At 48.2% G+C, this 61,229-nt stretch overlaps 4 protein-coding genes across 9 annotated transcripts in view; 3 read left to right on the forward strand and 1 right to left on the reverse strand.

Moving 5' to 3' along the window:
- Positions 1-501: 501 nt before the first annotated feature.
- LOC142900148 (major histocompatibility complex class I-related protein 1-like) lies at positions 502-5,674 on the forward strand. Its single transcript, XM_076044265.1, has 9 exons — positions 502-873; positions 1,484-1,756; positions 1,880-2,170; positions 2,248-2,532; positions 2,853-2,969; positions 3,189-3,206; positions 3,308-3,337; positions 4,055-4,114; positions 5,264-5,674. Coding segments are annotated over exons 1-9 (1,131 nt in total). The 5' UTR covers positions 502-818; the 3' UTR covers positions 5,266-5,674.
- A 3,217-nt stretch (positions 5,675-8,891) lies between these two features.
- LOC142900125 (ATPase family AAA domain-containing protein 2-like) lies at positions 8,892-21,112 on the forward strand. Of its 3 annotated transcripts, XM_076044217.1 has the most exons (25): positions 8,893-9,181; positions 9,499-9,578; positions 9,761-9,792; positions 9,898-9,982; positions 10,338-10,410; positions 12,439-12,493; positions 12,578-12,694; positions 12,798-12,864; positions 12,968-13,096; positions 13,164-13,244; positions 13,796-13,856; positions 13,958-14,073; positions 16,750-16,924; positions 17,005-17,093; positions 17,196-17,355; positions 17,452-17,542; positions 17,635-17,946; positions 18,018-18,096; positions 18,372-18,558; positions 18,701-18,886; positions 18,967-19,195; positions 19,397-19,771; positions 20,044-20,132; positions 20,748-20,876; positions 20,975-21,112. In XM_076044217.1, exons 1-25 carry the CDS (start codon positions 8,996-8,998, stop codon positions 21,005-21,007), a joined length of 3,216 nt encoding a protein of 1,071 aa, XP_075900332.1. In that variant the 5' UTR covers positions 8,893-8,995; the 3' UTR covers positions 21,008-21,112. The 3 variants fall into 3 exon arrangements, with proteins under 3 accessions (XP_075900335.1, XP_075900332.1, XP_075900333.1); XM_076044220.1 differs by lacking the exon at positions 20,975-21,112 and having other exon boundaries at positions 8,892-9,181; positions 19,397-19,785; XM_076044218.1 differs by lacking the exon at positions 12,968-13,096 and having other exon boundaries at positions 8,894-9,181.
- A 2,968-nt stretch (positions 21,113-24,080) lies between these two features.
- LOC142900127 (zinc fingers and homeoboxes protein 1-like) lies at positions 24,081-30,621 on the forward strand. The gene is made up of 7 exons (XM_076044225.1): positions 24,081-24,584; positions 24,755-25,450; positions 25,878-26,004; positions 26,455-27,726; positions 27,805-27,936; positions 28,163-28,556; positions 28,713-30,621. The coding sequence occupies exons 1-6, from the start codon at positions 24,259-24,261 to the stop codon at positions 28,553-28,555; spliced, it is 2,946 nt and encodes a 981-aa protein (XP_075900340.1). The 5' UTR covers positions 24,081-24,258; the 3' UTR covers position 28,556; positions 28,713-30,621.
- A 17,944-nt stretch (positions 30,622-48,565) lies between these two features.
- The window catches only part of LOC142900126 (zinc fingers and homeoboxes protein 2-like), a 46,242-nt gene continuing 33,578 nt past the window's right edge, over positions 48,566-61,229 (reverse strand). For 2 of the 4 annotated variants that reach the window (XM_076044222.1, XM_076044221.1), the window contains exons 3-5: positions 56,637-59,794; positions 54,328-54,481; positions 48,566-52,135 (exon numbers count right to left, since the gene is read on the reverse strand). In XM_076044222.1, the coding sequence (XP_075900337.1) occupies positions 54,331-54,481; positions 56,637-59,464 (2,979 nt within the window). In that variant the 5' untranslated portion in view covers positions 59,465-59,794 and the 3' untranslated portion in view covers positions 48,566-52,135; positions 54,328-54,330. Of the gene's footprint in view, positions 52,136-52,793; positions 52,923-54,327; positions 54,482-56,636; positions 59,795-61,229 lie in introns of those variants that run through there. The other 2 variants (XM_076044224.1, XM_076044223.1) reach the window with 2 other exon arrangements.

A 61,229-nucleotide genomic window follows, 5' to 3' on the forward strand; every position in this document is an offset into this window, starting at 1 on the left:
AAACGTTTAGTTGTTTTTTTTTACTACTAAACAAATGTAAAGTCAAACAACATACGCTTACAGAAACTCACACAACAAAATATAAATTAAAATGTGTAAAACAAAAAGAAGAAAAAAATCAGCATTCAGATAACAGTTTTGTCCTTTAGTGAAGATTGACATTGAGAAAAACCAAGAGCCTCATCTTTGTGCGGCTGATCCTGTTTCTTCTCTCTGTAAATATCTGCCCTGTTTTGGAGAAGATTCTCTCTGAGGGGACTGATGTTGCTACAATGCACAGTCTCCATGCCATCACATGTGTAAGGCGTCGGTAAATTGAAGCCTGCAGTTTCGTGGCAGTGGAATCTGCTCACCGAGCCGCGCTGTTGCGCGACAAAACGGGTCAACCAACCCGGCAAGCGACCCGGGTGATAATCGGCTCTGATCGGCTTGCGATGGACTTGGAGAGAGAGAGAGAGAGAGAGAGAGAGGACACTCCAGTCTCCAGTCTTGAAAAGTTGGTTTTAGTCAAGACTCAGACAACACAGCAAACGTCATGTGTTCAGGTTTTCTGTTACTCGTCGTCACTTTTGACCGTCGGCTGGTGTCGAGAACGACCATAGACCATAGAACGACCATAGTTCGCGCGACTTTTAATTTTGGAACGTTCGAGAGCGGCCGCGGCGCGCGCACGCGGAGGGCGCCCAGTTCCAGAAGAGGGAGCGCAAATCAACAGCAGCATCGGCGGCGGCGGCGGCGGCGTAGAGAAGCAGACGGACCCAGCGGGTGAAAAACAAGTGACTTTACAGCCGACGTGAAAGGAGCGAGGCGGCGGAGAAATGACACCGCTGCTTGCCATAGTCCTTCTGGGGACTTTGCTGGCGGTGAACAGTGGTGAGTGAACGCTTCTGGACTTTCATTTTGATGTTAAACAGCGCCACGTTTAAAAACGAAAGTGAAACTTATCGAGACTGTGACGTCGTTAGAATTATTCTAGTTTTTCTTCCAACGTTCATAAATATATTGTTGCCAGATCGCTAATTGGTAATAAAGCTGACATTTCGATTTAATTCTTAACTTAAAAAAAAAACAAAAACAAAACACATTTCTGTCTTCCTCCTTGTTCATTTCCCTATTCACCGTCAACGGTGACAGATTAACAGGTCTTCATTTGTTAATACTGTCGTCAGTAATAACATTTGTTGTGACGGAGTTGCTTAGAGTAGCTAGAGTATCTTTACTGTATGTGTTTGAGATTGTGTGAAATCTAAACGGTTTGAAACACCACTACTTGGTTTATTTTCTTACCATGCAGGTTACTGCATGCATCGGGGTCAATGATTGCAATAATTATTTCTGTGGAAGGTGGATGACATGTTTATATTTTTGTTGAGGCTCATGTTTGTTCAGGTTACATAATGAGAAGCTATTGAGAACCTTTGTTTTGCAAATTAAATGTGACACTTGTCTGCGTGGTGTGACTGTTTACCTTTGTGATCCTCAGAGAAACACTCCCTCTCCTACATCTACACGGCCGTCTCCAAACCCAGTGGAATCCAGGGCATCCATGAGTTCACAGCCATGGGTCTGCTGGACGGCAGGATGATCGACTACTACGACAGTACGACTCAGACGAAGGTCCCCCGGCAACCCTGGATTAAAAGACTGAAACCTGAAAACTACTGGTCCAAAGGCTCCGAGTCCCGGAAGAGCAAACACGAGTGGTTCAAAATCAACATCGACATTCTGCTGAAACGGACGCGAGAAAACGACACGGGTAAGATCTGCCAGTTGTAGATGTTGGGACAGCTGATCATTGCAGTTGGTCTGAGATGAACTGGGACCCGTATGATGGAGCAACCTGAGTGTTGCACCTCATCTGTTTTCACTGTGATTCCAGATTCCCACATTCTGCAGTGGCTGCACGGCTGTGAGGGCGAAATGCATCCAGGTAGCGAGATGACGCTGGCACAGGTGATGGACAGGTACAGCTGGGATGGACAGGACTTCCTGTCTTTCGATGACGCCAGCAATGTGTGGGTGGCTTCTTCAAACGTTGCGCAGCCAACGAAGGCAAAGTGGGATGGAGTCAGGGTGCTGAAGGAGTACACCAAAGGCTACCTGGAGAAAGAGTGCCTGGGCTTCCTGGAGGAGTTTGTGAATTGTGAACAGGACAACCGCGTATCAGCCTGTATGCTAACACAAGATGTTCACAGTCCACCACTCGGATGTGTGACGCTGATGGGCTAATGAGTCTTGTCTTTGCAGCTCCCCCTGAAGTGTACACCTACAAGAGGAACGCCAAACTGGAGGCCAACACCATCCTGGTGTGTATGGCCACTAGTTTCATCTCAGAAGACACCGTGGTGCAAATCAAACAAGACGGCCGCATTCTGACCAGGCAGGACGGGTTAACCACCGGGGAAGTCCTTCCGAATGAAGATGAGACCTTCCAGAGGACGGTGCACGTGGAGATTCTCAAGAGTGACAAATCCATCTACACCTGCGAAGTGTTTGATGTTGCAACCAAACACTCCCTCAAGAAGGTTTGGGGTAAGAGACACAGTGAGGAGGAACATCTGCCTTCATCTTCTGCAGCTCTGCAGCACTGAGGGACCTTCTGAGTGGTGACACTGGCTCCATCTAGCAACCCAGCAAACACCACAGTAGTGCACCTGCACACATTTACTGAGTCTATCTAGCTATCTAGCTATATATATTATTTGTTATTATGTATTTATGGTTGGAGGTGAGTGTGAGGATGGGAACAAATCCCTCACCAGGCCTGAAGTCAGGAGCCAATAGGAAGTCTGTGTGGATAAAAAGTAAGCCAATGAAGATGTGAGTTGACCTGCTGCAACTGTGTGTTTCAGAGGACGAACCTACTGGGACTTCAATGGGCTTGATTGGCGGTGGCGTGGGTGTCGTGGTCGTCCTGATCCTGGCGGTGGTTGTTGGTGTATTCCTGGTCAAAAGAATGAAGAAGTCTGGTGAGCACCACCTGTTGCCACTCATCAAAACATGAAATAGTTGTTTGACACTAAGCCCCAAAGACAGAGTGCTGAAGTTAGTGTTCAAAAGTGTGTTATTGTTTTATGTTAGTGTCACAGTGTTGATAATGTGTCCTGTCAATCATCATGTGGATAAATTATTCCTGAGCCCTCAGCTGACACTCTGTCTTCTTGTCCTTCATTGTCACTGTCCTGCAGGAGATAAGAGCTCAATGGGTGAGTCTGTTAAATTGGCCTGAATGTCTTCTATCGTTGTCTAATAATGAATGCTCATGCTCTCAGCTGACACTCTGTCTTCTTGTCCTTTACTGTTACAGTCCCGCTTAATGATCCGCAGTCCTCTCAGGGTAAGTTAGCTGCAGGTAGCAGTTAACATGTCTTCACTTGATGTGAACAGGCTTCCAGTTTTGACGTCGCTGGCTTTGGCTTTCTTGAACATTTTATGAAAAAAATCTGTTCACCCACTTTCTCTCACCATGTCACCTGACCCTGGGCTGGCACATGGCCACACAGAGACCCTCAACCATCTACACTCACGCCTACAGACAATTTAGTGTTGCCAGTCAGCCTCATGTGCATGTCTGTAGACTGTGGGTGCAGTTAGAGTACCTGGTGATTAGCCACGTCCCTCTGGGCCTTGGTGTGTTGCACACTTCCCTGTGTCACAGTTCTAAAGTTATTACTGAAACCTTTCAGTTGATTCTTGCTGAGAGGCAACAGCACTACTGGCTGCACTGCTGATTGCACTGCCTTGCCGGCCTTAGAAAACAAGGCTGCCGCTAGCCTGCGAGCCCGGGAGTCTCGGTCCTTTCTGTCTGGTTCTCTCTGACATTTCCAGACTATCACTCCAGAAAGTGGATATGATTTCCTTTGGAATGTCTTTGACCAAAGTAATGAGTCCAGGTGGATATTACACAAGTCAAGTTTTAATAATAACTAACTGAGAGCTCTGACACAAGTTTGACGTAGTAAATGTTTATTCTGGCCTAAAAATGGTAATCACATTTTATGACACTGTCTTACACACTAATGTTAACGAAACATTCATTTTATGTCTCCTCCAGGGTCAAATGGGTCAAGCAACAGCTCCAGCAGCAGCAGCAGCAAAGAAAATGTTGACATCTGTAAGTTTCCTGCAGCTTTGACTTCGGATTTAGCGGGTTGCAACACGTGTTCATGTCGACTGGTGGTTATTCCTTCAAGACAAAACTAACGGTCATCAGTTTGAATAAAGAAAAGTAGGAGTAATAGTCACGAGTAGTAGTAGTAGTAGTAGTAGTAGTAGTAGTAGTGATAGTAGTAGGGCTGGGCAATTTTGGACAAAGATAAAATCCCGATTATTTTTCTCTGAAAACTCAATTTTCGATTTTGTTTATTTATTTATTTATTTATTTGGTAACAGAAGAAGTCTCTTGCAGGTTTTAAGAAGTTTTTAAAACCTGGGGTTCATTTAGCAATCGACTTGCCAATAAGTGGAAGACTCATACCTATTTTTTTATATATGTTTTTAATTATTACTTTAATTATCATTGAGGACAAACGTGAAAAGGGGGCGTGATATTTTTATCTCCGATACCCAGTGGGCACTTGCGACATTACACTACAACACATTGTTCAAAGCACGGCCCAGTTAAGTGACATTTCTCGTTAAATATGCCACAAAAACTGAACAAGTGCATGTCGTACACGATTTCGGAAAAACAGTTTACTAAGAGGTAGTGGCGAGAGCAGCATACGGAATCACTTCCTGGTTTTAACATGTGCTGTACCTGGGACAACTACACATACGAGTAAACAAGGGTAGCCAGTTAGCATAGTCGCAAGTTGATCCGAAACACCGGTCTTTCGTCCTCCTGTACAACCTGCAAACTAACACGCTGGTCCCACTGTGGCTTGTGGTGTTTGTGAGGTGTTGAAATAAGTTTGTTGTGCTGCAGTCTTTAGCAGACACCGCCTCTAGTCATACTTTGCTGCAGGGAGTGCTGGTGCACAGCCCAGTAGCATGCAAGAGGAAAAGCGATTTCACGATTTTCCTTTTTTTAACATTGCCTTGACTGAAATGTCTGATTTCAATTAAAATCAATTAATCGTCCAGCCCTAGATGGTAGCAGTCGTCAAGACGGGACGTTTAAGAAGAACCCGTCGGTCAATTAGAAGGTTTTCTTGCTGAACAGCAGTCATGTTGTTTTCTCCCCCTGCCTCACTGGCCTTTGATGCATCCAGCAACGTGTTTGTGTGTAAATGGGAAATATTTTTTTCTATGCACTTAACAGGAACGGCGCCCCGACAGGAGAGCAAGTTGTGCATAGCTGGAACAGCCCCTGCATACTTAAAAACAAACCAGATGCAGCTGCCTGACACTGAGTAGAAGTGAAGTCTGAATTTCTATTTTTCCTGAGCATCATAACATCTTTGTGTGTGTGCCATGCGTTGCGTTGATTACTTACTTTGCTTACTTATTCGAAGCTGATTACATTACGTGAAATTGCAGGGGAAAAAATCCTGATATGTATACATTTTATGTGACTATTTTAATGAAAACAATTTCTTATCCAAGTTTGTTTTGTATAAGCCTGCTGTTACCACAAAAATATGCCCGAGCTTTTATTAGCATTTTGTCCTTTGTCTTTGAGGAGTGGATTTCATGTTTTTTTGATTTGTTTTTTAAATAAAACACAATATGACTTGTGTGTGCAATTATTATCATCATCATCATCATCATCGTCGTCGTCATCATCATTACCATTATTATACACACTGATGTTCCACATTATTCCTGGAGATGATGTTGGAGGTTGTGGCCTCCTCCAGCAGCTGTGAACAAAGACTGTCACTGCACAGCTTGATGCAAGTGATCACCAGGGGCCATCCAGAGGTTCCAGTCAGCAAGCAGGAAGGAGGCGTGAGCCTTTTTAGGAACCCTGGTCGACATACCTGTGAGTTTATGGTTTATCATAAATATGTTCTTTAGCATAAGATGTTAAAACTTGAGGCCAAAATGAATTTTAAATACTTAATCAGTGACTATTTTTGTGTCAACACTACTGTCTGTCTTAATATGTCTACCGAATAGAGAGCTTGCTATATAATGGTGGTGTCAGTACTGATGGTGTGAATGTGGCAGCAGGGTATCTTCAGTAGATTTGGTGTCATTCTTCACCTCCTTTCTTCCTGATTGGACCAGAACTTTATCACCGCAGAACCCTGTTGCCGGGCAAAAGTACTGCTAACATTAAACATCTGAAGCCATCAGTCGCGGCAGGGCTGAAACCTGTTCGACTCTGATCTGCCCAGCAACCCGATCTGAATTAACTGATAGGGCTGTCACGTTTGTACGCAGAGGAAGAAACATTGCGCATGCTCCAGTCGTGAGACGTTAGTTTTGCGTTTTGTTTTTTACTATTATTATTTTTGAAATTACAACACTGGCAAACTTCGTGTGTTCAGGTTTTCTTTTATCGATCATCAGTTTTGACCGTTGGCTGGTTTCGTCAACGACCGTTGACGCTTCCGCGAGTTTCGACTTTGGGACGTTCGAGTGGCCATGGCGCGTGCACGCGGATGGCGCCCTTTGCTCCGGGTGCGGAAGCGGATATTAACAACAGCAACGGCGGCGACGGGAGAAGAAATTAATTTAAAGCTGTAGAAAAAGGAGCGAGGCGTCGGGGAAATGTGTCTTTTTTTCTGAACTGAAAAAGAACCCTCTCCCCCCTCTATATTCATCTCTTCGTTTTTGTTCACACGACGCTGAAGTTGGCACCACATTCGCCGCGGTGCTTCTTAGGTTTCGATTCCACCTTAAAAAACAAAAAACAAAACCGCAATTTGACCGCTAGATGGCTGTGCTTATCCCAACACTTTTCAACATATAAAATTCAGCAAATCATTATGTTTATGTTGAGGTGGATTTCCCCCTCCCCCCAAACAAAAAATATATATACAGTGGAAATGGACGTGTGAGGAATCATTGTAAAGCCTAGGAACTCTACTATCACAATCAGTTGACATATTTCACGGGAAATCATTTTTGGCCTTTTGGGGCGACTCGAAAGTTGACAACTTTGCCATTGACGTCACTGTATTTGTCATTCTAATGTATCCTTTCTATTCTTCTCAGACAGGTGATGCTCATCCAGTGATTAAGTCTGCCAGATCCATGATTGGTCATCCTGCACACCGATCGCATTATATATTGCCAAAGCACGGTTACTTTTTTTCATGCTTGATAAAGGTCCCATGGACCAAAACGTTTGCACATTAAATTGGCGAAGTGCAACACGGTGTGCGGGAGTTTCTCTTATTATTTGGAGATCCAAGGTCGGCAACTGTGCTGAGCTTTTCTCCGACCACATTCCACAGTAGAAATGGACATGTGAGGTATCATTGTAAATTTCATTGGAAAACATATGAATGTCCCCTTTCTGAAGTGAATACGTTAATTATACATATCATTGTCTTATTTTAATCCTAAAATCACAAAAAAGATTTGGATGATGCAGTTTTTTTTTTATGATAAAGAGATTTTGCACATGCAGTTCAGGCAATATTTCTACGAGCATCCTCAAAACAAGTCCAAAATACTCAAAGGCTGAAATTGCTGCATTACGTCTTAGCCCACACTTGTCTTGGCCAAGGCAAAGTCAATAAAGTCAAGTAAATGCGTTAATTTGATTGAAAGCTTATTGTGTTAACATGTTCTGAACAAATCACTCACTTTATCAATTAATTACACTATCTGGTTGGCCTTGCAGTTGGAGGAGATGGAGGAGGAGGAGGACTAGGAAGAGAAAGATGAGGAGCAAGGGGATGGTGGTGCTGGTGAAAGTAGCAGAGGAACGGTCATTGGTGTTTCCCTGACACCCAGTAGGGGTGGGGTTCCAAACTTTTGAGATGGAGCTGGGGGCAACCAATGTCCGGCAGCGGGCAGGTAGTGGAAGCTGGTTCCCAGTCCCTGCAGCTGCTGAGAGTGATATGCATGACTCTCATGCATATCATGTGGTGCCAAGTGGCATGTCAGTAGCACGGTACATAGACAAGAATTTGTTATAAATAGGTAGGAGCTGCTTGCGGATTTGACCGCAATTTGACTGATTTGCGGAGTTCTCATGGAGTTGGAGTGAACACCGGAGCACTGACACAACTCTTGCCTAAAACATTGGGGACCTCAGAGTAACAGCACAATACATGTTTTCATAGAGACATGTTGATGATACACAACTGTACATTGCCACCAAACAAATAATGCTGTAGCAATAAACAGCTTCACTGCCTGTCTCATGGCAGTAAATGAACAGATCAGCAAGAACAACTTAAAGTTTACTGAAGATAAAACAGAAATACTGTTGTCCCCAAAACATAAAGATAAAAGTTGTCCAGAAACCTGAACTCCATGGATTCAGTCTGAGATTCCATATCTGGCCATTGTTTTAGATGAAGAGCTTAGTTTCACATCTCACATTTAAAAAGTGATCAAAACATCATTCTTCCACCTCAGACACATCAAATGCAAACACATGGCCACCTCTTCCTGGTGGCCATGTACCTCCAAGAACACTGTGTAAACTCCACTTTATTACTGAAGGTTCTTGACAACAGTCAACTGAAAATTGGACATGCTGCTTTTGTCTCTTACCTTACTAAACACACCGCCTTTAAAGAAGTCATACCGCTTTATAGTAGAAGCCTGCACGTTCGCTTTAGCTTTAAACAAATATTTTTTTTGTCTCTGAGAAAACGGTAAATTTCATATTTTTGTGAATAAAACGTTAATGCAATAGAAGTTGCGCTTGTTATTGTTATTACTGTTTTTCTGTTATTGTGCACATAACGCTGTGACACCACAAGGTGGCGGTAAGGCTTTGGAGGTCCCTGTGGCTCCAGTGACTAGAGGCGGCTGTTGGTAGCCACTCTGCCCTGATACCGCGGCCTCATCCAGCACGGAGCCGATGGGGCAGCCAGTCCAACACTGCTCACACTTCCGGTGAGAGTTCTGCTGTGGCGTCGACATGGTGTCGTTGGGCGCGAGAGGCGGCCAGAACGGCGGGCTGCGATTCCGGAAGACCGTCCGGACCTCCGGTTCCGCGACGCCGAGGGCTCCACGGGAGGCCCGGAGGAGGAGCAACGTCACCCGGAGGAGCAAGGGCAACGTCACTCGGCGTAGCAGGAACACCGTCACCCGGCGTAGGAGCAGGGTGAGTCCGTCCGTCACCCCGGTCCAGTTTTCTGGGTCTTCAGCCAGATGTTTTCATTTTTATTTTTGACGAAATATTTAGAGCAATTTACTACACCGGACTAAAAAGTAAAAGCTCTGAAACAACAACAACAACAACAACAACAACAACAACAACAAGAAGATATTTAGCAGACTAAAAAATGTATAAAACACAACAAGATACAAGCAGGTGTTACCTGTATTTTGAAATTTGATGCACATAAACAGTACATTGTACTTTGTGTGTGTGTGTGTGTGTGTGTGTGTGTGTGTGTGTGTGTGTGTGATGACGTCCAGGGATTAAATTCCAGAAAGGTTTTGCAGAAACGTCTGAAGACTCGCAAGAAGGACGTTGATGGGAAACCAGCGAGATTCAGGTTGTTTGTGAACCACCTGCTGCTGTTTGGAGACGCATTAAAGCGGCTCTTCCGCAATACGATATGTGACCACTACTTGTCCCCATACTTGGATCCTACTTGGATCCTTGTCTTTGTTTTGATGTGTTGACGGGTTCTTTGACATTAAGAATCTAAACCTGAACCACTTCCTGTGTTTAAAGGAAGTATTCTCGTCGGCGTCAGGCCCCTACAGGTGAGAGTGTTGCAGTGTGTGTGTGCGTGTGTGTGTGTGTGTGCGTGCGTGTGTGTGCATGTTTTTGTGGCGTGACTTTGTGTACATGATGAGCTTGTGTGTCAGTCCGCAGGAGAACAGCACCGAGGAGAAGCACCAGGACCAGCAAACCCACTAGCAGATACCAGATTCCCACTTGCACCTGCACCAGGTGAGCCTCATTTCGCCCCACCCATTTTCAATTCTTTTGTTTTTTTTAGGCACTCATCTGTTGGGAAGAACAATGATAAAACCAGTGGTTCTCAACCGGTGGAGTCTCAGGACTTATTCCACAGCACCCAAATGTATTTAATGAAAATCAAAATGCTTGCCCACTTGTTATGTCTAGAATATAAATTACTGAAATTCACAAATTGAATTGAATTGAATTGTGTGTCCTGCAAAACGAATGCGCAACATTTCATTTTCTCTATGAATATATATGTGTGTGTGTGTGTGTGTGTGTGTGTGTGTGTGTGTGTGTGTGTGTGTGCGTGCGGGGGGGGGGGGGGGGGGGGGGGGTCAAGGTCGACCCTGAAGAAGATAGAGAACCTGAAGAAGAAAAAGAAGGGGAAGAGCCTCAGTTCCAGCAAAGAAAAGGTATGTCATGACTGTCAGCTTGGACGCCCTCGTCCCCCAAACCCCACAATGGTCAGCTGTGGTATAACTTCCTTCTGAGGTGGGAAAGGCCAAATAACAGAGATGAACTCAACCAATCAGGGTGCTTCTCCTTAACATTATTTTTTTTCCTTAAATGACTTCTATTCAATGATACTTTAAGTTACGGAGGCGGAGCTGGTGGCCTCTGACTTTCTTTCATTCTCTCACTCTGCTACTCACTCTCACTCACTCACTCTCTCTCACTCTCACTCTCTCACTTTCACTCACTCACTCTCACCACCACCAGAGTCTATTGCTGTGTCTCAATTCAGGGTCTGCACCCTTCAGACCGAGTGTCCTCCGTCTGAAGGAAGCGTTCTTTGAGTACCCAGTCTAGAAGGACGGACCAAACCCCGCCTCCCCGGTAACCACTGGGGACGGTCTAGCCTTCGGCGTATTTCCTTGTTTCGTCACCGCCATTCCCTCCTGCTGGCCAATCCCGGAAGTGACGTTTTTATAGTATCAAGCTAACCATTGGTTCGCCATCTAACAATGCCGTTGGATGATCAAATAAGTAAAACCCTATGTTAAAAACTGGATACTTTATGTGAAACTTCAATACTTAAATTTATATGTTGTGTCTTTACCATGCCGCTAATTTCAGCTGACTTCCCAGGATCCTAGGATGCTTTGCAGCAGCACGCAAAGCATCATGGGATACACAAGTACGCGAAGGATAGTAGCGGTGCATCCTTGGAATCGGCTAAAACGAGTGCGTATTTCCGAGGTACGCATTTTGAGCGTCCTAAGCACCCTCGGGAATTGGGACAAGCCTTCGCGCAGTGCTATGACGCAACTTCCTTTCAAAATGCGCACTTCAAGGACGCAGAACCTGAATTGAGACACAGCAGGTGTGTGGTGTGCAGTAGACCCTTGGTGGGCTTGTTTTCAGACGTCTCTGTTATCAGGCCCCTCCGAGGTGGGTGGAGCAGCCAGCTGCACCCTTCCCCCTTCCCCCCCCGACGGCTCTATCAGCTGCCGCCACACTCCGGGGTGTGTGTGTGTGTGTGTGTGTGTGTGGGGGGGGGGGGGGTAATAGGGATGTGGGGGGGGGGGGGGGGGGGGGGCACACTGCTGGGGGTTGGACTCAGCGGCGCCCACTACCCAACATGTTCACACATCAAACCACGAGCAGACTTCTGATTCAACAGTATGACGAAGCACTTGATTGGTGCAGAGGAGAAGTCACTCCCACCTCAAGATTTTTTCCACATCATCATTCCACAACACAGCTTTACAGAGGTCACAAGGTCACATTTAAAGCAGTCGTGTCATATCATGCAGGCTCCCAGATATTCTGTAACTGTGACATCCAATCAGAGCGCAGTGAACACAGAGGCCGCTGCCAATCAAGAGCCTTCAATCCCCTTTTTACTGTATCATAACTGAAAAGATGGGAAGTAACGAAGTATAAATACTTTGTGAATGTACTTAAGTTGATTTTTCAGGTAACTGTACTTCACTTCACACGTTTTACATTATTTTAATATTTGTATATTATGGTGCTTTTTCATTTTCACTAAATTATGAACGAATGTGTTGTTTCATGACAAATATTTTTTTCTTTTTTCTTCAGTACATTCCAGAACCCAAACTTTCTTACTTTTGTGTTTGTGTTTGTGTTTGGGAATTTGCATCGTTTCCATACCTGCAGCTGTTTTCACCAACTAAGGCGCATTAGGCAGTTGTATTGTGTTTGGCCCTTGTCCGCCACCGTAAGTAAAGGACCTGAATCAGTATTTTTACTTTTGCCAGAGTATTTTTTTTCACACAAGTATCCATACTCTTACTTAATAGTAGTAGAATACTGGGAATATTTTTTTTACCACCTCTGCATAACTGGTTCAATCCAAAGCAGCCAGCCAGACCCGAGGGCGCGCTCACAGATGCTGTTCTGTTTTTCTTCTTCTCTTTCTTCTTTTTCTTCTTCTTCTTCTGACTGGAACTGATATGTCACGTGACTTGCAGGTCCGCCCCAGCCGAGGCCGCAGGAGAGCAGCGGAGCTGAGCACCAGTGACAGCGGTTTGTTGCGTCGCAGCTGCACCAGCAATCGATGCCACTGCGCGACGCGTCTCACCGCAACGCACTCCCCGTGTCGTCCTGCAGGTGGCGCTGACGAGGATGACCTCACCACAACGGAGGCGCTGGAAGACGACAGCAGCTCTGGAGCTGAGCAGAACCCTGAGGCGCCACCGCTGCTGCTGCACCAGAGGACCAGCAGGGGTCAGCACTTAGTCCCCCCTCCCCACCCAGTCCGGCTCCACCGCTGCGCTGTGATTGGATACTGCCGCTCACGCTTTCATTTCTGTTGTTTTTTTGTGCATAGAGTTTCTGAAAGGAACCTTGGGGAGAAAAGGCCCAGCGGCCCAGCGGTCCTTCACAGGAGCCTCTAGGTTCATCAACACACACACACACACACACACACACACACACACACACACACACACACACACACACACAAAATCATCCATACAGCAGCTCTGTGTTTTTTCACAGCACCCTCTGGTGGTCACCGAAGCTTCTGTTGCTCTCTGTTGACCTCGCGGAGCAACAGCAACATTTTTCCACGGTTGATGCACACTCAGTAACCTGGATCCTCAAAGAAGATCCAGGTTTTCAGCAGCTGTGAGGGTTTTGGTTGGTTGAGGAGGAAGTGGAAGGCTTTGACTTCCTGTCTTGTCGCCCCCCGCAGAGCCGCCAAGGAGGCTGCGTGGTCACATTTGTCAGACGACGACGACGACTCCGAGGACAGCGTTGTGAAGTTCTCTGAGAGGTCAGCAGCTCAACGAAGACCCTTAAGTAGATTTGTCATTCAAATTACTACCTAAAAAATCTGGTACCGGTAGCTGCTATCACCTTCTTCTTCTTCTTCGAGGGGGAACTATTTTTTAGCGACGTGCTTGCGTAAGAAAACAACAAGAAAATTATTTATTTATTTATTTATTTATTTATTTATGTAGTTTGATTGATTGAATGGAAATGAGAACGGCAAATAAATGTTATTTTTCAAAAATCAAAAATCAAAAATCTTCTTCTTCTTCTTCTTCTTCTTCTTCTTCTTCTTCTTCTTCTTCTTCTTCTTCCTCTTCTTCTTCTTCTTCTTCTTCTTCTTCTTCTTCTTCTTCTTGTTTATTGTCGGTTGGCAAACAACTGTTAGAATAGAATAGAATAGATGTACTTTATTGATCCTAAATTAGGAAACTACACCGTTGCAGCACTAAAAATACAAAAAAAAACCCAAACTGTATTTACAGTAATTACAAGAATGTTTCCTGTGCATCAGGTCAGGTGATGTCCTCTAAAGATGTCTTTGTCTCTCTTTAGGGATGTTTTCAGGACTCGCTCCAGGCTGGCCGATATCAACCCTGTGGCCATCGACCCATCAGTCAGTCCAGTCGCACACACCAACCATCCACACCTCTGACCTCCTGACCTCCTGACCCCCCTCCCAGTCCTCTCATCCACCTCCACCTCCATCTTCCTCAGGTGAGCTTCGGCAGCGTGGGCGGCCTCTCGGCTCACATCGCAGCCATGAAGGAGATGGTGGTTTTCCCGCTGCTATATCCGGAGGTGTTTGAGGCCCTCAGGATCCAGCCCCCAAGGTTGTCCCCGACCTGCTGCCGCACTACACCCACCTTTCTTCTCACACTCTTTGGTTAGACAAGTTTCCTTTGGACAGGTAGGAAATACAATGGCCAACATCTTCTGGAGGTCTCTGACAAACGTCACTGAACGGATGTGGGAGTCGTCCCGCTAGGACTTGACCAAACTGCCGTCAACAAATCGATTGATTTTGTTCGACTTTGTCGACACACCAGCACAGAGTTCCCTGTTAATGATGCTTTGCTTCTTTGGTTAAATGACTCCAAAAAAAACAAAAAAGATGAGAATAAAGGTAAGGTCTGCCTTACCCTAACAGACCTTACCCTAATTCTGCTGCTTGGACTCATCTAGAGGGGGTGGGGCTTTGCGACCACGGCTTTGATCCTCATTCCGATGCTTTGATCACGGCTCAGGACTTGGCACTACGCCGAAGCAGGAGACCACAGCTAGCATTCTACAGGGAAAAGTGACCACTGTGGAACATGTATTTTTGCATTGTGCAAAGTACAGACAGATACATCAAACAGCACTCTTAGGACCAAGTTCAGGAGATGTCGGAGACACGCCCATGTTTAGGGCTTTGCAAAACACAGGGATGATCAATAGAATTTTACATTGATGGGTAAGCTGTCCTGTTCCACCCTCCAGTCCAGAAGGTGGTGGTGATGCACCCCAACAATAGTTTGTCAAAAAGCAGCCATAGAAAAAGAAGGGGACAACAGCCATGACTGACGTCCACTGTGCGTCCTCACCGCGGCCGCTGGTGGCGTTCGGAAGTGTCGGGGCGCTGATCCAGTCGTTCTGTGGAGGGATTTTGCGAAAGCAGTGGAGGCTGCTGACCTTGGGCTTCCCTGACGGTGCTACCAAAGTCCAGCTGGCGGAGCTCATTCTTCAGATCATCTCTTCAGTCACCAAGACCTCCTGGGTGGTTGTTGGGAAAACAGAAAGGTCAAAGAAAGACCTTCAGTCCAGACTGGAGGAACAACTCCTTCACAGTCTGTCTGAAGCTCTGGGCGCCATCAATGCGGCCGACAGCTTCAGCCTGAAGCGATTGGCCCACTTGATCCAGAAGGAGGTGACGGTGAACTTGGCCTTCTCCACCTTGTCTACCACCTCCACCTGCCTCGCTTTAGTGCCCCCTGCTGCTCTGAACACCATGGTGAGTCACACCTCAGAGCTCCTCCGTAGATTTGCAGCTACGGTAAGACCCGACTTTCCGCATGGACAGCCTGAGATCGCAGAAGACCTAGAAGAAGACCAGGAAGAACCTCGGATGGACGACTGCAGTCAGACGTCTCAGAGATCAGGGGGAAGAGATGACCTCCTCTCTGAGGACACCATTCTGAGCAAAACTTCAGAGGCTCTGCAGGAGCAGATGAGCAGAGAGTTCCAAGAACTTGTCCTCCCGCTGCTTGAATTGGACTCTGACTATGAGAAGCTTCGGTCTAAAGCCTCCGAGGAGGTCCAGAGTCTCTGTGAGGCTCTTGCTGTTCTGATTTGTGTACAGAGCGAGAAGAAATCTCACCTGAATGATGTGAGGAGGCAAATCAATCAGTTCTTTACCAAGTTCTTCTCCAGGGCGTGGATGTGCCGTCTTTTGGAAAAGATCAAGAGGAAACATCTCCAGCAGAGCGAGGCTGCAAGCACTGAATCCGTCAGATTTGTCTGTGATATTGTGAACTGGACTCCTGAGAACATGGGTAGAAAAGAAGCTTTGAAAGCCACTAAGGAGCTCAGCAGCTCCATTTACAGACACCTCCTACCAGACTTCATCCATGAAGACACCAGTAGGAGTCCGTCGGTTCCTGAGTCACACACTGAAATGTTTGAAGACATTCAAAGCAAGGCCTGGATCTTCATGGTCATGAGGACCTGGTGGACCAGGTTTCAACTTCAGCTGGTCAGTCAGAAGGTGAAAGTCCCGGTGATGGGGATCGTTCCTCAGCCAAGTGCTCTGGAGGACCCACAGTTGCAGTTGGAAATGACCAGGTTCAGCGTGGAGTTCTTAGTGCAGAAGATTGTTTTCCACGTTTACCTCGATCTCATGGACTTGCCGAACAACAAACATGACATCACTGATCGGCTCCTGGAGAATGTGTGGGCAGAGGTCAAGGGCGAACACCTGCATCATCACAAGAACACCTTCAAGAAATTAAACAAGAACATCCACAAGGTTCTGTGCAAGAAGCTGGGTAGCCCTGCCAAGGTCCTCCGGTCAATGCAGTCCAGAGATCCGCTGGTGGAGGAGTGCATCATCCTCATCGTCAAGGAACGGCTGATGGCACCGACAGTCCAGCCTGCTACCACCTGCAGCTCCTGCTCCTGCTTCTCTAGGTTGTGCTCAACCTTGTGCAGGTGTGAAGACAGATCAGTATGAGGCACCTGCAGTCAAAAGGGTCAGAAGCAGGAAGCCATGAGGAACCTTGAGAAAGACAGGTGACCTCACCCTTTTTCTGGACGTCTCCTCAGACCTCCAGAGTCTGAAGGTGAGTCCTGAAGAGGGTCTAGGAGGTTCTGTTCCATGGTGGATCATTCCTCCAGCTCCTTCACTTCCTTCCCCCCAGCTGAGATGCCTCATCAAAATTAGCACATTAGCAGTACTCACGATGTGACAAGCAGGTTGATGAGAAAGGTTCCCAGGAATGAGACGGGTTGCCATGTCTGTCTGTGTCCAGAGGTTGCCTGTTCTACGGCCCCCCGGGGACGGGGAAGACGCTGGTGGCCCGGGCGCTGGCCAGCGAGTGCAGCCAAGGCGACAGAAAGGTCTCCTTCTTCATGAGGAAGGGCGCCGACTGCCTCAGCAAGTGGGTGGGCGAGTCAGAGCGGCAGCTCCGCCTGCTGTTTGAACAGGTAACTGGGCCTGCAAAGAAAAGGTTAGGAAGGTGGTCAGCTGGCTGCTCATCAGTTGACCTGGGCCTCCTTCTCCTCAGGCGTACCTCATGAGACCCTCCATCATCTTCTTCGATGAGATTGACGGCCTGGCTCCAGTTCGCTCCAGCAGGCAGGACCACGTCCACAGGTCAGGTCAGGTCTAAGCCACACCCCTTAGGTCTTCCCATCAGCTCAAATCACGTTCTCAATGCCCTTGTCTTGTTTTTTGTCTGGTGTGGGCCTGGAGCAGCTCCATCGTGTCCACGCTGCTGGTTCTGATGGACGGCCTGGATACCCGCGGTGAAGTTGTGGTGATCGGTGCCACTAACCGGCTGGACGCCATTGACCCAGCACTGCGGCGGCCCGGCCGCTTCGACCGGGAGTTCCTGTTTGGACTCCCTGACAGAGAGGTGAGGGAGCTTCTCTCTCCGGGTGACTTCCTGTCTATGGAACTGTCAGCTGACTCCTGTAACCCCCCCCCCACCTTTCCCCTCCGGTTCCTCAAGTCTCGCCAGGAGATCTTGAAGATTCACACAGCCCAGTGGAGGCCTCAGCCATCCCAGGACCTCCTGGAGGAGCTGGCCGACAGATGCGTGGGTAAGACCATTGGTCACGTGACCATCGGCCATTGTGACATCTCCCCAGCCACACGGCCCTTAACAGGGTGATGTCATGTCATCCTACTTCAGGCTACTGCGGCGCAGACCTCAGGGCCGTCTGCACGGAGGCGGGGCTGTGTGCGCTGCGCCGCCGCTACCCTCAGATCTACTCCACCTCCCAGAAGCTGCTGCTGGACGCCGCCTCCATAGCTGTCGATGGCCGTGACTTTGAGACGGCCTTGAGTAAGATGTCACCGGCCTCCTGCCGCCTTGGAGCACCGCCCTCCAAGCCGCTGTCGGCCGTGGTCCGCCCCCTGCTGGGCGGCGTCCTGCAGGACACCCTCCAGGCTCTGCGCAGGCTGTTTCCTCACGCAGAGCAAGGGGCGGGGACGAGGGAGCCAGGTGAGTCCGAGCCACGCCCCCGTCCCTTCGCTATACTGATGACTTGATGTTGAACTTTCTTCTCTTGTCAGCTCTGACTGCAGGTGTCCTGGACGACGGCCAGCAGGTGTCCCTCTCGCCCAAGACCACAGGCCTCTCCACCTCCACCACGTGAGTCCAGTATCATCGAGATATGACCCAGCAGGTAGAAAACGTGTCTCATAGCCACCACCAGGGGCAACCTCGTCCTCTGAGCACCTAAAGGTTGGCCTACTGGGTGATTGATGGCTTACCCCTGTGCCCCGCCCCTTTTTAATCTCTACCACTGTCAACAGTGCCCAGCCAGATGGTATTTGGTTCTGAGCTGGTTCTTTTACCTGCCTACATAAAGGTTCAACACACAAAGTTACTTGTAAGTTACGTTTAACGTGTGTGTCACCCTACAGGTCTGCTGTCCAACACCCGACGTCCTACCGTCCTCGCCTGCTCCTAGTGGGTCGGCCAAGGGCCGCCCAGACCTCCCACCTGGGCCCCGCCCTCCTGCATGCCCTGGAGGGCCCGGCGGTATACCGCCTGGACTCGGCCGCCCTGTTCGGTACCAGCAGCGTTTCCCCTGAGGAGGCTTGCGCCCAGGTAAGTCTGGCCCATGTTCTGGCTCTCATTCCTCCTCAAAAAGCCGCCGCGACATCTGCTTGTGATGCCGTGCACATGTCGTCAAATATGCTTCTTGCGAATCAGAGGTCACAAACTTGTAAGGGCATTCTCCCACCACCAGGTGTTCTGTGAGGCCCAACGGACGTCTCCTAGCGTCCTCTACCTCCCGGATGTCCAGCGGTGGTGGGAGATGGCGGGACCTTCCCTCAGACTCTGCTTCTCCAGCCTGCTCCTCACCATCCCCTCCTTCTGCCCCGTCCTCCTGCTGGCCACCTGCAGCGCCCCCTACCGGAAGCTGGACCCACAGGTCTGGTCTAGGATGCTGCTCTCTGTCTCTCTCGATTTCTCTTTCTCGCTCACCTGACGTGGCCTCTCGCTCGCCCTCAGGTCCAGGCTCTCTTCCGGAGGGAGTACGGTGAGGTCGTCTCAGTTGGCGCTCCCACCTGCCAGGAGAGGAGCCTCTTTTTCCGGGATCTCGTCCTGTGCCAGGCGGCCGAGGCTCCACCCGCCGATTGGCAAACACGTGAGCGCGCGCCAGTACCCTTCGGTGGAGATGGTCGATCGGAACCTTGTGTCAGCTACGACTTTGACGGAGGGAACAACCCTCTGCCACCAGGTAGGTGTCGGTGGGGTCTCATCCATCACCGCTGAAGGTCGTGAGGAGGTCGAGGTCAACCTGTGAGGAACCTCCCCTCACCTCTTTGCTGCTTCTTATTCTTCATGTTCTTGTTCTTTTTCTTCTTCTTGTTTTTGTTCTTTTTCGTCTTCTTCTTCTTCCTCCTCCTCCTCCTCTTCTTCTTCTGTTGTTCCTCTGCAGCTTGTAAAAAGAAGAGTTACAGGCGACCCAGAAAGTCCAAGTGGAGCAACGGTATCATCAAGAAGGTCAAGAGAAGGAGGCCAGTGGAATCTTCCTCCTCTTCCTCCTCTTCCTCCTCTTCCTCTTCCTCCTCCTCCTTGTCGTCCAGCTCCTCCTCCTCCATGTCGGTTTGGAGCCAGGAGGAAGCAGCGAGTGGCTCCCCCTCCTCCTCCTCCTCGTCCTCCCTGTTGGAGAGCAGCGACCACCACCTCCCTTCCACCGCTACTTCCCGGGTGCCTGGACGTCCTGGACGTCCAGTGAAGAGGCTCCTCAGGTCCTCCAGGACCGTCTTAACGCGCAGGATGTTGGTGGGTGGGCCCACTTGGAACACCAAAGGTGTGTTTGAGAAGGTGTGATGCTCTGCTGGACTGGACCTGCTGCTGCTGCGGTTGTTGCTGCTGCTGTTTCTGCTGCTGAGCCTCGCTGATAATTTTTGCATAGTTCCACATGAGGTTTTGAGGTTTGTTCGCAGAGTGTCGCCTCAAAACCGAAAAAAGCTATTGCATCACATGACCTTAGCTTGATTCACAAACCAGCTGCTTTAATAAGCAGGAGTAACACTGTGCAACACCACCACCAACAAAATATCTTCCCCTCTGCCTAATCAGAGAGAAGAACCAACAGGAGAAGCAACATGGGAACTGAGGAGCTGAAGGACAGGAGACCCAAGCTGCTGGTGGATCACCGCACTTTGAGGGTGAGACCACCAGGGGGAGTGTCCCTACTGTTTTTCTTCGTACCAGCAACATTTTTTTTCTTTTCTTTATTCTTTGGTCTTTCATCTGCTTCTTGGGACTGGAACACACCTGAACTTACAAAATGTAAACTTTTTCGAATGGCCCAGAACATTACACTGGATATGACACTGGCAAAGCCTCTTCTCCCGGCAATGAAAAAGAGCGCTGTGAACATGATCTTTGCAAATAATGCATGGCTTGTCAGTGAAACCATCAATGCAGTCAGCAGGTCGCCTGAGTGGAGCTCAGTTACTTATGTCTGTGACTTGGACGGAACCTGCATTGTTCCTCCTGAATCCGAGGTTCGACTATCGTCCGTATCCTCTTCTCCAGCGCCCCCTGGTGTAGACTTTACCGGGGAGGCTGAGGAGTGTGATCCCCCTATAATTAGAGCACACCCTCCGGTCCCCCGTCTAGAAAAGAGGAAGCACCACCCCCATAGTCTGCCAGCCAGAGGTATTGTCCCTGCGTGTGTTTGATTCCACACGGTGTGGAATCAAACACACACCATGCTGGTGGATGCGGTGGAGATGTCAATCAGTCAGTCAGTGTTGTGCTGGGTTCTGTTGCCCCAGGAGCTGCTGGGCCAGGCCGTGGACCAGACGGATGGTGCTGAGGTTGAGTCCCTGGAGAAACTCTACGCTCTGCTGGCTCAGTGCATCTATCGACACAGGAAGAGCTACGACAAGACCCACCTCCTCCAGGTGGCACTGCATGTTCACACCGCTGGTGTTTTGTTTCTTCTTCTACTTCTGCCTCTTTTCACCTCACCTCTCTGTTTTTTTGTTTGTTTTTTTGACAGGAAATGCGAGCAGAGATCGACGGCTTCTCCTGAACATCAACACTTGAATAATACACAATGTGTTTGTTGTTGTTTACATCCCTCAATATCTAAATACCTCATTATTAGTATTTATTCATAGTGCGTGTTGCTCTATGTAACTATGCAGTACTTGTTGTGACGTTAAAGTAAATATGTGTTTTGATTGGCTATCCAGGTTGCCCTGTTTTGTTTTATTTTTTGTTCAACAGATGGCTGAAGTTAATGCAACACTATTGTGGTACAAATGCTGCAATGCATGCTGGAAGTGTGAGCCCTCACGCCTCCTCCAGCTGTTACCAACTGGAATGCAGGAATCTGATTGGCCTGAAGTTGTTTCTTTTTTCTTTCTTTTTTTTTACGTAAGCCCCTCCCCTTCCTTCATGCGTTTCCTGTTGGGTTTTCTAGGCCGACTGTGTTAAACGTTTGCAACAGATGACGCGAAGTTGAAATTCTCCACCGGTGTGCGACGAGCTGTGTGCGCGCATTCACTTCCTGTCCAGCCGAGTTCATTTGCTTCCACGTCACATGTAATAATAAACCACAGACGGAACACACAGTACCGAGTCGAGTCGAATCGGTGGGGGACTCGGGATCGGCACAGGCGTGTGACGCAAAGACGCACGCTTTTCATAAAGCGGACGTGATGACCTCATTGAGACGGCGGCCACTTCCACCTGGTCCTAAAACCTTCGAAATAAGAAACAGCAACTTAAAGCGTGTTAAATTAAGACGGACCCAAACATTTCAGAATTGTTTAGGGTAAAACTCAAAAAACACATTAGTGTACAACCATCTGCCGGTGATAGTGAAAAATATCTCACATTGATATTCACAATGATAAAATCTGATGGCAGTTGCTCCTCCGACTAAATCGTGCTGGATACGTCACGTCAAGCTTTTATTTTGAAGTGTTTCATCCAGAAGTGCTCCCGCTCGACGTTAGCTTAAAGCGGCACAGGGGGGGAAATGGCCATCATTAGATTCGGTCAACTATCGGCGCCTTCTTAATTAAAACGGCTCCTATTAAAACACAGCTCCAGGTCGAGCGATGCTAGCGGCTAGCAGCGGAGCTAGCGCCCTGTAAGTCGGCCGGTTCCCGGGCCTTTGGCCCACTTGCTCCGCGTCGTCGCCGGTGCCCGAAGCTTGATGGGAGCCTCCGTGAATCTGGGCGAAAAGGCGGAAGACTGCGTATCAACACACAGCGACGGTGCGATGCTACACAGCAGCAGCAGCGGCTAGCCAGGAGCCAGCGCACGGTCGGCAGCGGCAGGATGCAGCCGCACGCAGGCAAATGACCCGGTGAGTTTTACGGCCACCGAGCAGTGGGCGGCCAGCCAGAGGTGTCATGGGCTCGGCGACACTCGGCCCGCTACTACCGCTCGTGGAGAGACACGGCCCCCCGGACTCAGGACGCTGCGGAAACTAAGCGGAAGCTAACTAGGCTAGCCGAGGCTAACGGGACGGTACCGCTCCTCCTCCCCGTGTTCACTTCTGACAGCTAGCTTGAACCGGCGCTTAAGTGTGTGTCTCTGTGTGTGACAACACTTTAAAAGTAAAAACCTGCTTTCCATTTAAAGGGATAGACCCCCGTTTTGCCCATTTACCACAAAGTTGTGCAGCAGTACCTCCAACAAATGCGCTTCCCCCCCCTGAATAACAATTATTTATTTCCAGTAATGCAAGATTTATAATGGGGAAATATGGACATTCCATGAGTCTGGAAATTTATTCAGGTAGAAAGTTCTTCTAAAAATGATTTTAGCTCTGGCAGTTATAGACCCATAAGGGGCACATGACACATCTCCCTCCGTGCAGGGAGATGAAACCATTGTGTCGTACGATGTGACATCCCTGTTTGCATGCGTGTCAACAGCACTGCCAGTTGAGACAGTACGGGAGCAACTGAGCCATGACTACATGCTAAGGGGCAGAACTCAACCCAGACCAGGGTAGCACCCTGTTGGAGCTATGTTTGAATACCACCTATTACAAATATAAAGATGTCTGCTATAAACGGAAGCATGGCTGTGATATGGGCTCCCCTGTGTATCCCATTGTGGCCAACCTATATATGGAGGAAGTGGAGAGGAAGGGACTGGAGACTTACAGTGGAGCTCCTCCCACTCACTGGTTCAGGTACGTGGACGAGACATGGGTGAAGATCAAGACTAATGAAATCGGCCACTGACCACATCAACTTGGTGGATAGTTACATCGAATTCACAGAAGAGGAGATGAGGAAAAATCAACTCCCCTTCTTAGACTGTGGTATAAGTCTTGGAAGAGAAGGAGAGTTTCAAGTGGAGGTTTATCGAAAACCCACGCACACCAACCAGGACCTGATGTTTGACTCTCACCATCCTCTGGAGCACAAACTGGGAGTAATCCCAATACTACAACACCGGGAGGAGACTGTTCCCACCAACACGGAGGCGATAGACAAAGAACAGAAACGTATAAAGCAAGTGCTAAAACAGTGCCACCATCCTGAGTGGGCTTTCATCGGAACACACAAGAACCAGCAGAAAGATCCCCAACCAGGAAACACCAAAACCACAAAGCCCAGAAGAAGTCATGTTGTTGTTCCATATGTGGCGGGACTGTGAGAAGATCCGAAGGGTTTTTTCCAAACACAACATCCCTGTGTACCTCAAACCAAAGAACACCTTGAGACAGCATTTGGTTCATCCTAAGGATCACATTCCCAAACATCAAAAGAGTAACCTGGTGTATGCAGCACATTAGGGAGATGAAACAGCTGCTCATCAAACCCATGTAGCAACACAGGAGGGAGAATTCATCAGGACAAGACTGCAGTCTACACCCACCCTCAAAGAGAAAAACACAGTTTTAATCTTCTCTGGCTCACACATTGCGCTGTCATGTGACCAATATGGGTCTATAACTGCTAGAGCTACTTCCTGTGGACCAAACAACTGATGAAGGTGTTTACGTCCAGTGTTTTAAAATAAAATCCTTTTTGAAGATGTTTACTCCATCTGAATTGAAGTGACGTTGTGAGTTGTTGTTGTGTGTGTCAGCTGGTTGGCAGTCTTGTACCTGAACCGATGTTTTTTTTTTTCTTTCTATTTTTCCATTTTTTTTTTTATTCAGCGTTTAGAGCTCACAGGTGAATAATTTTGACCGATGACATCACTCTTTGTGGATCCACGTCGGGACGACAGGAAGTAAGACAGCAGAAGCACACTCGGCCAGAAGCAGGGCCCCCCCTCCCCCCGCCAGTCCCCCACACGGACGCCAGGATGTCCAGCAGGAGGAAGTCTACCAACCCCTGCATGGTCCCCCCTCAGCAGGTTCGGGTCCACTCGGACCAGGAGATGATGATGGAGGAGGACGACGACGATGTCTCGGACCTGCAGTGCGGTAACGGGGTCTCCTGCGAGGAGGAGCTGGTGGCCCGACACCAACGGGCCTCGCTGCTTGCCGAGTCAGCGGGCTACGTGTGCAAGTACTGCAGCTACCAGACCTCCGAGCTGCAAAAGTTCACCCTCCACCTGGACACTGAGCACCAGGACCTGGTGGCCAACACCTCCTACATCTGCATGGACTGTGACTACCACACCAAGAGGTGTGTGTGTGTGTGTGTGTGTGTGTGTGTGTGTGTGTGTGTGTGTGTGTGTGTGTGTGTGTGTGTGTGTGTGTGTGTGTGTGTGTGTGTGTGTGTGTGTGTGTGTGTGTGTGTGTGTGTGTGTTGTGTGTGTGTGCAGTGTTCTCACTCTGGTGTCTGTCTCCTCTTAGCCTGGACTCACTGCTCGCCCACAACGCTCGCCTCCACCCGGGTGAGGACAACTTCACCCGCACGACAGTGAAAAAGAGCCTCAGCGAGACGCTCGTCCAGCAGTCGCTCAACGTCCCGACCTTTGACAACAGTTCTGTCAAGAAGGAGGGGGCAGAGCCTGGAGAGGGGGAGGCACAGGGGGAGGGGCCTGAGTCTCGCCACGGCATCGCCCTCAGCAAGACGCCCATCATGAGGACCAGGAGCCGAGCCGAGCCCAAGAAGTTCTCGGCCCTGCACAAGATGGCCGTGGAGGACGTCATCAAAGTGGAGAGTGATGATGAGGAGGAGGAGCTGGAAGGAGAGGAGCTGGAGGAGGAGGAGGAGGAGGAGGGTCCTCCGACACTGTCCCCGGCCCCACCCACCACCACCCTCCCGAGACTCATCCCCATCTCATCGCCGCTGCAGGTCCAGGCCGTCCCCCAGGGCTTGGTGGTCAACAGCCCCAACCTGCTGCACATCAAGGGCAGTGGCTCCTCCTCCACAGGCGGCGGCGGCGTGCTGCCCCCGGCGACGCTGGCACAGGTTCTGTCAGCGCTGCAGAACCAGCAGAACCAGCAAGGCGGCGCTCAGACGCAGCTCCTCATCCCCATCAGCAGCATCCCCACCTACAACACCGCCATGGACAGCAACGTCCTGCTGGCCAGCGCCTACAACAGGTAGCCGCCTTACCTGGTGGGCGGAGCTTCACTCCGACCACCTGCACAAACATCTTTAGATAAAAGATGGTCGTCGTCGTTTTTCACCCGCTTACAGATGATAAAATGAACCAGTTTGGTACAAAATGTTTGTCTTTATCCTCTGCGGTTCTCTCTTCGCCCCCTAGTGTTTGGTATTTATTGCATCAGGTTGGTTCTGTGATCCGCGCTTCAAACCTGCATCTTCAGGTGCTGTAGTTCAACTCTTGGAGATACCAAACATAGCAAAATCTGGATGGAAATTTAGTTGGACTTCTGTGCTAGTCACAGTTTGTCCATAACGATGTTCGAGCACAAGGGTGACCACTGGCGCATGTGGCGGCAGGCTGACCTCGGCCGGAGGTCGATGCTAGCTCATGGCTAACAGCGTCGTGTGCCCCTCCCGCAGGTTCCCGTACCCGTCGCTGTCGGAGATCATGGGCCTGTCATCGCAGACCAAGTTCAGCGAGGAGCAGATCAAGGTCTGGTTCTCAGCCCAAAGGCTCAAACACGGGGTCAGCTGGACGCCGGAGGAGGTGGGTCCTTCCTGCCTGAGGCCACACCCACTTCCACTCTGATAGCGTCAACCTGAAGACGTGGGCATTTTGGAAAAACAAGCAATCTGTTGCTTGATTTTCTCTTTTTTAAAACCGACTTTTACAATAATAATAATCCTACTAATAATGATAGATTTTATTTGTATAGCACTTTTCAAGGAAATCAAAAAAAACATATAAACGATTCAATTGACAAACGAATACAGAACAAATTACAAGAATCTGGACATTAAATGACAAAGGACATAAATCACACATTAGAAGCAGTTGTAGATCGGTGAGTCTTGAGATGGGTTTTAAAAGTTTGAAGGTCTGTGCGGTCCCGGATGTGTGTATTTATTTTCAAACCCCAAATTGACGTGTCATTTTTCACTGGGTCACCTGACCTCTGACCTCTGCCCCCCCCCCCCCCCTGCCCCCCCATTCCAGGTGGAGGAGGCCCGCAAGAAGAAGTTCAACGGGACGGTGCAGTCCGTCCCTCAGACCATCACCGTCATACCCGCCAACCTTGCCGCCGCCAACGGCCTGCCGTCCATCTTCCAGACCTGCCAGATTGTCGGCCAGCCGGGATTGGTCCTCGCCCAGGTGGGCGGCGCTGGCGGCACCATGCCTGTCGCCGCCTCGCCCATCACCCTGACAGTGGCAGGCGTCCCTGGCAACCGTCCCAAGGCGGCCGAGCCCGCCGCCTCCGAGTCCAAGACGGAGCTGGCGGCGGCGGGCGGTGGGGGAGGCGTCGGTGGCGGGGCCGGGGGCGTCGGTGAGGCCTCGGGCTCCAAACCCAAGAAGTCCAAGGAGCAGCTGGCCGAGCTGAAGGCCAGCTACGGGCGGCGGCAGTTCGCCAGCGAGGCCGAGATCTCGCGGCTGATGGCGGTGACCCGGCTGTCCAAAAGGGCCATCAAGAAGTGGTTCAGCGACACCCGCTACAACCAGAGGAACTCCCGGGACCACGCCCACCCCTCTCTGCTGCTGGGCGACGCCCCCACCGGCAGGGTGGAGGGCCGAGGAGGAGGAGGGCGGGTCCTCAGCAGTGGCGGTGACCTCGGCGGGGGCGGCACCACCATCATCATCGACTCCAGCGACGACGCCAGCGACTCCTCGCCCACCGCCGCCGGGCCACCGCCCCCAATCCCCCTCCCAGGCACTCCTGGGGGGTCCGGAGGCTCCTCCTCCTCTCCCCCCTCCTCCTCCGAGCGGCGGGCCAAGTTCCGCCACGCCTTCCCCGACTTCACGCCGCAGCGGTTCAAGGAGAAGACGGCGGAGCAGCTGGCGGCGCTTGAGGACAGCTTCCGGACGTCGGACACGCCCACCGACGAGGAGCTGAGCCGCCTGAGGGCCCAGACCAAGCTGACCCGGCGTGAGGTCGATGCCTGGTTTACTGAGCACCGCAAGGCGGCGGCCGCGGCAGCGGCCGAGTTGGAGGACGGCTGCGCTGCTGCCACAGGGTCGTCCCAGCACTCTGTGGCCACGCCCTCTAGTGGCGGCAGCGGCAGCAGCAGGAGGCTGGTGAAGAAGACCCCGGAGCAGCTCCACCTGCTGAAGAAGGCTTTCATCCGGTCGCAGTGGCCCTCTGCCGAAGAGTACCAGCAGATGGCGCTGGAGAGCGGCCTGCCACGCAGCTACATCGTCAATTGGTTTGGAGACACTCGCTATGCCTGCAAGAACAGCAACCTCAAGTGGTTCTACCTCTACCACAGCGGCAAGGTGAGAGAGGGAGGGGGCGGAGCCAGCCCGGCGTGGGCACTGGACCTACTCACGACCTGACCTGTTTTCACCCGCCAGGTGGACGAGGCACTAAACGGCGGAGCCAAAACCCACAAGAAGTCCAGGAAGAGGTTCCGGGGCTGGTCCAGGAGGACCCGGAGGCCCTACCCCACCAAGAGATCTCCACAGGGGGGCGTCACCGCCATCAAGGTCAACACTCGGCATTCAACTACATTTCTTTGTACCGTCAAACTTTGGCCATTGTGTTGAAAAACGATGCATGAATTGAATAACTATTTTTAGATCAATTATGATTATTATAGATCATGGATAAATGTATAGATATAAGATGTATACACATATATAACTTATATAATATGTAGACGGTTTATGATAAATGTACTGTAGAGCTAAGAGTGAGCGGCTCCCCCTGCAGGTGAAGTCAGGGAAGGCTTTCCTGAAGGAGTACTACCTCAAGAACGGAGCGCTGAGGGAGCCCGACCTGGATGAGCTGGTGGCCAAGTCAAGCATGAGCTACGAGGAGGTGAGGTACTGGTTCACCGAGACGGCCCGGCGAGCAGAGGAGGTGGGCGGGGCTATCTTCAGCGAGGAGGAGGAGGTGGAGGAGGAGGAGGCGCCGGGACCAGCGGAGCACAGTGACGGAGTGATGGAGGCCAAAGAGCAGGGGGAGGAGGCCACTGAGGAGGAGGAGGAGGATGAGGAAGAGGAGGAGGAGCTGGAGGAGGAGGAGGAGGGTCTGAAGGAAGATGAAGCAATGCAGGAGGAGTGCGTCGCAGCTGGCCAATCACAGCCCGAGGAGCAGACGTGAGGTGAGAGATTGGTGCTCGTCTGGTTGTGTCTGAACAGTGTGATTTTCCTGGAGCTTCTTCTTCTCCTCCTCCTTATAAAAATTTTCTTCTGTGGTGCCTTTCCAACGCTTCACTTTCTTGTTCTTTGAACACTCTTCTCTCTTTCTCTCCTCACAGCGTTGCCTGTCCCCTACAGCAGGACGACATGGACCAGTCTTTGTCTCTCCACTGGGACTTTGGCGGAGGAGGTAGGCAGAGCCTTGTGACGGACAGGCAGAATTAAGTCCCGCCTCCTCCTCCACACTTTCAGGCTTTATGTTGGTGAGTGTGACGGACGGACTGGCCCTTTAATTTGGCCTCTAAGGACTCAAACAGGATCTGGTGTGAAACCTCCACACGGACTCCTCCTGTTTATGACAAAACTCAAACATTTGGTACCGCTCAGATCTGTTGTTTTTTTTCTCTCGACCCCCCCCCCCCCCCTCCCCCAAACAAGAGTCCAAATACTTGGAATTTTTTTATTTTGTATTTTTCAAGTGACTGAATGGGACTGACTCTGTTCTGCTATCATCATCATCATCACCATTATTATTATTATTATTGTTGTTATAATTATGATTATTATGATGATGGCCACCAGGAGGAGCTGTTGCGTAGTTTGGGTCCACTCACTTTCAACCAACCACCATAGCTCGTAGCGCTGGGGAGAAACAACGAGGATCTGTTGCTATTCGGGTTGTTTGTCCATCGGGGTGTGCTGCAGCCAATACTTTGAGGGATGGATCGAACCTGGACTCCTCACAGAAACGGCAAGTTCTCACAAGACATCCAGACCCAGCAGTGTTTCTGAAGGTGGATTTTTCTCTCTCAGATTTCTTTCTTTTTTCTTTTTTTTTTTTCCTTGACTCACAATCTTTTTTTTTTTTTTTCCCCTCCTCTGGTTTCCTTGTCCATTTCAACTGCCCCTCGCTTTTCTTCAGGAAAACAGGCCACTTTACCTCAGCCGAGCCACCAACTCACTCACATTGTGACCGTTTCTTTCTTCTTTTCTCTCTGTTACGCAATCCAACAAACACTGTATGCACAACAACAACACAAACAACACAATAATAATAATAATGATGATAATAATAGTGATGGTTGTGTTTTATCGGTTTCTCTCCTACCCACCAAAGTCAGAAGAAGAGGAGAAGAAGAAAAAGTCAGAGTTCTGCTAAAACTACGGGTCAACTAGTCAAAACTTTTCAGGGTTTTTTCTTCCGCAAACGACCACCGACTCATTTTTAAAAAAACAAACAAAAAAACAACAACTTTTCACTTGTGAGGTTTGAAATAAAAAGTCTTTTTTGTACTTCTTTGCTTTTTTTCCCTGCCTTGCTCTTCTTCCTAGAAAAAAAAAAAGCACGTGGGAGAATAAAGTCCCGACGGTCAGCAGCAGGTTCTCTGTTTAAAAAAAGAAAAGACAAAAATATATATAAAAAAACAAAAAAAACAATGATGCAGCAAATCATGACAAGATAAAAAAATTATATATATATATACTGTCAAGGTTTTAACGTTTGCTCTTTTTTTTTGGTCAAAAAATCTGAATAAAGTTCAAAGTTGTCATTTCACTCGCACTCGGTTCTGTTACGTTTAAAAAAAAAAAAAAAACAACTTTCAGTTTTTTTTTTCTTAGGATTTTTTTTAACTCCATAAAAATGTTTCAAGTAATTTTTTAACCGCCGCCTGTTTTTTGTTTTTGTTTTTTTTCCTGGCAAAGAAAAAACAAAAAAGACTTGTTTGGACAATCGTAAAAAAAAAAGATTCAGCACATTTTTTGCCAACCTCGTTTTTTGCCGGATTTAAGAATATCTTTTTTTATTAACTGAAAATGAAAGCCTAATAAGTATCAGGAACAACTTTAATATGTTGAATATTTTGTAGATCTCTGCCGTTTTTGGAGGAACGTGTGAAAACTTGTCATTTTTTGTCTCTTCACGGCGTTTCTGCTCCTTTATTTATTATTATATCGATACACTTTACTTGGAAATCTTTTTTTTTTGTCTGCAAGCATAAAAAATAAAATAAAATGTTTTGAAACCAAGACGACTTCCATCTTCTTCCTTTTTAACAGTGAAACTGTCCAAAAGTGTTTTTATTGTTACTGTTTTAAAGAAAGTAAATCGTGAGAAATCAATAACTGCTCAAGATGTTTACTTAATAAAAATACAAAGTGGTGATCACGCGTCTTGTTTAATTTGAATTAATATCTAATCATATATATATTTTGTTTTGTTTTTTCTTGTGGTTTGACTAGTAAATGCTCCAGCAGACCCTCGTGACCCTGAACTCGGGAAGAAGCGGGTATGGAAGATGAATGAATGCTGCTGGTTGTGTCACGTGGTCCTGATGCTCTACCCAATCTCACCTGCTTCTTCCGGCGGCTGCGTGACGTCATAGCGACCCCTATGACTGACGGCCGGTATTCAGAAAGTTCAAGTAGGTGGAAAACTTTTTATTTACAAATGTTGGACGTGTGCGCGCGCGCGTGTGAATGTTGGGTCAGCTGAGGTCAGGTTCGGGGTGGGGAGCACGTCAGGTGATTTGAAAATCAACCTTCACGAGCCAATCAGAATGAGCGACTGTCGTGCTGCGGCTCCCCCCCGGTGGGCGTGGCCTAACCCACTACTTCCTGTCTGTGCGGGCTCCTAGTTCCCCGCACCTGTCGAGCTCAGGTGTCCCGGATTTTCTGGCCCACCTGCCCGCAGCGCCGCAGGAGCCGGTCCGTCAGGTCAGACCAGCGGTGGAGGCTGCAGTTCTCCTGCCGGCCAGCAGATGGCAACGTGAGACCAGACAAGCCGCCAGCAGGAACCTTCCCGCTTTGCGTCTTCTTCGTCTTCGTCTTCTTCTTCCTCTTGTCTCTCTATCCGGAGGTCAAGACAACGGAAGGGGGGGCGGGGCCTCCTTTTTCCCGCCCTCCACCTGCTCGGCCCCCATTTTGTGGCTCCCAGGAAACCGAGCAGGGGAGGGGAAGGTTATCCTGCGGAGCGGCCGGGGTCACATGACTCAGGGGGCGGGGCCTCGCCGTGAGGGGGAGGAGGGGGAGGGGGCGCATGAGGCCAAGCACAGGCCGAGCGAGGACAGCGAAGCTGCTGCAGCCTTTCACTACTGACCTACTTCCACACAACCCAGACAAAAGGTTCCACTGAGAACCTTTTTACCGGGAACCTTTTCCAGTTTGTACTGGTAACCTTCCTTGGGTTCTACAAAGAACCTTTTCCAGGTCCTACTTGGAACCTACTCTAGGTTGTTACTGAGAACATTCTTGAGGTTCTACTTGGAACCTTCCCTGGGTTCTGCAAACAACCTTTTCCAGGCTCCACTGAGAAACTTTTCTGGGTTCCCCTTAGAACCTTTACCAGGTTCCACAGATATGGGTTTACTGGGAACCCTCTCCAGGTTTGACTGGGAACCTACCAAGAACCTGCTCCTCCTTGTTAACTCACTGGCTGCTGCTACTACACTGGGTCACTCTGGGTCACATGATCACCTCCAGTGTACTGTGTACTGTTTACCTTTTTTTCCACAAGGACTAACTTGAACCATGATCCTTCACTTCATCACACTCTGCTCCAGTCAGAGTCAGAGACCAGCCTTCAGAACCACATCACCTCCCTCCATTCTAGTCGTCGTCAGTCATCAAACAGCAGGAGCGTTAGCACTGCTAGCATTGTTGGCTGGAAGCATCAGGGTCAGGCTTGGGCAGAACCTCCAGTGTTCAAAGTGACACCTGTAAGATTGTCCAAATTGTCCTCCTGGAGGCCCTGCCTGCTGCTTCTACTGTTGTTACTGCTACTGCTGCTGCTGCTGCTGCTGCTGCTGCTGCTGTTACTGTTGCTGCTGCTGTTGTTACTGCTGCTGCTGCTGCTAGTGCTGCTGCTGCTCTTGCTGCTGCTGTTGTTATTGTTGTTGCTGCTGCTGCTGCTCCTGCTGCTGTGATGTCGTCTCCACCGAGCAGGAAGCAAATTTTTCTCCCTTTTTTCCCCTCCTCAGCTGATTACACAGCAAAGGCCGAGCGAACAGAGAGAGAGAGAGAGAGAGAGTCAGGGTGGGGGGGCTGTCTGGAGCTGTGTGGGTCAATCTGAGGACACCCCTCCTCCTCACCCCTCCCTGCCTGTTCCCCACTGACACGCCCCCAGCTGGCTGCCAGCCTCCATATCCAGCGGCTGGATGAGCTGCTGCTGCTGCTGCTAAGGCGGCACAGTCACATGATCAGAATAACAGCAGTGCACATGTAATGGTACATTACGTACGTACGCACACACACACACACACACACACACTGAGTCTTCTTCTGTTTTTTTTGTTTAGTTTTCTGCAGGTTTTCAAGTCATGTGGCCCAAACCCGAAAATTTCAATTGGACATGTGATCAGATGACCTACTTTATTTTTTTCAGGGGTTTCCTATTGGCTCTGTCAAATCAAGGCTTTTCTATAGGCTCTTTAAAATTGAGGCTTCCTATTGGCACACATAACACAAGGCTTCCTATTGGCTTTTAAAAATTCCTATTATCTCATATAAAGCAAGGCTACCGATTGATTCTTTCAAAACAAACTGCATTTTAGCGGTCCTGACCTGCCTGCTAAATTTAGTGCCTTTTCCAGTATGTTACGGGGGTCAAAATGGGTTCGTAGACACTTGAGAAAAACTATGAGAATGATAATAACAGTATTAATGATAGTAATAGTAATAATAATGATAGGACACCCTACAAATACAATTGGGTCTTTCTTGTTGGCTTAGTCCCAATTTCAATGTATTGTGATAAACGTCAGCACTTCCATTTCCTTGTTTGCTGTCAGCTCTCCTCCTCCCGTTCCTCCTTCTCCTCCTCCTCCTCCTCCCTCTCTTCCTTCCCCCGCTCCCCCTCGCTATAATCCCTCAACATGAGGATAAATAATTCACCGCTGTCGGATCGCTGCTTCGTCCCTGCAGTCTTTTGTGTTTTCTCCTCCTTCACTTCCAGATTCAGTGACGTCTGATTTGGCTGTAGACGGAGCAGGTTCGAGTGGGAAGAGCTTCAGCTGTCAGTCAGGAGGTCCCGCCCCCTTTTACAGCATCCAATGGTACAAATGAGCACTTGAACTGCCTTGATTGCAACAATATCAACAGTCAGACAGTCTGGGCTTGTTTCTCATGTCATACTGCAACTGGCCATAAGGGGCTGAACAATACAGCTGCTCTCCAGCCAGAACTCTGCTGCCACCTTAAGCTGAGGCCAGCGCATCAGGAAGCACACACACACACACACACACACACACACACACACACACACACACACACACACACACACACATGGCTGGCTGCATGTCCTCCACTGACCCGGCCTGCTGTCGCTCGCTGCAGCTGGAAATAGAAACCTACACATCCGATGATGATAGTTGACAAGTGGGAGGGGCTGCTGTTTGTGGGTGGAGTCATGAGGATGATGACGATGATGGTGATGAATACGATGATGATGGTGATGAATATGATGATGATGATGATGATGACGATGATGATGGTGGTGATGATGATGATGGTGGTGATGATGATGATGGTGTTGATGATGCCGATGATGATGGTGGTGGTGATGATGGTGGTGATGATGGTGGTGATGATGATGATGGTGGTGATGATGGTGGTGGTGATGATGGTGATGATGATGATGATGGTGGTGATGATGGTGGTGATGATGGTGATGATGATGATGATGGTGATGATGATGATGGTGGTGATGATGGTGGTGGTGTTGATGATGACGATGATGATGGTGGTGGTGATGATGGTGGTGATGATGGTGGTGATGATGGTGATGATGATGATGATGATGGTGGTGATGATGGTGGTGATGATGGTGATGATGATGATGGTGGTGATGATGGTGGTGATGATGGTGATGATGATGATGATGATGATGGTGTTGATGATGACGATGATGATGGTGGTGATGTTGATGGTGATGATGATGATGGTGGTGATGATGATGGTGGTGATGATGATGATGGTGTTGATGATGACGATGATGATGGTGGTGGTGATGATGGTGGTGATGATGGTGATGATGATGATGATGATGGTGGTGATGATGGTGATGATGATGATGGTGGTGATGATGATGATGGTGTTGATGATGACGATGATGATGGTGGTGGTGATGATGGTGGTGATGATGGTGATGATGATGATGATGATGGTGGTGATGATGGTGGTGATGATGGTGGTGGTGATGATGGTGATGATGATGGTGATGATGGTGATGATGGTGGTGATGATGGTGAACAGCCTCAGAGAGGCCACCTGTAGAGGTGTGTGTGTGTGTGTGTGTGTGTGTGTGTGTGTGTGTGTGTGTGTGTGTGTGTTTTCGGTGAGTGGGTTTTGGTGAGTGGGAATACACACACACACACACACACACACACACACACACACACACACACACACACACACACACACACACTCAGAGCCATGTGGGTCTATTTGGGTCAGAGCTGAAAATCAAAGTGATTGTTGCAGGATCAGGCAGTTACACTTACACACTCGGCGCTGTTCTCAGTGTGTGTGTGCGCGTGTGTATTTGTGTGCGTGTGCGTGCATGCGTATATATTTATATATACACTATACGTGTGTGTGTGTATTGCTGCTGCTGTCAGCCGCCTGGTCTCGTGGGGCCTGCGGCTGTCATGTTCCTCTCTCGGCTGTATAGCTCCTGCTTTAAAGTGCTATTAACCTATATTAACACCGAGCGGCGGCGGCGGTGCCGGCAGCGGCGCCGAACAGGAAGCGAGCGACTCCTCGTCATCAAAGACGGCGCCGCCGTTTGAGTCTGTCACATCCAACTACGGCGAGCGCGTTTCCTTTACATTCCCCGAGCGAGATGCAAACTCCCCCGAGGACCAGCGGTCGGTTTGAAGCGGCGCTGCAGCAGGTGGTGACGCGCTGCCGGTTGTGGGGGGACTGGCAGGGGAGGAGGTGGAAGGCGTGGCGCTGTGGGGGGGCGTGGTGCTGCTCCGCTCCATGGCGCCGCTCCAGGTAGTCGGCGCGAGTTTCAAAGCGGCGCTAACTCGTGTAAACGGTCGACTGTGAGGAATCCGAACCCTCTGAAAACCTCCTGGGACCTTCCAGAATCTTCTTGACCCTTCTGGGACCTTCCAGAACCTTCTGAAAACCTCCTGGAAGCCCCTGGAACCTTCTGAAAACCTTCTGGAAACGTAGGCTGTAAAAATCCTGCCATGAAAAGTGGGCGGGGCCTCTTCCTCGACAAATGACCAAAGTGGGAGGATGCCCTTGACCTTTGACCTCCTCCTCCTCGCCATCCTGAACTTTTGACTTTTAAGCTGAACCAGGAAGTGTGTTCTGCCGCCTGCCTGCTGGTGATTGGATGATTCAGCAGAGGAGGGACTTGACCTTTGATCTTCTCCTCCTCCTCATCTTCATCATCCTGGACTTTTGACCTGCTTCTCTTCCACCACCCGTAAGGTGGCTGAACCAGGAAGTGTGTCCACCTGCGGGTGAAGATGCTGATTCCCACCTCTCCCCTTCCCCCTCTCACCTACTCTGGCTCCGCCCCCTCTGAAGCAGGAGCAGCAGCAGCTATCTAAGATGCTGTCATACCAGATTTACAGGCCCCAACCCCCTCCTTCCCCACCATCCCCCCTCCTCCCAACCCCCCCCCCCCCCCCCCTTCCCTTCAGCCTTTTTTCCCACCCCCCACCAGCTCACCCGATGAGGCCACGCCCCCTTACCTGGCGTCGCTCTCTCATCAGAGAGATGAGGAGAAGGAGACGCGGTGCCGTCTTCCTGCAGGGGTCAAAGGTCAGCTGCGCTTGTCGCCGCCTGGCTGTCAGTCAGCTGGGGGTAAGGGAGGGAGCGAGCGTGTCTGGCAGCAGCGACACTAGGAGGCGTGTTGAGATGAATCGCTCGGCGCTCTTTGTTCCCGGCGGCGCTGCCGCTGTTTGAGCTCCGACGGAAACAAACAGGAAGCAGGAAGTGATCAGCAATGCCGCAGCGGGACTAAAGAGACGCAGGTCAGCCACCGCCGCCGGGGGGGGACAGGCCTCTTTCATATTGCTCAACTCCATTTATATTGATATTTTTGTTCCCCCTCAACACATTTCGCTTCTTTTTAGTTGCCATTGATCTCAAAGTTTTGATCATATTTTTAGTTTGTTTTAATTTTTTTTTATTTCTTTTTCTTTTTTGGAGTGCAAGGTCACGATGACACCAGAACTAAGAAAAAAAAATATGTGGTGTTTTTTTTTTTTTTTTATCTTTTCAAATTTTCTTAGGAATATTTTAAAAAGTCAAATGACCTCAAAGGGCTCAGCTCTGTTTTTGTCTCCATCAGGCAGTGAGACGTTGTTGTTGGAGCGGAAGAGAACAGAAAGCAAAGAGCAGAAATCATCATCAGTCAGCGGCACCTTGACTGCGAGGGAACCTTTTGAAAACCTTCCGGAGCCTTCTGGAAACTTCTGAAAACCTCCTGGAAACCTTCCAGAACCTTCCAAGAAACACTGTGTGTGTGTGTGTGTGTGTGTGTGTGTGTGTGTGTGTGTGTGTGTGTGTGTGTGTGTGTGTGTGCGTGTGTGTAGCACAGCACCAGTCGTGGTTCCAGGAGTTTACGACAATAAACTCCTGTTTCCTGTTCCTGGCTGTAGCCTTCCTCCTCCTCCTCCTCCTCCTCCTCTGATGCTGATTGGCCGGTTGAGTCAGACGGCCAGAGGGAACCTGGACGTGACTAAGCAGCAGGTGGATCTGAGCGGTCCCGCAGGTGAAGTTCTGCTTGATGTTTGTTGACCTGCAGCAGCTATCCACAGATGGTCCTGCAGGAGAAGCTGATCCTGGATCAGATCTGGAAGCAGGAAACAAGGAGGTGTCTGTTCCAGCATCGGCCTCGCCGTCACATGAGCGTCTCTGCCTGCAGGCGGCGCCGTCAACAAAGGCCGACTGGTGGAGGAACCACGTCAGAGCGGGTAACCTTGTCCTGTCCTTCCCACCGCCCCGACCCCAACCCCCCAATTTTGGCAATTTAACATAAAAGATGAAACCAACAAATTCTATTGAGCCATTACAGGCATATTGACATCTCAAGCAGTTCCTTGTTGCAACTTTGCTCATTAAGATTTTCAGCTGATTAAAACCACAAACCCACAAACTCAGAAAATTATTCAAAAAATGTGAGGGTTTTTTTAAGCTGCAAGACCTGATCAGCAAAATCCAAAGAAATAAAAACTTGAAATATATTGATTTGCATATTATTCATTTATAGAATATGTCAACTTCACCTTTAAAGTTGAATTGCAGAAATACAACAACCTTTTCAGGATATTCTAATTTTCTGGGTAGCACCTGTATATATACACACATATATAGGAAAAATATATCATGGGATGTTGGAAACGTGCTGGCTGCTGAGTCTTAATAGAAACTGACTCACACAACATTCAAACACACAACCTCTCCATCGACCGACAACCTGATTCAGCGGTTCGGTTGGACTCATCTCATCAATTTCTGAGTCTCTTTTTTTCTCTCTGTGTCTTTCTGAAGAGCTGGAACTGGAATGAACCAACTCTTCTGACCGGGTCAATCAGTGTACTGGGAGCGGGAGCCACTTCCTATCCGGGACCTGAGTGAACCGACTCTACAGGGTGAGTCGTTCAGTGGTGAGTGGAGCCACTTCCTGTCTAGGACTTGAACAAATCGACTCTTCTGTGCGAGTGGTTCAGTGGGCCGAGAGCGGGAGTCACTTCCTATCTGGGACTCGAACGAACTGACTCATCTTGGCCAGTTGTTCAGAGGGCTGGGAGCGAGTTCCACTTCCTGCCCGGCACTTGAATGAACGGAGTCTTCTCAGCGAGTTGTTCGGTGGGCCGGGAGCAGGAGCCACTTCCTGTCCCTTTGCAGAAAACTGTGAAACCGACTTCCTGTTGGGACAGGAAGTGGCTCCTGCTCCTGTTTCTTTTCTTGTTCACTTTGATTCAATCTGATTCGACTCTGAATCAATGCTGAGCTCCTGAGCAGGAAGAAGAAGCTTCTCCTCCTTCAGAAGTTGGTCTCCAGGGACCCGAGTCGCTCCGATTGTGAAACGAGGATGAAAAAAAAAATCGTTTGTTGGGTTTGTAGCCGGCTTGATGAAAGGTTGTGTGTTGTGACAACCGCTGTAAATCAGGAGTTTATAAAAAGATGCGTTCACTGACACGCTGTTCGCCCCAGGAACAACCACCACTCCTCCTCCTCCACCACCTCCACCCTCTTCTTTTCTTCCCACGGCGGCTGTCTCTTTTTCTTTTTTTTTCTTTTTTTCTTCTTTTCCTCGTTTAGCTCGTTAACTGGAAGCGACTGAGGAAAAAGGGAAAATCGTTCTCCTGCCGGATTTGGACGAAGAGCCTCCCAGTCGCTCGCTGTTAGCGCTGCGGCACGACACCGCTAAACAGGAAGTTACTTCCCACCGCCGAGGGAGGTCAAATGATCAAAGCCATAATTAGTAGTATGAGATTTTATTCTTATTGTCATTTATTGTATCTAAATACAGTGTATATATACACACACATATACATATATACATACATACACAACTAATGGGCAATGGGCATAACAATAGTTTAAAATTGGAGAAAAAACCCTGAAGTGTCTCCAGTTTGGCTGCAGTGGAATCCTTTGGGGCAACTGAGACGTTGACGCGCGGCTGTCAAGATAATCAGAGTGTCGCTGGTTTTAGAGCAGACACCACAGGAGGTGTGAAACTGATGTGTTGGATCGCACACACACTGAAACACACACACACACACACACACAGGTTTGTTTCCAGTTGTTGTTGATCAGCCTGATACTCACTCAGCTGACTATCTATCTACCTACCTACCTATCGTGGTTCATTTCATGAAAGGAATTCCATTTTGTTGCGAACAACTCCCAAGTGGTTTGGAGGTTTGTCTGTGTTATATGAGAATTTCATTTTTGTTTCAAGAAATGATTCATTCATTCATCTTCTATACCCGCTTATTCCTATTCAGGGTCACGGGGGTCTGCTGGAGCCTATCCCAGCTGTCATAGGGCGAAGGCAGGGTGACACCCTGGACAAGTCGCCAGCTCATTGCAGGGTTACATAGACACAGACAACCATTCACACTCACATGCACACCTGCGGACAATTTAGAGTGTTCAATTGACCTCACATGTTTTTGGAGTGTGGGAGGAACCCGGAGAACCCGAAGAGAACCCACGCAGACACAGGGAGAACGTGCAAACTCCACACAGAAATCGCCCAGGTCCGGGCCCCGGAATCGAACCCACGACCTTCTTGCTGTGAGGCGGCAGCGCTAACCACTGCGCCACCGTGTCGCCCATTTCAAGAAATGAGCCAAACCAATTGAGAAAAACTGTAATGTTGGTGTTGCCGTTAGTAAGGGACCAACATGTTACACTGCCCCTTTAAGAGGATGACAGACCACGGAGAAGGGTGTTTGGAGTTTGGAGAGTCGTGTGCGACCGTCTCTTTCTCGGCATGAGTTTGGGAGAAAGCCAACGTGGCTGTTATTTGACAAGAAAAATAAAGTATTCCGTCAAAAATTCAATTTGTGGCGAGCGCGTTTACAATGTCTGACAATCTGTCGTGCAAATTGCGGCACGGTTACTCGTGTGCAATTTGTGCTTTGGACACCGCAGTCGCCTCAAAAAGTACTGCAATTTACCACTGCACGCCGCACGTCTTTGTGGCTCTGGCCCTTGGAGAAATGACTCCCCAGCCACTGCAGTTCTCCAGAGAAGACTCGGCAAATGCCGCCATCAGGAATATAGCTTTGTAAAAGCTTCACCAGTCAACAGCAACGTCACATACAGAATTGCACAACCACACTCGATAGCAGAGGAGCTCATACTGGAGGGAAAGGTTGGACCAAGGCACAGACTCAGAGAGGCAGCAGACTTTTGATTTTAGTCGCCGTCAGTGGATGAAGTAAGCGGGTGCAGCACGAACACTGAAGCCAGGAGAGGAGCAAAGGCGGGCAGACGGTGGCTGAGTGGAGCCTTGCAGCAGGAGGAGATCCAGGGAGGCAGCATGCAGTGCAGGAGGGTTTACCTGGGATGAAAGGCCAATAGTTAATTTCCAGACGACACCAATGAGGCGTTTGATGAACTGCTTTCAGGGACCAACCTGCCGGTTGTTGCCACTGTGATAGTGGCAACAATCTGGCAGTGAGTGCCTGGAGAACTGGGCTTTTAAAGCAGAATGTTGATGAGGTTGAACAGCATCAGGTGTGTGACGACCTGCAGCTGCCTGCACCTGAGACCCGCCCCTGGAGAAAGAGAGAAAAACACACACACACACACACACACACACACACCCAAGAGAGGGAGGGGAATCCACATTAAAGGCGGACTGCCTAGTTGTGAATATGACACATAGGCTGTGTCTCAATTCAGGGTCTGCGTCCTTCAAAGGAAGCGTCCTCCCAAGGACCCGGCCGAGAAGGACGGACCCAAACCCCGCCTCCCCGGTAACCACATGGGACGGTCTAGCCTGCGGCGTATTTCCTGGTGGCGTCACCGCCGTTCCCTCCTGCTGGCCAACCCCGGAAGTGACGTTTTCATAGCATCAAGCTAACCATTGGTTCGCCATCTAACGATGGTGTTGGATGTTCAAATAAGTAAAAAACCCTACGTTAACAACTGGAATTTTTATGTGAAATTTCAGTACTTAAATTTATACGTTGTGCCTTTGCCACTACATGCCGCTAATTTCAGCTGACTTCCCAGGATCCCAGGATGCTTTGCAGCAGCACGCAAAGCATCCTGAGATACAGAAGGACGTGAAGGATAGTAGCGGTGTAGCCTTGGAATCGGCTACGAGTAGGGCGCATTCCCTGTACGCATTTGGAGCGTCCTTCGGAATTTGTGCTATGACGCAACTTCCTTTCAAATGCATACTTCAAGGATGCAGCCCCTGAATTGAGACACAGCCATACTCTCTTCAGCTTGAGATATGGTTTCAACAATGATAGATGAGAAAAGCACAGAAAAACCGAAGGCGGTGCCTCTCTCCAATGACACAGTTGAAGAGCTTATCGAAAAAAATAAAAGACAAGGTGTAAACCGCCTATTTTCTCAAGTCCAGAACATAACACCATGAAAACCACATATGAACCTCTTGGAACATTTCAAAAATCGATTCACTGAATTGAGAACTTGAGTCACGGGGAGTTAGTGGGAGTTTCACACATCTCAGATGGAGAATCAAACATTGTGTTCAGGTGCTGTCCATGACTGTGAATGCTGCCAGACATGTATCTATAGAGTTTGACCAGGACCGGTACAATTCCTGAACATGGAGGCAAAGTAAATGAACCAGGGAGAGGAAGAGGAGTAAAGGTTGTGGAATAGGACGAAGAGGCTGAGGAGCATGGACAGATCATGCTGTCCTTGGTGGAATTTGGTCCACAGCGAGAGACGACTGCGGCAAGAACGAACCCGAACATTTGAATGATTTGAAGTAGTCTGATTTCAGTAAGAGAAACTCTGGCGCTCCTGCGCGGAAGGCAGTCAAGGCGTGTCAGTATTTTTCTGTATTTCATTGTGTTATATATTTTACAGTAGCCGCCACCTGAGGGCGATTTGCAGCTGTTTAGGGGCCAATCTGATCGAGTTAAGTGCAGGTTTCAAGTGGAAGTGAATTTTTTTACTTATCAATGTTTCACGTTCTTAATAAATGAATCAATTCGCTTTGACGGCAGAAACTGCCCCTGGGGTTTGGCTAGCGGGGTTTACGTTCGTCAAATTGTGCGCGGACATGAGTGCAAACTTTTTGTGCATCCGGCGCTGTTTCGAATGAGGCATATTTGCATAGAAGGGGGTGTCATTTTGCGTGAAATGACTCATTTAAATATGTTCAAATTCGTCTGCCGTAGCCCTGCCGCTACCTGCGCCTCGGCGCAATTTCACCTTTACATCCGCTGTGTGGATAGGATGCACTGTTTTTGGTGTGATTTTCTGGCGTGAAAGCCAGGCAATCGCTTTGTGGATCTGGCCCTTGGTGTGTGTGTGTGTGTGTGTGTGTGTGTGTGTGTGTGTGTGTGTGTGTGTGTGTGTGTGATGGGAATAAAGAGAAGAATGTGACAATGAAATGAAACGTGTGAATTTGCGTGTGAAGAGATGCAAAGTGTGACTGAGTGCGTGTGTGTGTGTGTGTGTGTGTGAGTGTCAAAGCAGAAAAAAAGCTGCCAGTATGAGGAAAGTGTGTGTGTGTGTGTGTGTGTGTGTGTGTGTGTGTGTGTGTCCTGCCCTCATCCAGCTGCTGTCTCCTCTTCAGCTGCAGTGCGAATCAGCAGCAGCAGCAGCGGCAGCAGCAGCTCCTCCTCCCAGTACGATGTGATTGGAAACCAGTTTGTCTCGAGCCAGATGGTGGGCGACGCTGGAGGACAATACACAATTGTCTCCTGAAAATAAACACCACCAAAATATATATTTAAAAAAAAAAGAAAGGCAACAAACACCCTAATTTCTGCAACACTTTAGTTTTATGGAGTGCCTGCTAACGGCCTGAAACCCTCAAGCATCTAGCAGAGCACAGGTTCTTATTTTGTTTGTTTGTTGTTTTTTTTTACCACCAACATTATTTTAACGACCATGTGAAGATTTTTCTTTTTAACAATTTCAGCTTTAAAAAAAGAAGAAGAAGAAAAAAAAAGCCTGCAGCTTCTCCAAGAAAGATCCTGAAAAGTTCACTGACAACTGAAAAAGTCATGTGACCTCGAAAGGCTGAGCTCCGTTTTTGTCTCCAGCAGCCAGTAGTGATGGGCGATAACATATTTTTCACATTTGATAGGATAATCGATATTTTTGGGGTCGATATTGCAATATCGATATCAAAAAACACTTTTTGGTTTGTAATTTTTTTCAATAAATCAAAAGTTAAAAAAATCACAAGACTACGGAGCCCCGGAAGGGACACGGGCCCTGGACAGAGCCCGTAGCCGGATAGATTTCGTACCTACACCAAACTTGCGGCTAGCAGCCCATTTATCTTTTTTCCAACCCCCTGAAGAGAACCTTGTTAGGCGGTTGTTAGAGGTCGCTGGTGTTGCTCCTGTGCAATACTGTCTTCTCATCTCACTGTGCACTGTTTTTAAGCAGAACCAAACAACACTCCTTTCTTTCTCTTCACTGACGAATCGGACTCTGCGGCCGCCGCCATTTCTCACAGCGTGCGCACTGCGCAGCCGCAGTGGGCTTTGGTGCGTGACAGTAGTCGGAAGTAAGTCACCGCGGCTGTGGTCAAAAATAAATATCAATATGTTCTTAAAATTATTGATATGATATTTTTCTCTGATTAGCGATCGATATATCGATAAGACGAAAAAAAAGCAAGAAAAGAGCAGAAATCACCATCAGTCAGTGGCACCTTGACTGTGAGGGAACCCTTTGAAAACCTTCTGGAATGTTCCAGAACCTTCTGGAACCTTTAAAAAACCTTTAGAAAACCTTCTGGAACCTTCTGGAACCTTTAGAAAACCTTTAGAAAACCTTCTGGAACCTTCTAGAACCTGCTGAAAACCTTTAGAAAACCTTCTGGAACCTTCTTGAACCTTTAGAAAACCTCCTGGAACCTTTCGGAACCTTGTGGACAATCCCCTGGAATGTTTCAGAACCGTCTGGAACCTTCCGGAACCCTTCTAAAAAATTCTTGGAACCTTTTGTATGTGTGTGTGTGTGTGTGTGTGTGTGTGTGTGTGTGTGTGTGTGTGTGTGTTATTAAGCCTTGTAAGCTCTATATTCACGAAGAATGTGTGTGAATTGTTATCTCAGATTTCCCTGTGAACGACTCAGCGTGCACGTGTGTGTCTGTGTGTGTCTGCGTGTGTCACCTGCTTCCAATCAACACACGTGTTCACTCCTGCTCAGTTTTGGCCCTTCAAAATATTCCTCTGAATTATTCTAAATATTTTTTTCCCTGCTGAGGATGATTGACAAGCCCCGCCCTTCTCCACTTCCTGCTGACCTGTCCTAGCCAACCAGAGTGGCTGACACCACTGCAGTGTGCCTGGTCTGGCCGCTGCTTCGTCCACATCCTGCACTGAAAACAATGAGAGCAACAAATAAACAAACATTAAAAAAAAAAATTATTGTTTGTTGAACTGAATTTGAATTTTGTTCTCTTTTTTTAGTTCCTCTAGGTGGAAAAACACACACCAATAAAACACATCACAAAACTGAGAGTAAATTTGTTGATTATTCATAGAATAGGTAGAATAGAATAGAATAGAATAAAATGTTGAGATACAAAAAAATAAAATGATTTTAAAAGTTTACAAATAGAACTTTTTCTCTTTCTTTCTCTCTGTCTGTTTTTTTTTTTTTTTTTTTTAAACAACCAAACAATTAAAACAAAATATGGAAGTGAAAAACGACAGTTGTTTATTTTTTTGTAATCCACAAAACAATTATTTGTTATCTGCTTTTTTCTCAAAAAATGAGGGAAAATAAATCTTGAATATTTGGCTCCTCATTGCATTTCTTTTCTCACAATATTTGCAATTCTTTGTCCGACACGCACATTTTTTTTTCGTTCGCCACTAAATAAATAAATAATTCATTCATTCATTTATTTACAGATTCAATAAATCTGCAGCTTTGTTTTTTTCAACACTTCCTCTTTTGTCTGCGTCCCTCGACTTCACTTCCATTTCCTTTGTGTGTCTCTTTTTGTTTCCCCTCCAATCAAAGTGTCTGTGTGTGTGTGTGTGTGTGTGTGTGTGTGTGTGTGTGTGTGTGTGCACGTGTGTGATCCTGACACACACCTGACACACACCTGACACACACACAGCGCCCCCCGCAGCACACAGGCAGGAAGTGACGCCTCCGTCAGCTTCAAACATGTCGAAGCTTCAAGCTGCTCAAAGTGTCGACAGCTCAGTTCAGTGTTGTGTTGTGTTGTAGAAAAGAATAGAATAGAATAGAATAGAATCCTTTATTATCTCACATCGGGTAAATTTGCATAATTACGGCAACGGTGAGTGCAAAAAGAAGGAAAATTAGAGTAATTATATTAATTAAAAAATAAAATAAAGTATTGTATATATATGTATATATAAATATACATATAAATACACACACATATAATATTTATACAGTAAGTGCTGTGTTTGTGGTGTGTGTGCTGATTTTCTCTCTCTTTGTTTGGACTCAGAAAGATGTGAAACAAAAGGAAAAAAAAGTAAAAAGTTGTTGTTTGAATATTTTTGTTCTGGGGTTCATTTGAGGATTTTTTTTTTTGTCATCAATATTTATGTGTTACAGACAGTGAAGGATAAAAACTGACCTGGCAACCCACTCCCACTTTGCGATGACTTTGCTTCGCTGTCTACTGTGAACCGTCGCTCACTGGAGACCCCTGCTGGTCGGAAAGGTCACATCTTCTTACTGGGCGTGTGTGTGTTGGGGGGGCGGGGGGGCGGGGTCAGAGAAGAGACCTCGCCCGCGGAGGTGGAGGAGAAACCGAACCGCCATGAAACACCAAACTGTGAGCAGCTCCGGGGCAGCAGAGCGTGACCTTTGACCTCAGGCCGTCCAATCGATAAATCATCTACATTTTATTCTCCAGTGCAGCAGGACGGGGAGGGGGTGGAACCTCGAGGAGGAGGGCCTGGGACTGCAGGGGGCGGGGCTAGAGGAGCTTTGAGAATTACAGTAAATGTATTTGGTGAAAGTTTTTGAGAAACGCAAAAAAAAACAAACATGCAGATTATTTGTCGGGTTAAATTTATTGTTTCTTTCTCAATAAATGAAAAATATGCTGATTTTTTTCCTCTTGGTTTTTTTGTATTAAAATGCATCTCATAAAGCGACTGGGATGAAAAACACGTTTAATCGCAGCAGAATGAAGCCAGGAGGAGTTGTAGTCTCTGCAGGGCTTTGACAGAAGTCGCTGGTTTTCTTTCTATCGGTGTTTAACTTGAAGCTGCTTCAAGTGCAGAACTCATATTTACCTAATTTCCCAGAGGACTCGAACGCAGCGCCAAGCTCAGCCAGAGTTTCCTGCACAGAATCTTCCAGCGGCTGATTTATCTGCACAGACACACACACTCAGCATGAATATTCACACACACAAACACACACAAGCACGCACACACACACACACACACACACACACACACACACAGTGCTATCAGCCCTGAATGTGATTCTTCACCTTTATTCACGTGTAATTTTTTTTTATTGTTCCCTTCATCCTCATTGGGATTCCAGCGGCGTAGCTTTGCTTAAATTAACACCAGCCTCCTCCGAGAGGAGGAGGAGGAAGGCGAGGAGTAGGAGGAGGAGTGAAAGAGGGAGAGGAAGAAGAGAAGCAGAAGAGGACGAGTGAGAAGATGAAGAAGTGAATAAGAAGAAAATAAGAGAAGTAAAGAAGAAAACGAGGAAGAAGACAAAAGAGGAAATGGAAAGAGTAGCAAGTAAGAAAAGAAAAGTAAGACGAAGAAAAGAAGAGGAAGAAATAAAGGACGAGGAAGGAGAAAAGGAAAGGAAAGACAATGAAGAGGAAGAAGAGAAGAGGATAAAGACAAGTAGAAAATAAGAAGAGGAAGAAATAGAAGAAGAAGAAGAAGAAGAAGAAGAAGACTCAGGACGTGTGACAAAACCATCCAATGGATCCACACGCAGTTCACCTCCACCTCACGCTAACATTACCGTCTGAATGCTAGTGCTAACTAGCGGAAAAAGTTAGCTAACAATCACATGATGCTTTTTTTAAACTTGAGCCAAGAAAAAAAAAAAAACGCAATAATTCCTGAGTAGAAAAACAATGAGTCTCACTCACTTTCTCTCTCACACACACACACACACACACACACACACACACACACACACACACACACACACACACACACACACACACACACACACACACACACACACACAGGTGTACCCTTTGAAAAAGGCTGTGTTTTATTGAAATACAGCAGACATCAACAGGTTGTTTTGCTGACCTGGACGTCTGGAACAAGACCCAACCTCCTCCAGAACCACCCGCAGACCAGAACCAGGGCCAGTTTCAGGGCCAGGACCAGGACCAGGGTCGGTGTGGGGGATCTGCAGGTGTTGGGACCCGTTCCTGAGCCCAGGCTGTTGTTTGACAGTAGCAGTAGTAGTAGAAGAAGCAGAATCTTACTTATGAAGCAGGACTGGCCTCACCTGGTTGCACCTGGTGCCCACTCAGACTGACTCACTGACTCACTGACTCGTACCTGGCCGTTCAATCAGCTGGGTCTCTGCCCGCAGCCACTTTTATGGTTCTGTTCCAAAAACAAAACATGAAAAGAACAAAAGACTAATAACGAGAGCGAGGCTGCTGCTGCTCTCTGATTGGACAATTCAATGATTGTAATGTTGCTCAGTTGATTGTACGTCAGTTCTTTACACCTAGAACCATGTTTTTTTGGGGTGTTTCTTTGGTCTATGAAGGTCATCTGGACTGAATCACCAGGAGGCACCAGAGTTCAACCCTGTCAGAGGCCACCAGGAGGCAGAGCCACCAGGGGGCTGGGCCATACTGGGCCGTCAGTCTGTCGGTGGGAAGCGGGTGCAGCAGGTCAGCGTCAGTTAGCGGCCATTAACCAACACAGGGGGCGCTAGAAGGTGCCGCTGCTTCCAAACCAGAGAACCGGAAAGAAGATTTCAACGTTAACAGCTGATTTAAACTCTAGCGGCTGATTTCAGCGCTGATACATATATATATATATATATACACATATATATATATATATATATATATATATATATACATATATATATATATATATATACACATATATATATATATATATATATATATATATATATATATATATATATATATATATATATACACATATATATATATTGTATATATATATACATATATATATATTGTATATATATATACACATATATATTGGTCGCTTTGGTTTTTACGGCCCTGCGGTGAACTGGTATGTTGGTCCAGGCTAGTTTGAGTTAGCGTTAGCGTCTTAAGTTATTCATTATTTTATCTTATTTTTTTCTGGGTGGTTTTTCGGGTTTGTGGCAGCGGTGGCAGCAATCGACTCCCTTCCCTTCAGACATTCACATCCTCCGCCAAAAAAAAAGCAAAAATACATTCAATTCAGGGCTTCAGAGAGAAAGAAAAAATACTCCATTAAAACTTTACGAACAACAGATAAAAAGTCTCCAAAGGCTGCTCGTCCACTAGGGGGCGTCTCTGCCCTAAAACAAGAGAGCATCGCTGCTCAATAATAATAATAATAATAATGATAATAATGATAATAATAACAACAATAATAATAATAATGATCAAGAGCATTTCCCCTCCTCCCTCTGCCGCCCCCTGGTGGACGAAGTTGGAAGTGTGCCGCCCCTTGCTGGTCATTTGAAGGCCAGTCCTGCTGAAAACAGTTCTTTATTTCAGATAAATCTTGAGTCTGGAATCTGGAACCAGGACACGACGGAAGCCAAACATAAAATAAAGAAACTCTTTTCTCTTGTTTTCTTTTTTTTTATCAACTAGTGTTCTGTTTTTTTCTCTCTTCCGTCAGTCGGAGATGGATGAAACTAGTCGGAAACTACGAAGCCTAAACAAGTTTTTTTTTTTTTACGTAAATGCGGTTGAATAAAAAGATTATTGAGCAGTTTTTTTGTAATTTTTTTTGTAATTTTTTTCCCCAGTAAAATCATTATTACTATTAGCGTTGCTGTAGCTTCGTTTGTTACAAGCTATGTGTGTGTGTGTGTGTGCAGGATGACAAAGAGCGAGAGCGAGAGAGAGAGAGAGAGAGAGAGAGAGAGAGAGAGAGAGAGAGAGAGAGAGAGAGAGACGGTTCAGGCAGCAGGAAGTCTGATGGCCATTTTTCTTCTGTAGTTGTAGTTGTTGCAGTTGTAGTTGTAGTTGTGGTCGGTCCTTCTGATCTCGGCCACCGTGCGGACAGTCGTGGAACTGTGGGAGTTTCTCATAGTTCGCAAACAGGAAGTGCAGATCGGCTGCTTACTTTTTTTTTTGTTGTTTTTTGTATTTGTTTTTTTTTTTAAACTCCCGTGTTTTTTTTTCTTCTTTGCTTTTCTTCAAAAAAGATTTCAGACAGAGTGGCTACAATAATAATAATAATAGTAGTAGTAATAATAGTAATAATAATATAATATAATAATAGCACTTGACTTCACTTCAGCACAGTAAAAAATAAAAGAAGAATAAAAGGTCCAAAGGTGCTTTTTGTGTGTGCGTGTGTGTGTGTTTCAATCTGATTTGAGCAAAGTCCCCCCTCCCCCATCCTCCCCCACTCCCTCTCACCCCCCCTCCTCCCAGCGGGGGGGCGGGTGGGGGAGGAAGTCCAGCGCCGGTGAGGAGATGAAGACGTGACTGAAGTCTCGCCAACAGTTTTTTCTTTTTTTTCGTCTCCTTTTTCTGTCGAGGATCCACGAAAAACACACAGACACACACACGAAGACACACAGACACACACACACAGCAGAAAAAGTAGATTCAGGTGGGGGTGGGTGGGGCGCGGCGGGACGAGGGGGAGGGGCATGGAGGGGGCGGCTTTCACACACACACACACACACACACACACACACACACACACACACACACACACACACACACACACTGCTGGCACAAGTTTTTTTTTTTTTAAGTCCACGACAGTGAAAAATTGAAAAAAAAAAATCTAAAGATGTAAATGAAATAGCAGAGAAACTGAACTGTGTGTGTGTGTGTGTGTGTGTGTGTGTGTGTGTGTGTGTGTGTTAGATCGGGAGGGGGCGAATAAACCAGGACGAAACCAGGATGAAGTTTTTTTTTCCTTTTTTTGTGTGTGTGTTGGGGGGGGGGTGGCGCTCATTGCTCCCATTTCACAAAATATAGCAAAAAAATGTATATATATATATATATATATATATATTTTTTTTTAAGCAAAATTGTGTACAAACAAATCAGGAGCAGGAAGCTCCAGAACCTACAGGTCCAGTCTGGTTCTGCAGACATTCAGGGCGACGCCAATCCCCCCCCTCCCCTCCTACTTCTCCTCCAGAAGAATTTCAGGGTTTTTTAATTCTCATTTGTAGTTGTAAAGCCGACGCCCCTTCTGACATCATCAGCCGCATTTTAATCCGTCAGAATAAATACAAAACTTCTCATAGGTTAAACATCGGAAAAAAGGAAAAAAAATAACGAAAAAGATTCGGCTCAAATGTTTTCAGGATTTACAGAAATTATTTGGATGAATAAAAATACCTTCCGATTTTTATTTTTCAAGGCGTCTGCATGAATTAGCTGAAAAAAAATCCCTTGGTGGAAAACAATAAATTCTTTCTTTTTTTTTTTTTATAATTATTATTCTTATAATTTTTCGTCTAATTGCTTCTCTGGGAACAGTTTTTTTTTATTATTTTTTTTAATTTTCAACCATGAGCTTTTTTTTCCGGTGAAAGAAAGCAAAAATGTTTCAATATTCATGAAAACAACAAGCTTCAAAAAAAAAATATTTTTCTTCCTTGGAGGTTTAAAAGTTTTGATCCCAAAAAACAAATTACCCATTTAGAAAAAAAAAATGGGGGAGGAGGAGGAAGAGGAAGTATTAATTAAATAAAGTGTTTTTCTCCACCCCCCCGCTGATTACCAGCCGTCCCACTTTTTTCAGTCGTGAAGCAAAATTTTTTTCGTCGTTTCCTGATTTTCACGCCGCCCCCCCCCTCCCCCGCAAAAAAATTCCCGTCGGAATTATGGACCAAAAAAAAAAAAAAAGAAAAGAAAAATTAATTTAAAAGGCGAGCGTTTTGTCTCTGCTGGCGCTCAAGGACGACGTCAACCCACAATGCAACAGAGGGGGTGGTGGGTGGGGGGGGAGTGGGGCTCTGCTAAAGAGGAGAGGAGGAGGGAAAAAAATAACACAAATTAAAAAAAAACCCAATCCCGTCAGTGTTTTGAGGGCGGCTAAAATGTGACTTTTTAAAAAAAAAAAAAAAATGAAAGAAAGTCACATTTTTTTTTTAAATGTGCACTGCTCACTTCCTTTGCAAACAGGAAGTGAGGCTGAGAGCTTAAAAACAGAATACTGGCTGTGGCGGCATGGGATTGATTGGTCCCGGGATCGGCTGAAGGGAGGGGGGGGGGGCATGGCCACAGCCGCCCCTCTCTCCCCCGACACACACACAAAGCGGTGTTATTTAGGAACGTGTGTGTGAGCGTGTGTGTGCGTGTGTGTGCGTGTGTGTGCGTGTGTGTGCGCGGTCACTTCAGGTCGTACTCTGATGAGATTAGTCCTGACTGGCTGCCGAGGGAGGGGGCGGGGAGGCAGAGTAGGGGCGGGGGGGTGACCGGCGCTGCGACAATCAAAGGTGATTTTTCTTTTTTTTTTCTTTTTTAAAAAAAGAAAGGATAAAAAAATGCAAAAAGAATGTGTTTTGAAAAAAAACAACAAAAAAACAAAGAGAAAAAAAAAATTGTTTTTTTTTTTTCTTCTCGTCCTCCGATCAGCTGTAGGTCCTCGTCCGGCAGCAACGGTGAAGAAAATGATGAAGATGAAGATGAAGATGAAGATGACAACTTCTCCCACTGCACCTGAATAGCAAGGGGGTGAGGGAGTGGGGGGGGGGGGGGGGGAGAGAGAAGAGAGGATTAAAAAGGTGTTTGTGAGCGCCGGAGGAACGTCGTTGCTTCCACAACAACTCAACTGGACAATTCAGAGTAAAGAAAACAAAACAAAACTGAAACCCCCACCCCACCCCCCAAACACAGCGGATTAAAAAAAAAAAAAAAAAATCAACGTCGGAGCCTGATACCAGCTGAGGCTGCTGGGAACTCTGGGAAATAACTTCCTCTCACCACTAATCCATCCTTGTGTGTGTGTGTGTGTGTGTGTATGTGTGTGTGCGTGTACATGTGTGCATGTACGCGCGCATGTGTGATTAGCGCTCAGCGGAGTGGACACAATAAAAGACAGTCATCATCCAGTTGGTGGCGCTGATCAGCTGCTCACCCCGTTGGACTGCAGGCAGCAAATAAAGTCGGTGTTTATCAAGGTGTGTTTCAGATGGTCCTGCAGTGCAGTGAGATGGTGGTGATGATAGCATGGGGGCTAGCGTGCATGCTAATGGATTCCAGCAGATTTCATTGATTCACGCAGTGGCGAAGAGGAAGAGGAAGAGGAAGAGGAAGATGAAGAAGGAGAACAACAGGAAGAACAAGAGGGAGAAGAGAAGAAGAGAACAACAAGAAGATGCTTTTGTCAGAGGAGGTGAACACAGGAAGTGATGTCATCACTACAGTCAGTGGCGTATCGAAGTCCCGGCGGTGATGAGCTGCTGGTTATTATGGGATGTTAGAGCTGATTGAATGAAGCCCTGAGCTGAAGCGATTAGAGAGAGAGGACAACGGAGCAGGAGGTCGAGCAAACGCGCACGCACACAAACACACACACACTCACACACACACACACACACACACACTCACACACACTCTGTTCTGCTGGTTCATGTGTTGCTGACGTGTCCTCAGTATGTCTGAGATGAAGGGGGCACATACATACATACACATATAAATATACATGTATACACATGAATACCTACATTTTATCATTAATAATAACAATAATAATATTCTAAACTGATAATACTAACAATTCTAAATGAATAATAACACTAATACTACATTTTTAGTATTATTACAATTATCAATTATTAAGATTAATTCATATTAATACATTTTTCAGTTTTCTATCTTTCCTTCCAATCAAACTGCTGCTTGTTGTTGCGACTCGAACCCTTACAGGCCGTGACGGCGTCACCACTGACAGACACTTTTATTTGTTTCATTTGTGTGTTTGATTTATTCACAGTTTGTTGGTTTTCTGAACGCTGCATATTGATTATTGATTTTTTTCGGCTGTCAGCCGAGGATTTTGAAGACGGCTGACGGGCGCTGACGAGTCGCCGCCTTGTTTTCGGCTGTTTGTGTCGCTGACAGGGAGTCATTGAACACGGCGTGACAGGGAGTCATTGAACGCAGCGTCTGGTTTGACGAGCGGCGATGGAAACATGAAAACTTTGAGTCTCCTGTCAGAACAGACAGTCGCCGCTTCTCCACTGGGCCTCAGGCGCAGCTTTAATCCTGCACACTTTGCCCACCAGGGGGCCGGCGAGCCGAGCCGAGCCGAGCCGAGCTGAGCTGAACCTAGACCAACCAGACGCGCTGCTATTTTAGGAAACAATCCAGAAATGTTTTTAACCCCCGTAAAAAGACGTTATTTTGTTTGTTTCCAAGCAGCCAAAACTCACACTGACAGATTGATTCACTGAATGAACACTGACTGATTCACTGACTGAGTGACTGATTCACTGACGCACACACACACACACACACACACACACACACACACGCATGCACACACACACACACACACGCACACACTCCAGGTTGTTGCCGGGCGGGCCAGCGAGTCACATGATCACTCCGCTGGTCATGCCACCAGCAGAAGTATCAGTATCAGTATCGGTACTGGTATCAATGTGGTATGGTTGGCACGTATCTTATGAGTATGAGCACAGTACTTAACCCCGGTAACAGAACCGATACCCGATAGTGGTATCAGTATCGGAACATCCCAACTTAAGAATCACCAGTTGAAAAAAACTTTGTTCATCTTTACTTTTGTGTTCTTTGTTTGTGAAACATGAGATTTAACTCGGAATCAGCTCCAGCGGCTGCGTACCCCCCCCACCAAACCCCCCCTGCTGAAAAAGCTCTGAACTCACCAATCAGCCGGTGAGCCGTCCGGCTGCGTCTTCGGCCAACTTCCTGTCCCGCTCCAGCAGCAGCTGGCGTCCGTCCTGCAGCCAGCTGCCCAGGACGTCTCTGGCTCCGCCCACCATGCCTCCGTTCTTCAGCTCCGCCTCTTGCTGCCCCAGTCTGAGAACATGACACACACACACGCCGCCTTCGCACTCAGACGAGAAGAGTGGTTTCACAAGTGGAGATTTTCATTTTATTTTAATTATTATTATTTATATGTAATTTTCTATTATTAATAATTGTTATTAATTTATTAGAATATATGAGATGTACATATATTTTTATTGTTATCTATTATTCATTTATTAGAATATGGTATATCTAGATATTATTGTATTATTTATTGTCAATTTATTAGAATATATTTTATTTATATATTATTCCTAGAATTCATTTTATTATTTATTATTTTTAAAACGACAATGATGAAATAATTTGAGGCGAGACGATAAATAAGTTGTGAGAGGAAAATGAGTCGGCCGTGAAAGTGGGACAAAATATTTTTTTAATTCAGGGCTTCATTTCAATTCAAGCGAAGAAAAAAATCTCATTTCACTTTGTTAGATTGAAAAGATGATTTTTAACTGTCACGTTGTTTTTACGAGCAGTGAACCGACAGCGGCTGAGCGGCACCAGGAGCCGGCGCCGAGTGGATCTGGTGTGCAGTGGAGCGCCACCCCGGGGAGAAATTAGACAGTGCAGATATTGCTTTTCTCTCTGCTAACGGCTCCGTTCCTCAGCCAGTCGGAGGAAAAGGTCCCAGGCTGCCGGAGAACCAGGACCCCCCCACCCCCACCCCCACCAAATCAAGTCCCGCTGAATTTCTGGGTTAATGTGATGGTAACGGGAGGATTGACGCGGCCTCCATGGGGCGCACCGCATTTTATTTTTGTCACAAGGAAACAGTTTGTCAGCCCGGGAAAAAAACTCACCAGCAACTTTCAAAAAGTGTGGGACAAGCTGAAATTTTGGAGATTCATTTTCACTCGAGCGCTGAGTTTGGCAGCCAGATTTATCTTTTAATTGTTTACTTGCTGAGTGCTTTTTTTAAATCTTTTATTATGATTAATTTTGCTGAGCCGAGTGGTGAATCAAACTGGGCGCAGCTGATTCATCTGAAAACTCTCTCCAGTCTCAGTGAGTCCTCACTCTCTCCAGGTCAAATCTGTTTAAAACACTCCTCCTCCCTCTGCTCAAAGATACAAATATGGTTGATTCATCATTTTATTGTATATTTTCATTGTGGAAACTATTTAAAAAAAAAATGCAGGAGGGACTTTCTTAAAAAAGAATACTGGGAAGTTGGTTGGCTGACATTTCTTTGTTTGACCAATGGCAATAAATTTACTATGGAACCAAACTTAAACTACATTACAGTATGTTACTGTGCGGTAGGTTACGGTAAAGTGTGTTACAATGTGTTAGGTACATTGCGGTATATATATGGTATGTTACGGTATAGTATGGTATGCTACAATGCAGCATAGAAAGTTACGGTACAGTACGGTAATATAATGTGACTGTACTGTGCGGTACGGTGTGTTTTGATGTTATGGTACGGTAAGTGATGGTATTTTACAGTACAATACTTTAGGATGCGGTACGGTCCGCTATGTCGCAGTATGGTATGGTAAGGCAGGTTCCTGTACAGTGCGGTACAGTCCCAGTGATATGCCAAAATATGCGAAATTTGTCTTTCATATTTGACCCATCCCCTGAGGGAGTGGTTTGCAGCAGCGGCGCTGTGCCTGGGAATCAGTGGGTGATCTACGCCACCAAGTCCAACCCTAAATACTGAGTGCCAAGCAGGGAGGCAATGGGTACCATTTTTACAGTCTTTGGTATGTCGGGGATCGAACCCACAACCTCCTAGTGTCAGGGCAGACACTCTACCACTAGGCCACTGAGCTGTAAGGTACATGATGTTACAATGTGGTACGAATGTTATGGTCCAACATATTAAGGTACATTATGGTGCGGTAAGGTATGGTACGGTATTTTACTGTATGATAGGTAATGTGTTAGGCTGCAGTAAGTTATTGTGTGGTATGTTATGGTATGTTAGGGTATGTTATGTTATGTTAATGTATGGTCTGGTATGTGTTACGATGCAGTAGGGTATATTATTCTACGGTACGGTTTGGAACGGTATGTTCTGGTAGATTATGGTGTGGTATGGTATGGAATAGTACGGTACGATATGTTACGATAGGGTACGGTATGTTACTGTATGGTAGGGTATGTTGCGATGCAGTGGGGTATGTTTTGGTACCTTCCAGCCAGGAGTTTGTCCTGCTGGTTGCCTCCCCGCTGCTCCATTAGCCAGCCAAACTCCACTTCCAGCACCTTGCTGTTGTTGCCGTTGTTGGTGAAGGCTCCTTCCTGGCACTGGCGGACGATGCTGGGCGGGGCCTTGTCCATCGAGGACAGGGGCAGCCCCTGGAGCCCGTTCACCCCATTGCCCTGAAAAAGTTCTGTGAACTCTATGGCGCCAGTGTGCAGCCGGGCGTCGCCGAACCAGCGGGCTAGGTCGGCACGGGCTGGCCCCGTCGGAGCCTCCAGCTGGCCTAGCTCCTCAGGGGAAGGCCACCGCATCTGAGCAAAATCGTCCTTGAGGAGCGCCAGGGAGCGGCCGTCCACAGGCACTGAGCAGGGGGTGGGGTTGGCAAGGGGCGGGGCCATGGCTCCAGGAGTGAGGATGGGCAGGCCGTGAGGGCCGCCCCTTGGCTTGTGAATCCCGTTGAGCTGGAGAGTTTGCTGCTGCTGCTGCTGCTGCTGCTGCTGCTGATGATGATGATGATGATGATGATGGAGAAGAGCCTTCTTGCCGACGGGGCCCATCCTCTTGGAGCCCATGGAGTTGAGGAGCGCCTGCTCCAGGTTGTCCCGGAGGGCGCGGCGCTCGACGAACCAGCTGTTGATCTCCTGGTGGGAGAGACGGGTGGTGCCCGCTAGGCCGTCCACTTCGCCCTGCGTGGGAAAGCTGTTCCTCAGGAAATTCTCCTCCAGGACCTTCAGCTGCTCGGCCGTCTTCCCTTTCATCCTCTCCAGCAGTGGGAACTGGGTCAGCACCGAGGACTTGTGCTGAAGGTCCAGCTTGGTGGCCGCAAGCGCCTCGGCACTGCCGCCAGTGGCATCCAGGTGCGCGACTCCGTTGTTGTGGACCAGGTGGCTCTGATCCAGAGGCCACTTCCCATCGGCGCGAGATGTCCCGTTGACCTCGGCCTTCTGCTCCGCCACGCCCTGCTGTTCCTTTGGCTTCTTGCCATCCATTGGGAAGGCTGGAATCGGGGTCGGCAGCTTGAGGGGGGCACGGATGGACTGAATGATGGGCGGCCGCCGGATCTGCGGCGTCACGAGCTGCGAGGATGCGGGGAGCTTCAGGTCAGTGCCGGCGGCGGGATGCTTTTCTTTGGAAACGATGCTCTGAGTGAAAGGAATGAGTGAGGACGTTTTAAAAGACGGAGCAAAGATGGGAGGCGGAGCAATCGTGGGCCTGGTGAGGGACTCTGGGAAAACAATGGAGGGCAGCGACACCAACGGCTTGGTCTTCTGACCCCCGGCAGCGGGAATCTTTCCTTTGGGTGCCAAGGACGGCGAGGCTAACGAGGGCGGCAGTGGCGGCATTAAAGGCACGGTAGTGGATGACCTCTTGACCTCTGAGCTGACCAGAGGAACTGCTACGGGTCTCTTCATCTCCACAGGAGCGGGAGGCGGAGCCATGAGGAATCTGTCTTTCTGAGGGGGTGGGGGAGGGGCCATGAGGACCTTGTCTATGGAGCTCCCGGGATGGGGGGCGACTGCCATGATGGGCCGCTTGGACTCAGGGCCAAACACCGAGGTCACATGCGGTCGTTTTGGGGCCAGGACAATGCCGCCAGGAGCGTTAGCCATGGCAGCGGCACTGAGCCCGTTGGGCACTGACACCCGGACATGGTTATGGTGCCGCACGGCGGTCTGGAGGAGGGGCTTGGCCAAGGCCTGGGAGGAAGAACTGGTCGGCAGGACGGCGAAGGTGTGGTGGGTGGCGGGAATGGAGCCGTTGAACATCTTCTTGCGGGCCTCCTCCACCTCCTCCGGTGACCAGGTGATGCCCTGCTTGAGGCGCTGGGTGGTGAACCAGACCTTAATCTGCTCCTCTGGGTGGCGGGAGGCGGCGGTCAGCCAGGACAACTCGGCGTGCGTGGGGTAGGGGAACTTGTTGAAGGAGGCCATGAGGGTCAGGTTGTCATCCAGGGACGGGTTGTACTTGGTGGTGTTGAGGGGGACGGCGATTTTTGGTACCGATTGGAAGTTGGGCGGACGCTGGAGCATGGGGGCAACGTGGGACAGACCCCGTAGGACGGAGGGCTCTGGGATGATGACCGTCCCGTTGATGTTAAGGGCTGTGATCTGGTCCTTGTGGCCGCCCAACGGGCCGCCAAAGTCGCTGGCCAGGTACAGTGGCGTCAGACTCTCAGGCGTCTTGACAGCGGTGGACACAAAAGCGGGGAGGGCGGGGCTTTGACCACCGTCGCCGCCATAGCCCTTCTGGCCGTCAGCGGAAGTGTCCTTTCCCTCAATGGTCTGCTCCAGGACCGTCTGGTTGTTGACCTTTATCCTCTTGAACTTGAAGTTGGTCTGGCCCGGGTGCTGGCTCTCGTTATGCTCTGTGAGGGAGTCGAACTTGTTGGTGTTAAAGCTGCAGGCGGCGCAGAGGTACAGTGGGTTGAGGATGACGTTGGGGTGGCTGGAGTCCACATGCTCCTTGAAGTCCTTCAGGTTCTTGGTTGAAAAGGGGCAGTACTTGCACTCGTAGGCTCGGCTCTGCTTCCTCTGTGAGCCAACCTCCTCCTCTTCCTCCCCCTCTAGGTCCCTCTGCTCTGAGGCCACCTTGTCTCCTCCGGGTTCCCCCTCCAGGCCCACCTCTGGTTCTGGGGGCTCAGGATCGGGGTTTTGCTGGTCCGGATTCTCCTGTTCGGCGGTCTCAGACGTGTACGGCTGCTCTTTCTCAGCCGGTGGCTCAAGGTACGTCGCCTTCTCGTGGTCCTGTTGCTCCTCTGGCAGGTCCGGTTCATAACGGACCATGCAGGGGACAGACGACTTCCTGCGGCTGGACATGGTGGTTGCTGCTGCTGTTGCTGCTGCTGCTGGTGGTATTGGTGGTTCTGCTGGTGTTGCTGGTTGCGCTGAAGAAGGGAGTGCAGTGGCGGTGGTGGTGGTAGTGGTGGTTGGTTTTTTGGCTGCTGCTGTTACTGCTGGTGGCGCTACTGAGCGTCCGTGGTGGAGGAGACCTCACTGTGGCTGGTCCTTACTGTGGGCCCGGCCACGCCGTTGCTGCTCCGGGACCGCTGTGACCGCAGTGGCGACTCCCGCTCACCGGCAGTGTCAGCTGGGGGCGTCATGGGATGGCATGACAGATGGCGGCGGCGGCGGCGGCGGGGCTCAAATCTGGAGAAGAAGACAGAAGAAGACAAAATGAAAATCACCTAAGAGTCTGAACCACTGGGGGAAAACCGGTTCAAACAGGACGGACGGATGGTGCGCCATGTGAAACGGCATGAAGGGACATTGACAAATTGGCAGAGTCGCTTGGAAACTGTCTATTTTAAAAATCAGAGGTTTGTCAACACAGAGGCTTGCTGGGAGATTTTCTTCTTCCCAAGGTCAACTCGCTCCTCTGATCCTCCGCTTTTGAAAATCTCTCATCCCAAAACATGAAAGATGACTGAAAAAAAACAGAGACATCAGAGGAGGAGAAGTGGCTCGACGCTCTTCGACAAAGTTTATCTTCATCATCATCACCTTCATCGTCATCATCACCATTACAAGAGCCAGTATTTGATCGGTTCCTGTTGAGAAACAGTGGTCTGGCAGTCCAAGATAAAGACTCGAAAAAACAAGATTTGACAAGACGATCAATAATGCCAGCAGCGAAATGTGATTTACTGTCTGTAGTTGAAGTGCAGAGAGAAATCTGGTGAATGCGATGTTCCTGCAGGACGCCACTCAACTCTAGGCCTCATTTTAGAAGGCCTGTGGCAGGACGTCTAACTGGGTTTTAAGAGTCTGGACGAGAAAATACACCAGCGGCTCCGCAGCCAATCAGAAGCAGAGGTCCAACCTCTGTCCGACCGCCAATTCTTCTTCTAATGCTGTGGAACCGTCAGCACATTCCCTGAACGACTGCAGTGCTTTTCAAGACGGACCTGCGGGAATTCAGACCAGGAGTCACAGTGATGAAGCTGCTTTGGGAGGTTACTGGTCCTCTGAGCTTCTTCTGGTCCTCTGGGTTTATTCGGGTCTTCTGGACTTGTTCTTGTCCTCTGGGCTTGTTCTGGTCCTCTGGGTTTCTTCTGATCTACTGGACTTGTTCTGGTCGTCCAGGGATAAAATCAGGCTCTGAACCCTGACCCCAACAGACTCCTTCTACTCCTTCTTTTTCTCCACCTCCATCTCCTTTTCCATCTCCTCCTGCGTCTCCTCTTCCTCCCCCTCCTCGCAAGGTTGCACCGTCAAGCTCCAGCGGCTGACGACGGTTTTTGCCAACAAAGCCAAGGTCCAGGGTCCATCTCCACTCAGCTCAGCTCAGCTCAAGACCACCACAAAACACACACGAAAAAAAAAACCTCAAAGCCAATGTGAAGACATGCCAACACAATAGAGCGAAATGTCCACAGTCACCAGAAGAAGAAGAAAAAAAAAAGGCGAAAAACATCTCCAAACTCCAAAGGCCATTAAAAAGACATTAAGAGTCTTTCATGGATGGAGGCGAAGACTGGAGCTTCACAGGATAATTACCCTGTAATCACGTAATAAGAGAGATCTCCTGACAGCTATCATCCCCACAATGAAGGCGTGGGGAGGGGGGAGTTGTAGGGGGAGG

Source organism: Nelusetta ayraudi, unplaced genomic scaffold (genome assembly GCF_046127955.1).
Source record: "Nelusetta ayraudi isolate G7.1 ecotype Tasmania unplaced genomic scaffold, CSIRO-AGI_Nayr_v1 ptg000079l, whole genome shotgun sequence".
In the NCBI taxonomy this organism is placed as follows: domain Eukaryota; kingdom Metazoa; phylum Chordata; class Actinopteri; order Tetraodontiformes; family Monacanthidae; genus Nelusetta; species Nelusetta ayraudi.

Coding starts and splice junctions, on each gene's coding strand:
- LOC142900148 (XM_076044265.1), top strand. CDS start 819: ATGACACCGCTGCTTGCCATAGTCCTTCTGGGGACTTTGCTGGCGGTG. Junction 874..1,483: donor TTTGCTGGCGGTGAACAGTG/GTGAGTGAACGC, acceptor TGTGATCCTCAG/AGAAACACTCCCTCTCCTAC. Junction 1,757..1,879: donor GACGCGAGAAAACGACACGG/GTAAGATCTGCC, acceptor CTGTGATTCCAG/ATTCCCACATTCTGCAGTGG.
- LOC142900127 (XM_076044225.1), top strand. CDS start 24,259: ATGTCCAGCAGGAGGAAGTCTACCAACCCCTGCATGGTCCCCCCTCAG. Junction 25,451..25,877: donor CTGGCCAGCGCCTACAACAG/GTAGCCGCCTTA, acceptor CCCCTCCCGCAG/GTTCCCGTACCCGTCGCTGT. Junction 26,005..26,454: donor TCAGCTGGACGCCGGAGGAG/GTGGGTCCTTCC, acceptor CCCCCATTCCAG/GTGGAGGAGGCCCGCAAGAA.
- LOC142900125 (XM_076044217.1), top strand. CDS start 8,996: ATGGTGTCGTTGGGCGCGAGAGGCGGCCAGAACGGCGGGCTGCGATTC. Junction 13,857..13,957: donor CTGTGGCCATCGACCCATCA/GTCAGTCCAGTC, acceptor CATCTTCCTCAG/GTGAGCTTCGGCAGCGTGGG. Junction 20,877..20,974: donor ACAAGACCCACCTCCTCCAG/GTGGCACTGCAT, acceptor TTTTTTTGACAG/GAAATGCGAGCAGAGATCGA.